This window comes from Octopus bimaculoides, chromosome 1 (genome assembly GCF_046866305.1).
Source record: "Octopus bimaculoides isolate indiv1 chromosome 1, ASM4686630v1, whole genome shotgun sequence".
In the NCBI taxonomy this organism is placed as follows: Eukaryota; Metazoa; Mollusca; class Cephalopoda; order Octopoda; family Octopodidae; genus Octopus; species Octopus bimaculoides.
The window spans coordinates 158,043,268-158,115,356 of NC_142928.1; the positions used below are offsets into that span (position 1 = coordinate 158,043,268).

The 72,089-nt window shown below is 36.8% G+C and overlaps 2 protein-coding genes across 9 annotated transcripts in view; both read left to right on the forward strand.

Moving 5' to 3' along the window:
* The first annotated feature begins 8,133 nt into the window (after positions 1–8,133).
* On the forward strand, positions 8,134–37,609 carry LOC106868441 (retinal-binding protein). 2 transcript variants are annotated; one of them, XM_014913717.3, is made up of 10 exons: positions 8,134–8,199; positions 15,368–15,430; positions 19,206–19,394; positions 21,076–21,151; positions 22,354–22,434; positions 24,592–24,675; positions 25,868–25,974; positions 28,424–28,563; positions 32,110–32,258; positions 36,519–37,609. In XM_014913717.3, exons 2-10 carry the CDS (start codon positions 15,371–15,373, stop codon positions 36,674–36,676), a joined length of 1,044 nt encoding a protein of 347 aa, XP_014769203.1. In that variant the 5' UTR covers positions 8,134–8,199; positions 15,368–15,370; the 3' UTR covers positions 36,677–37,609. The 2 variants fall into 2 exon arrangements, with proteins under 2 accessions (XP_014769203.1, XP_014769204.1); XM_014913718.3 differs by lacking the exons at positions 8,134–8,199; positions 15,368–15,430 and adding an exon at positions 18,162–18,357.
* A 28,804-nt stretch (positions 37,610–66,413) lies between these two features.
* The window catches only part of LOC106868443 (uncharacterized), a 79,843-nt gene continuing 74,167 nt past the window's right edge, over positions 66,414–72,089 (forward strand). For all 7 annotated transcript variants that reach the window (XR_016243893.1, XR_016243888.1, XM_089361236.1 and 4 more), the window contains exon 1: positions 66,414–66,507. Coding sequence is in view for 2 of the 7 variants with exons in the window: in XM_052971894.2 (XP_052827854.1) it covers positions 66,434–66,507 (74 nt within the window). In the remaining 5 variants the exon portion in view is untranslated. The remainder of the gene's footprint in view (positions 66,508–72,089) is intronic.

Consider the following 72,089-nt stretch of genomic DNA (forward strand, 5'->3'; position numbering starts at 1 on the left):
TGTAAAGGAACTTGGAGAGCTGGGCCTCCAACCAGTGCTTTCGTGATACCCTTAAAGCCAGGAACTTTTCAGCATCCCCTCGTGTGTGTGTGTGTGTGTGTGTGTGTATACATACATACATATGCATGTGTGTGTACGTACGTATGTACATACACACATACATACATGCATGCATACATGCATGCATACATACATGCATACATACGTACGTACATACATACGTACATACATACATACATACATACATACATACATACATACATACATACATATGTAAAGGAAAATCTGAAGAGAAGGTTGGTGTGAATTCTAGGCTTCCAGAGTAGTTCTTTCGTTTTATTATGTGTACAAACATAATCGAGATACACTTCGACTGGTGCACAAGGATATGACTAAGCGTAACCAGAGAAGATTCAACATCGATAACTGCAGCTGAACAACAGCAGCTGGGGACATAAACCGATGAAGATATCGGTTCACTACGGATATCAGTAGCAGACGACTTTTCAAATAGACGATCATTTGTGGTGGTGGGAAGGGGAGATGATGACGATAATGCGGATGATGATGATGATGATGATGATGATGATGATGTCACTTGTGCTTGTGCATTAACTACGAGCTTTGGTCTCATTCGCCGTGTATTCATACTAAGCACTTAATCTTACTTCCCCTACTTATTATTTGATGTTAGTGATTTTGTTGTACTGTTTAATGAATTGTATTGTAAATGTCGAGGGGGGAAAAAGAGTATATTTCTGTGTTTATACGTCATTGGAATTTTACATCAAACTGTCCTTGAAGTGTTAAACATTACGACACCTCTCATTTTTGTCAGCAACATGGTAATGCTGTCAAGCCCACCGTCAAGCGTAGTGATGGGACAGTGTGGTGATCTCACCTCTACAAAGCTGAAGTACTTCGGCAGTTCCTCAACCCTTTGTTCTACTGTAAATGACTTTTGACCATTCTCCTAGCAACAAACATCTTATGTCCGACATATCCGTTAACTCTTCTCCTCTCCTCATTTTTCCCTCCTGCAGTCATTAACTGCAGAGGTATATGGTTGGGAGACCATATACCTCTTTCATCTACTTTCTACCCAGTGTTTATATAACCAGCAACCCCGGTTGTGCCACCGTTTTCGCCAACAGCTGTTTCATCGAACTCTTCTTCAAATACTTAGACCACCTCCTCTCACCCTTGGTCGCAGTTCTCTTACATCCACAACACAAACTACACTCTCTATCTCTTAGTATCCTTCTTTTTTTCTCTCTGGTTCCTCTTAACTCTTTTCTACTATGGACGTTAAGTACCTTTATATTGTCATCCCCACAACAACAGTCGCCTGGCTCTAAAATACTTCCGTTATACTACATTCGAGCCCAGCGTCACCACTTCCCTCCATCTCGATGAACTCGTCTTCACGATCAACAATTTCTCCTTTTCCGTAAAGGTCTTTGCCTCTTGTATATTACCTTCTCATATATTTTGGTATTAACCTGTGGGTAGGGGCGTAGCGTGCCAATTCCGCCTGTTTTCAGATCTAGTTCGCGATTTTAATGATCAGCTTCATACCTCCATACATTATCGATTTGCTCACCGGTCAGAGCTTCTTCTAATTCTCCATTTGTGATATATAAGAATACTCTCCAGGTTTTGACGAGACAGGGATTCTTTATTCGTTATTGTCTATTCTTGAATATATTCCTTGACTAAGAAGGCGCTGCCTCTTGTAAGATGAGTCTCCCGTGTCTGTTACTTTCCCTGGAGCCCAACTATGTCCAACATTTGTTTTGACAGTCCCCACTCATAAAGCTGTTAATAGTTTGACCATCGTCGCTTCCGCGAATGCCTGATTTTATAAATGTTATTGTGTGTAACTGTTATTGTTTTTTTCTGTGTCATCTTTTTTTAAAGTATCGGTTTCTTTTTTTTTTGTGGACTGCAAATTTTGCCACCATCTTTGTGGGAACTTTCTACTACCACCATTTTATAGAATGTAATGTTTACAATTTTTTCTCTTGCCTGAAAGTAAAACAGAGTTGTTTCAAAATGTAAAGTGTTTTCCTCCCTCAATTGGGGGAGGGAATAAACACTAAAAGACACCCCTTCCCTCTATGCAAGAAAGGTATAAGGTCTTTGATTTATTTACAAAGTAAAGAAATACGGTTATATAACTGTAGATATTTCTCACTGATGTAATGCGTGATAATATTTTATAAATATGAAAACGATCTAAAACAAACACTTTCTAATGTAAAAGCAATACAACGACAAATTACGAACTGCAGTATGTTTGTCCAGATATTAAAGCACAAAGTATTTACACATATTTGCCAGACAAAACAGAAAACACCAAGAGTTTGTTGATAAATAATGTCGTATGATTGGATATAACGCAAATTTATCAATAGCGTTGATTGATTATCGAATATCATTTAATTTACCTTTTTATAGATTACTAAATGCACCCCTGCATTTCCATAGTGCATAAAGAATACTGAGATCCACTGGGATTCTAAAAAGCTTTTATATTTGCTTAAAAACTTTAAAAAATATTATTTAGATTTCATGGAAGGAAGTGATTAAACTTTGATTTCGAAGTTATTGAAACACCAAATTAATTCACATCACTTAACTACATTAAAATCGTTGAAACCAGTAGTTGTTTTACCATAACATCTTTGCAAAACATTAGTTTCAAATTTTGGCACAAAGCCAGCAACTTCGGGGAAGGGTGCTAGTCGATTACATTGACCCCAGTGCTAAACTGGTACTGAATTTATCGACCTCGAAAGGATGAAAAGCAAAGTCGACCCCGGCATTTGAATTCAAGACGTAAATTAGTAAATTAGTCAAGAGGACGTTGACGGGGACAGTAATCAGCAATAAATAGTGGTTCGCTCTGAAAAGGATGAATAGAATAGAATCGATAAGGTTTAGCAAAGGACTAGCAGTAGAAAGAAACAGAGTAGAGACAGAGCTAGTCAAGAAGTTAGACGAGGCTTTTAGAAAAGGCATCGCGACCGACGTATTCGCTACGAGATTGGCATTCGACCAATTCTTCAACGCGAAACACGAAAGTTGCGTTGTCAGAGCTATGGCACGAACACTTAGACAAGAAGGGACGAAAGCCGTTCAGTGGGCCCGACTGGCAGAGGCACGGCGTGGAAATAAATGCACGATCCGATCCTTGCCGGACCACGAAGGGCAAATGATAACTGATCCGAGATAGATGTGTGCGGCCTTTCAGTGGCGCATTGCTCAACTATTCGTGAGTTACGGTGAGCCGGGTCGCAGGATGGATTTCACTTCCTACCTCGACGGGCTGCCGCAGCTTTTGGCGACAGAGGCGGAGCACTACGAAAGGCCAATAACATCCTTTGAAATACAAGAAGCAATGGCTAGTTGCACCAAGGGTAAATTGCTTAGTTTGGATGATCTATCCTACGAGCTTTACGTTTACATGTTAGACTTGTTCGGTGACCTCTTAGCAAACGTTTACTGCAACTGGCAACAGAATGGAAGAATTCCCAGTTTTGTGAGCCGAGGAGCGGTGGCGTTGCTGAGAAAAGACCCGAACAAAGGGAATTGTATTGACAACTTTTAGCCCATAACTCTGCTGAATGCAGAGTTCAAAATTTTGGCGATGGATTTTGGCGCTTATCGTCGGAATTCTGGTAGGGCAGTCACAGACATGTACCATCCTAAAAAGATCCATCTACCACCTCATGCGATACATCATTGAGAAAGTGACTAAAGAACTTGGCACGAGTGGGACCCTGATCAATTTAGATCAGTCTAAAGCTTTCGAAAATGTCGATCATCTATACCTGTCGGCGGTCCTCAAGTCAGCTGGTTTCGGGCTTGTACTCAGGGGATGTATCGCCGCAATGCACAGCGACATCTGTTCAGTGGTCAGAGTAACCGGTCACCTCTCAGATCCATTCAATATCATGCGCTCGGTCCGGCAAGATTGCTCCCCCTCTTCTCTCTTATACGTACTGACTCTCGAGCCACTACTACACAAACTGGAGGCGTTGAGGGCATCCCGCGTGACCTATGATGTGGGAGATGCGTGTCGACATATGCCGACGACGTCACCGTAGTGGTGTCGGATCACAAACGCATAGAAATGATCGGCACCGCTTTCAGGGACTATGAGGTGGTTTCAGGAGTGACAATTAACCAGGAAAAATCAGTGGGCTTGCGGCTCGGTACTTAGAGAAACAAGTCCATGCTGTCTAACTGCGTCGTTGGGCGCTGGACGGAGAGACCGATTAAATTGCTCGGGGTCTGGTTCGGTCCGGACCTCCAGATGGACAAGCACTGAGACGTGGTATCGAGTAGGGTGACTACTCTCACCCAGAAATAGGCTGAGAGGAAGCTAACTCTGAAAGGTCGGGCAGATGTAGCTAACACGTATATTGCGTCCGTAATCTACTATCGTTTGACCGTCGTGCTGTGTCCTGGCCACAGTCTGATTATGCTGGAGCGTATACTCTTCCGCTTCTTGTGGAAGGGACGCGTCCCGATGGTTAGGCGTTCTATCTGCTGTCAACACTGCTGCGTGGTGACCTGGGCATGCCGTGGTTGATGATGCGCAGACATGCACTGAAGCTACTATATCTCCAGTACTTCCTTGACGATGACCAGGTGTGGTCGCCGTTCGCCAGACACGTATTTCCGCAACAAGTTTCTTTAACGGAGCTGCAGTCCTGGGTAAAACAGTAACTGAGGGGGAGCATTTGGAAAGTGGAATGTCTTCAAGCACTCATAGCCCTCAGCCAATCGGACAGTGCGGTAGGCGGAACTTCCACTTTAACCTTTTGTAGAGGATTAGTGAATGAAAAGTGCGACGACGTTCTTGGGGAGACATTCGGTGTCGAAGAAGATCAGCTAGTCGCTCTTTTCCGGAGAAATTTCGGGAAGGGTCTGATGGATAATTTTTAAAAACCACTGACCTGGCTTTGCCTATTCGAGATAAACTTTACAGACACGGAAATGCCGTTAGCCGAGCATGTCTGAGATGCACGCAGGACGACAAGATGGGCCTGCATGCACTCATCCAGTGCCCGAGCATTGCTGACCTGCGGGTTTATGTTGAACACCTGCTGTCCCATGTGGGACGGATCCGGCCATCAACTGAATCCATCGTGAAGATCGCCCCCCGCCTTCCTTTAATCGGGAAGGAAAGGCTGTTTTTATTTGCCTGGTAGCTATGATGAGAGAGGTTGTAGGTGGACGAGATTGAAGGAGCTAAAGACAAACACCCTTCTCTTTGGCCAATCCCTGATGAACTTCTTCAGGTTTCACTTGAAAAGAAAAATAAGGGTAGAGAAGGAAGTGTTTGTCTTCTGGCCAGTTTGCTTAAAAGTAGATAAAAGTGGAAGAATAGTGCGAGTGAACCGGCCAGCCCTGCGCATACGCCTGTAGTTGGAAAAAAAGGAAAGGACAAAAGGCACCTGTCCCAAAAGTTTGGGCAAAAGGCACCTGCCCCAAAAATCTGGCTACCTATGGTTTTTCTATAGGGTTTTTCCATGAGCAACCCTCGAACGTCTCCTCCCTGAATTGATGAATTCTTTCTTCCTTTTTTTAATTTTGTTAGTCTTGTTTACACGTAAAACCCTCACAACACACTCACACACGTACACACACACACACACATTCTTTGTTTTGTCTTTTACTATCCACAATGTTTTTCTCAATGTAAACCCTTGTGGTTAATAAAGAAATCATTATCATCATCATTATTATTATTATTATTATTATTGTTCAGTAGTTTTATTTTTATAACGTGCTTTCACTTCACTACCGAGCGCAGCTCTGTGTGCCTTGGGTATGTGCTGTGGTTTGCTGTGATGCTCTTATGGTTACTGTATTGAAAGTGTTTTGCGTAGGATGTGTGCAGTGCCCAGTAGTGCAATTTTCTGTATGTTATATATATTTGTAAGTCCTGGTGTTTTTGTTATGTATTTGTCTGAATATTTTTTTATTATACCTACTATGATAGGAATTGTTTCTGTTTTTAGATTCCACATTCGAGTTACCTCTATTTCCAGGTCTTTGTATTTTGAAAGTTATTATTATTATTATTATTATTATTATTATTATTATTATTATTATTATTATTATTATTATTATTATCATTCTTATTATTCGTTAGCACCCTGGGCGAAATGCTTAGCAGTATATCGTATGCGCTACGTTCTGAGTTCAAATTCCGCCGAGGTCGACTTTGCCTTTCATCCTTTTGGGGTTGATAAATTAAGTACCAGTGAAACACTAAGGTCGCGTGTAATCGACTATCCTCCTCTCTTACAATTTTAGACCTTGTGCTTATAGTAGAAAGAATTATTATTATTATTATTATTATTATTATTATTATTATTATTATTATTATTATTATTATTATTATTATTATTATTATTATTGCCTTTGCACAGCTTCTAACGCTGGAGATGTACTACGGTGTCAGCTGTTCACTACCAGTGAACTAAGGTAACATCCTCTTATTTTTCGAGCACTTTCCGGGGTATTCGAGCGGTTCCAAGCAGTGCTGTTTTCTACAAGTGCTCCACCCTTATTGCAGCCCCTATTTGTTCCACGTACTTCTCGAGATTTTTGCTCACTGTTCCCAGGGCTCCGACAATTATTGGTACTACTGCTACCTTTTTCATCGGCCACAACTGCTTAACTTCCCAAGCTAACCTGTCATATCTCTCGACTTTTCTTTCTTCCTTATCGCATACCTTGTTGTCAGCTGGGCATGGTATATCTATGATAGAGCGTAGTTTGTAATTATTATTATTATTATTATTATTATTATTATTATTATTATTATTATTATTATTATTATTATTTTATTGTCTTTGCTCAGTTTCTAACGCTGGAGATGTACTACGGTGTCAGCTGTTCACTACCAGAGGACTAAGGTAACACCCCTTATTTTCGAGCACCATCCGGAGTATTCGAGCGGTTCCAAGCAGTGCTGTTTTCTGTAAGTGCTCCACCCTTATTGCAGCCCCTATTTGTTCCATGTACTTCTCAAAATTTTTAGTTCCCAGGGCTCCGACAATTATTATTATTATTATTATTATTATTATTATTATTATTATTATTTTATTGTCTTTGCACAGCTTCTAACGCTGGAGATGTACTACGGTGTCAGCTGTTCACTACCAGTGAACTAAGGTAACACCCCTTATTTTCGAGGACCATCCGGAGTATTCGAACGGTTCCAAGCAGTGCTGTTTTCTGCAAGTGCTCCACCCTTATTGCAGCCCCTATTTGTTCCACGTACTTCTCGAGATTTTTGCTCACTGTTCCCAGGGCTCCGACAATTATTGGTACTACTGCTACCTTTTTCATCGACCACAGCTGCTTAACTTCCCAAGCTAACCCGTCATATCTCTCGACTTTTCTTTCTTCTTTATCGCATACCTTGTTGTCAGCTGTTCAATACCAGTGGACTAAGGTAACATCCCTTATTTTCGAGCACCATCCGGAGTATTCGAGCGTTTCCAAGCGGTGCTGTTTTCTGTAAGTGCTCCACCCTTATTGCAGCCCCTATTTGCTCCATGTACTTCTCAAAATTTTTAGTTCTCAGGGCTCCGACAATTATTAATATTATTGTTGTTGTTGTTGTTATTGTCATTATTATTATTATTATTATTATTATTATTATTATTATTATTATTATTATTATTATTATTATTATTATTATCATCATCATTAGCAAAATATAAAATAACCTGCAGCTACAACACTTCAACGTTTGCTACTAAATGAGCTGCTTTTACATTCACCTTTACAGCCACGCTTTTCAGAAGTGCGTTCTCCTGATAAGGACATGCTTTCTTAGACCCACTGGATTAAGATTAATTCGTGAATTCATTTCACCAGCTTATCTCCCAGTGGCTATTTCTGTATGCGATTAGCGATTAGTTTGATTAAAAAGAAAAAAGACTTACAACTAACATTGCCAATCACTGGGAATATATATTCGTTAGCGGGAAACACGTTATATTTAGCCAATTAGAAACTAATAGGCTGTGGCATTTTACTCTTATCGTATTAATGCGGATCAAGCTATAGACTATATAAATCGTGCCGAATCGAATTTGCTTCAAATATCCATTACATTTTGGAGTATTTGTTGGCAAGTGAAAAAGAACAAAAAACATCAATAAGCCAGTAAGTATATTTAACTATTGTAATTCTGGCAGCAAACATTGCATAGCATATACCGATACGACAAAACAACGCTCAGTATTTTTACCTTTTACGTTGCTTAAAAATTTGCTCACCTTTTTACAAACATAGCATTTATATATAAACAACATTCGCAATTGATACTATATGATAATGACTATTTATTAAATTGTAAACTATTTATCTCACGTAAAATACTGCAAAATCCATGAAGATTTCCGGTCTTTCTCAAAATGGAAAAAAAATGCATAAAAATCTTTAAATTATTTTAACGGTGAAAAGTAACTTTTGTAAAGATAAAATCTGTTGATGTATCTATTAATGTTAGATGTTGGATGTTATATGAATAGTGAATCCCTTATTTCATTAGGCCATAGGAACATCAAAGATCCTCTACGCGATCGTAAGAAATAGTAGCCAGATCACCCCCACAGCACACCTTTCGAACTAAGATTCTTGATGTACGAAACAGGAAGGTCATGGATGGAATGCTTTGCTTATAGGTCTGCTCAGTGAGTGGTGACCCGGAGCTAAACAGCAACAAGTACAAGAACAACACCCACAGTCTTTCTGGGCTACATTAGCTGCCTGTTAAGGCCCATCCCTCTTCAAGATACCTTAACAGAGGAGCCGAACTCTGTACTGCAAGCAAACAAGCCACTTGTCAATTTTATAGTGCTAACATTATTTGAAGCAGTCAGTAGCCCCTAATCTGTGCGACCTATCAACAGCTAGTTTTGACTGGACCATTTTAAAGTTTTAAAGTGCTTTGACCATGGGCACAACAATGTGCCTTTAATAGGATGCAAACCAGAGGTTTGTCGGTTAGTCATTCTATATGTTTATCTATCTGTTCGGCCTTCTCGTCTCACTTTTCGAATGATGACGCTAAAAGAAAAGATGGAAATAAGTAACAAACGTCGTTGTTGTTGTTTAGCCCTACGATCAATGCTCCATTCCACCTTTTATTCACTGTGTTATCTAGAATTATATGAGGGTGCGTGGCCTAGAGGTCACGATGTTGTACTCACGATCGCGTGATCGTGGGTTCGATTCCCGAATAGTGCGTTGTGTTTTTGAGCAAAGAACTTCATTATATATTGCTCCGCAATCATTTCGGCATCTGACGTGTGACACACCTATACAGGCAATGTCGATTTGAAGAACAGAGTGAACTTACGTGCAACACTAAAGTTTGATCACTATAAACAAATCATTTGTGTGCAGGTTGTTCAGCAAGAAATTGCAGAACCATCTTTCTCGTATTCGGTTGCCTACCATATCTAGACTTACAATATTCGTTGTAACTATTTTTTCTAAATGTTGAGGATGTGTATGGTGGTAGATTTGGCTATTATTTCTGGTAGGTTGAAGAACGTATTTGCAGTTTGTTTGACCCAAGTGAACCTGAAAATCCTTTTAATGGTTCAGCTCTTAACTTCTATATATACTTCAAATTAATCTTGTATTCCACGCTGTTTTTTAAAATAATGAACACAGTTGCCTCGAAGAGATTAAAGAAAACTTTTATCTATTGAACACTATAAATGTTTAATCTAAAGTTATCCTGCATTACTGGGAAAATTTAGTATCAAATATTAAGCTTATTAGTTTCTTGCTGATATTCTGATTAACGAATTATCATCGGGGATTAAAAGAAATTTTGCTTGTTAATCTACCAACATTTACTTATATATTTACATATTATGAATGTGTCTGTGTGTATGTGTGTGTGCGCGCTGTATTTGTATACGTGTAAAGATTTTGGATTATATGCAGATTTTCGACTCTAATCCTAGCATTAATGCTGTATTAGTGAAATTCATATAGAGTGACTGGCCTGATCGAATTCAAACAACGTGAGCATTGATATTGCATAAAAAGAAAACCTTCGGTACACATTTATGTGGAAGGCTTTATGATGTTTATGTTTTAGTAATATTAATAAAGTGAAATTGTTATAAACAGATTGCAGAAAAGTTTAGTCATTGATTGCTGGTTTAACACTAGGTTTAACATTAGGTTATTTTGATAGTCTTTCCTCTATTGAAGACAATTGCGTTGTCTCTGGCCCGAGGATATCTTCCTCCAGCCACTAAGACCCTGAAAAAGGCAATGGGCGCTGCTTTTCCTCCTTTGAATAAACCATAAAATAACGTTTTAAAAAATATCAGATTGGCATAATTTATGTTTATCTTGCAACTGAAGTGATAAATACGAGGTGTATATGAAGCGTAACTGTTCTGACTGGGAATAAAACCAAGCTGTCACTCATAATTATAGCCTTGCACGAAATCCAGTGAGTCATTAATCTTAAATGCCAATTAGTCTAATACACTTTAGGATAGCAGTCCCTATCCTGTGAACCATAAAAGTAGCATCGACTGAGGTGTGCGAGTTGTGCGGTCACTTATATACGAATGGTTCGTATATAAGTGACTGTTATAAGGTACGTTATGTTTAAGGAAGAGGACGGCCAGCCCCCATGCTGCGACATTGCATCAGAACCCATATTGGGTCGCAGTAATATTCCGAAAAGATCAACACAATTTTATTTTTGAAATATTTGGTAAGATCTAAATTGTAAACGAATATATTACACATTAAGTCATAGATGCAAAGGCTGCAACACAATGACAGTTACTGTAATAAACAAAAACTAAGGATTATTTCACTAAGAAAAGTATCAAATGCTAATGTACTAAACTTCTGCTAATGTATTAAACTTCTGAAATCACAGAATTGATCGGAGACATATGTTGAAAGCGAGACAATCACAACGTGGAAAAGCCATTTCCGCGATTTATGATACAAAAGTTATTAAATTTTCTGTCAATTTATTTCTTAGAATATTAATGGTGTTATAAAAGAGACCTACTCGCAATTCTGCACCGAAGTCTGACACCTTAAGAAATAATTTTACGATGAATTTAATAGTTGTTTTAATGCTACTAATTGTAATTAATGTAATATAATTAACAAACTTGTCCTCTTCTTCACTATATTATTTTCCTGGAAGTTGCGGCGCATTGAAGTTAAAAGAGCTTGTCTTTGTTTGAGGGTTGAATGACTACTATTGCTATTGGGTACCATAACAATCTTTATAGATTTTGCAGTGGAATTATTTGAATTCATTAATGTCAAACAACGAAGTAATTTTACTTCGAATAATAAACGACACCTAGTTTACAACCAGGTGGACTGAGCCTACGCAAGTTAAGTAGTAGTAGTAGTAGTAGTAGTAGTAGTAGTAGTAGTAGTAGTAGTAGTAGTAGTAGTAGTAGTAGTAGTAGTAGTAGCAGTTGCTGCTGCTGCCGCTGCCGCCGCCGCTGTTTAGCCTCAGGTCAGCTCTGATTAAGTTGATCTATTGAAGGCATTCTATAGCACGTTATGTAAGGGGCGTTTGGTTGCTACTTCTAGCAGATAGAGTGATCATTCTATTGTGACTCTCAAAGCTGCATCTTCTATTCATTGCAGTTTTAAACTATTAAGGCGCAGCTACCTAATGTTAACATATTTACTGAAGTGAGCATAAGATATATTAAGAATAAGATACGAGTTCAATCAATTTATATTCTTTTAATGATTTCGGAAAATACGGGAGACAGAACTGAACATATTTCGTTCTTAGCATCTTCAGGGAAGCATATACTTTACCATATCTGTCGAAGTAGTGATGAGGGAATCACTAAGTAGATAAAGCCTAATTGGTGTCAAAGAAATTAACATATCTACACAGATTTATCACCGAGAGAAGTTATTCGAAGACGTTATTTGCCTCTTTTATTTGTTGTTTATTTCAGTCATTGGACGGCGGCCAAGTTAGGGCACCACTTTGAAGGGTTTTAATCGACCATATTGACCCCAGTACCTATTCCTGTAACTCTGGTCCTTATTCTAGCGTGTATAACAAAACTAATCAAATGTAATTACGCAGTGAAGTAAAGAAAACATTGTGTAATGTCTGTTAGTCACACACACACACACACACACACACACACACACACACACATGCATACATGTATGTATATATTGCAATAATGTACTATAGAACATATCTAGAGATTTTTGTCTGACACTATATGATACAACGAATGTAACCTTTACGTCCATATATATGCAATATGTTCGCTGTGAGAAAAAATAGTTGTATACGTCGCTCATTTCAACCCTACTTGAGTAGCCATGCAACTTACTGGACTGTCCACGAGCACGCTCCCTATCAACCCACTGATATTAGTGGCTCATGTAAACTGAATTTGCATATTTAACACGCAATTACACACACACACACACACACACACACTTAGATAGATAGATAGATAGATAGATAGATAGATAGATAGATAGATAGATAGATAGATAGATTTTTCACACCTACTCTTGTGTACCTCCTTAGATATTATCTTATCACTGCTTCGGCAAGTAAAGTTTATTATGTGACATGAGGATGTTTAATAAGACTGAATCAAAATTTGAATTATCTCCCGTTTTTGCCGAAATAATGAAAACAATATTTGTCACCGTACTAATATTGTCTTTTCCTCTTTTCATAATTATTTTCAATTAGCTTTTTTGATATTAACTGCATTAAATACGATAACATTAACTGGACTGTTGCTTTTTAAGTTGATGGGATTTCTAAATACTTTCTGTCTGTGATTTATTCGTTACTGGGACCTACACTGGTCACATTGCTCGAACGTATATCTGCGTCTTTGGGCAGGTAACTTGACATAATTTTGTAAACAGAAAAACAGAAAAAAATAATGTCCACCACAGAGGTGTCTTATAATATATTCATCCTGTCATACAAGCTTTGGTGAAGCTCGACCTATTAGAAATAGATCCCAAATATACATCAAATTACTCCCTGTGGTCTTACAAAAAGACTCTGAAAATAATATAGACCGGTATACGTTATATTTAAAAATAGAAAGAGGTAGTATGATTATGACTGAACTGTTTTTTTAACACAGATCTGCTTGATCAGGCCGACAGGGCACTAACAACAACTAGAATCAAATTATAAGACTAAAATGAGGTTAAATAAGTAGAAAACAGAAAAGTATTACCCAGCTATGGGAAAATGCAGCTCGCAGGAATTTCTAAACGGCAGATCTAACGAAAAATTTCCTTGAAATCTTTTTAGCAACACTGCTCACCTGACGATGAGTCGAGTCTCATACGACCTGTTTTTCAAAAAGGTTGATATAACCTATAATCGTCGACATAAGTGTCTTTCTGAAAAAAAAAATCCCAATTTTTTTCTTTTCCTTCTTTCATTTTTTTTTTCTTTTTTTTTTCCCATTTGCTTTTACAAATTTGCTGCTAATGAGATTCATTTAAGTTTAACAGTAACATGAGGCTACCAAATTCCTCTTACATAAATGAACTTCAATAGCTACTCCAGTGCTCTTCAATGTTGATGTCCAACTGGCAGATGATGAGAGAAGATCCCTACTTATGTTAAATATGTTTCCATTTTTCACGTTCAGGTCTCTGATCGCTGTTACTGTCCTGTAGAATTTGTTTTATTTAAAGAGAATAGTACAGGGTCTTAGGTTATGTGGTTTCTTGATAGAATTTGTCATAAGGGTTAGATGTAAATTTTGTAGAAATATACTGTTTTGTAATAATTATTGCTTAATGAGTTCGTAAATCCTTTATAAGATGGATATGCACACACACACAGACACACCTACAATCATACCCACACACAGCACAATAATTAACTTTCTTCACCATTTCTTTAATTGTTTTTCGTGTTTCGGTAGTGTCTTAGCTCTAATTTCAACATTTCAATCGTCTTCCAAGGCTGTGTCTAATCAAAGTAACTCGAGATTCCAACAACAATTAACTATCTTAAAAGCTCAGGGGAGACCTACAATCGGAAACTACTCCCAAATCTGGGGCGATATAGCTGCTTCATATACAAGCATACGAGCCCACATCCCACAAAAATCGGCCACCTAACTAAGTAGTATGTAGTCGCCAGCCAACACGCTTCCAACCTTTTCTCCTGCAGTCGCCAACATTTACAGCATCGATTGGAGGGCTTATGAAGGCCTTGAACACCATGAAGGCCATGTTTGGAGGGCTTGTGAAGGCTATTCACACAAACCTTCCTCCAGATATAAATCCGATTGCGGTTTCTAGTTCAGGCCACTCCAGTCATGTTAACAGTGACTTAGTAAAAGCATAAACGCCACACAATTCCAGTTCTTCTACCTTATAAATCTGAGGCATATATACCAATGTAAGAATTCGACAATTGTATTGTATGCAATATGTATTAACCGCGTGGGTAGAAGCATGGTCAAGGAGTTTAAAAATTTGACTAGTGACTATTATAACGTATGTCATAAATATTTTATACTCAACCACTTATACTATCATTGAATGGGTAGAAATTTAGTTGATAGGGCAAATGGTGTATTCATTGTAGAACCCGTCGATGGACCATTTATTTTATTTTTATTGTATATTATTCTGTAAACATTTGACAGACCCGTAGTACTATGAATGTGTCACTGTACACTGAGATCTTATCTGAATGAAATCTGGCATATTCTTTTTATATCACAAAACTCGGACGGGATTGTGAAAAATACTGCCTGATTCCCATGCATTAGTACCCCAACTTCATTTCCAGAATGCTGAAGATAAGATAATACTATTTAATGGATCCCGATCACAAATTTCAATCAATTGCCTTACTGGTGTTACTTGTGGGGAAAATATCGCTTCCTTCGCTTGCACTGAATCTATTTTGATTGAGTGCAATATTTAATCATAACCATACTATTATACAAGTGACGATCGGTGGCTTAGTGGTTATCGTAAGATTGTATTTTTGATTCCTGGAATGCACAATGGGTTGTGTTCTTGGGCAAAACACTTCATTTCCCGTTGCTCTAGTTCACCCAGCTGACAAAAATACGTAATCCTGCGACAAACCGGCGTCCCGACCAGAGGAGAACACACGCTTCACAGAAACTGGAAAACCGGCTCTATGAGTATATATATCTCATGAAGGAACTTTATCCTTTTTTACGCTATTATTTAAGAGTTATATAAAGTATTGAGATCTGAAGGAAATAGGGATTTTTAAAAAACTAAATGTGATTCTTTACCTTGTTATTTTCAGAATATGAGTCTCAGAGAACAGCATGGCGCTGAAAAACTCATTGACGAGTACACCCCACCAGAGGTAAGAGTGTTTAAATATTTAAATATCAAAGGCTAGTTGTTGTGGATAAGATCACATTGATATGATTCTGTGTAAGATGGCGAACTGCCAGAAACGTTAGCCCGTCGGACAAAATGTCTTTGGGTATTTCTTCTGACTTGTTACGTTCCGAGTTCATTTTCATCGAGGTCGACTTACTTTCATCCCTCCAGGGTCGATAAAATAAGGACAGGGATCGATGTAATCGATTAACCCCACTACCGTCAAAATCGCTGGCCTTGTGCCAAAGTTAGAAAAGATATGATATATATATCCAGTTATAAGACACCTGATGATGGAAGAAGAAAACCGAACAAAACTTAATGTAGAACCAGACAAACATTATTGATTTCTAATATGGGATAAAAAACTACAAATTTGTGATAAATGTGTGATTAATAGTATCGACCCATATTGAATAGTTGTTTATTTCAACAGGATTTGGAATGACGCAAGTCGAGATGGACAACGGTGGGGATTTGAACTTGGAACGAGAATAGAAACAAATAAATATTTCAATGCGTTTTGGTCACCGCTTTATCAAGTCTACCAATACATTTTCTCCCCACCGTCTTCCAAGACATTTTATCTACTGCTCTGCCGATTCTACGAATGCACTGTCCCCCAAAACACTCTAGCCAATGCTCTACCAATTCTGCCTAACCACCATCATTGGTAGATTTCGAAATCTACTGAATGTTTGTTCGTTTCACCTAAACTTTTACGTGTCCCAGACAGTGGACATGCTGGGGCACTGCCTTGAAGAACTTTAGCCGAACGAATCAATCCCAGTACTTTTTTAAAGCCTGGTACTTATTCCATCGATCTCTTTTGAAGAACCGCTAGGTAAAGAGTGCGTAAACACGCCAACACCGGTTGTTAGGTGGTAGTGGGAGACAGACACAGACACAAAGGTGTGTGCGCGTACACACATGCATATAGATCGGTGATTGTCGTACGCTGACGAAGGGTAAACAACCAGAAACCCGAGCCATTTATAAAACATGTGACATATGAATAAAAATCTGTAAATATACAACCATCCAGACATCTGAGTACCTGATTATTTTTTCTAATATATAATTCCTGTACATCACCTCAAAACCTTCCAATATATATATATATGTATATATATATATATATATATGTATATATATATGTATATATATATATATATGGCGGTCCTCTTTCAGTTTCCGTCTACCAAATCCACTCACAAGGTTTTGGTCGGCCCGGGGCTATAGTAGAAGACACTTGCCCAAGGTGCCACACAGTGGGACTGAACCCGGATCCATGTGATTGAGAAGCAAGCTTCTTACCACACAACCATGCTTACGGCTATTATGTTCCCATGTTTTTTTTTCTCTAAATATCTCCATACATCATTCAAATATATCCTTTCATCGTACTTTTCTATATAATTGTTTCATTAAATTGCATTTGTAAGACGTATATACACGTAAGACTCTTAACGACACGGTCATGCCTTTACTCACGTTACATGAATGTTGATTTACGGCCTACTCCCCCGAGATAAATGAATAAGTAAGTAAATAAAAAGGAAAGTTGATTCTAACAGGATTTGAATTTCGTATTAATAGTTAATATGGCTTTGTAGAGAATTGTAAGTTCAACGGAAATAAATTTAAAGATACACATGAGAATGGTTAACTATGCGCGCGCTTACACACATACACACACACACACACACACACACACACATAGTATTTACTCGTGTATAAGTCGCACTATTTTATGCTTGTTTTTAACAGGAAAGACTAGGGTGCGACTTACAGACGAGTAAATATGATGTGTGTGTGTGCGTGTGTGTGCGTGTGCGTGTGTGTGTGTGTGTGTGTGTGTGTGTGTGTGTGTGTGCGCGTATATATAATGTGTTCTTTGTAAATTGTGCACCTATATATTGTGAGGAAGAATCGTATTGGTGGAAAATATTGATTTCAAATTTTGGCACAAGGTCAGAAATTTCGTGGGGGCGGGTTAAGTTGGTTATATCGATCCCGAAAGGATGAAAAACAAAGTCGACCTCGGTGGAATTTGAATTCAGAACATGAAGACAGACGAAATGCCGCTAGACATTTTGCCCGGCGTGCTAACGATTCTGCCAGCTCATCACCTTAATTGGTTGGAAAATATTGACCCCGTGAAGAGGCTGCATATTTGAGTTACTGGTAAAAGATGACCTGGTGTCCTCAGGATCGTTCTGATGTGAGATCATCCGAAACCCTGCGAATTGCAAGCATAATCGTCGTGTTTGTTGTTGTTCTATATGTTTTTATATGGATTACCTATAAAAATTATGTCTGAGCAGATAATTTCATAGCTGTCCTATTGTCCTCCATAGCTTCTATTATCCATCACAGTTATTTCATATACTTGAAATTTCATCTTCTGCCCCACCACTCCTATTTCTGCTGTGACTACTACTGCTATGATGACTGTCAGTAAATCTTGTGGTTGCTGGCACTGTTGCTATTTTGACTGCTACACTGAGATTTAGTACAGCTTTTCTAGGATGGGCTATATGTTCGGCAACCTCTGTAGACAGTACCAGTTGCAAATGTAGCATTTACTCTCAGTAGCTGAATGGTTAGAAATGATAATGACCTAAGTTCCTTTTGGCTCCATTTTCATTGAGCAGATGGATGGAATGGTGTACAAGCTGATTGGGCCAAAAATGATGACGTAGGCTGCTGCTGCTGCTTATTGCAGTTGCTATAGAAACTGCTATTGCTGTTAACGAAGAAAGTGTACCAGTTGTTGCTCCAAAATGTGATTATGTAAGCTTGGTCGTTGACAAAATAGGCGAACTCGTGGATTAGTAGAGAAAACGATGCCACTGCGCAGCGCTGGCGTCACTTGGACTATGGTGGAGAAATCGAACTAAATCGGTACGCTACGATCAAAATAACATGAAATATCCGTTACAATTTTACTAAGAGTTGAGCACTAGTGAGTCGAATCCGACACCTCATTTCGATTTCCAGATGAATCAATTCTCCGTGCGTCTGTCAGTAATGTTCCCTGAAAATGCATAAATGTTACAAAGCTAAAAATCAAAGTTATCTGGTGTAGGGATAAGTTTATGAATTCGTTGCTCACAGCACCCAAACTTACAACACAAAAAAGCGTGACGCCGCAACTCACGTATAAGGGAGTTAATTGTTTCAAACAATTTCTTTTTAATCTCTTAACAAAGCAATGAAAGCTTGCCTGGCCGAATTGATAATGCATTGGAAAATCAGTTGAACGGTCGATGGGCTGCTTCGTAACATCCTTGCTATGTTAATTCCGATACTAAAAACGTATTTCTCAAATGGCATTTTCCACTTCGCTATAAACAGGGGACGCAGTTAAATGACAAGTGGTTGCTTCCTACAATAATAATGCTGTAATATGGATGAAATTTTCGGTTTAATTGATCCTACTGTATATGATTCGATGAAAGATTATTCTGCCAAACTAAAATGTCCTAAACGTCCTACACGAAGCTTAGATTTTCATCGGTAGACATACGACTTAATTGTACTGCAAAGTTATTGACACCTTTGGACAATTAGGAGTTTTCTATGAACTGAATTCTTAGTTGAAGACAGTTCTTTTCTCTTATTGCACAAATACTTCTGAAAATGTATAAATGTCATATACAATCTTAATTCCTCAATTTGAGGGTCGCTGTTTAAATTAAAGAAAAAAAATTTCGATCTCAACAATTTCAAGCTTTTTTATTGTTTTATAGGTCATCCAGAAATACATGACTGGGGGAGATATTGGACACGATAAAGAAGGTGCAGTCGTCCGAATTGAGCCATGGGGCTACTTAGATATGAAAGGAATCATGTATTCATGCAAAAAATCAGATTTGGAAAAGAGCAAGCTGCTTCAGTGTGAAAAACATCTAAAAGACCTGGAAGGTGAAACTGAAAAGGTAGAACTGCTGATATTTTTTGTATTTAAAATATAAATCTATTAAGATATTAATTTAGTACTTAATTAAACACAATAAGGTTTTACCAATACTTATACTGGAACTTGAAAATTATTGTAACAAAAGTTTCTACTAGATGGGAGATTACATCGCCAGACAACTGGTTTATAAAAGAGAACAGAGTCCAAAGTAACTGGTAGTGGTTTGTATCGGCAAAAATTGTTCAGAGAATTCCTTGAATTTCAATAAGTCTGTATGCTGTGTGGAGAGGCGGACTTTGACATCTGAGAGAGAAATATTTTCTTGGATGTATCGAGTGTAGGACTTGTACCTACACTTAGTATAGTAGGACTGGTGAATATGTTCAGTACTAGCATTTAAATATAGCAGGCCTGCTAACATGTCCAGTAATTAAAATTAAATGTAATAGGACAACTGATAAGTCCAGCATCTACATCTGAATACAGTAGGACTACTCAGAAGAGCTCTTAAGACAAATTACATTTCCAAAACCTACATCTAGCCCTAACCTTACATTTAAAGGGAATGCAGATAACTCCTAAGATGTCCAACACTTACACTTAACTACAACAAGACTCATAGTATCTAATATCTGAACTTAAATAATATCTTAACTTAAATACGGTAGGATTACTTACATTCTTAATTCCTACATTTAACTGTAACCCTGCATTTAAAGAGAATGCAGTAGGACTCCTGATATACCTAATACTTACACTAAACAACAGTATTCAGAGTATGATGCATGCTCACTGTCTACAATGGAATGCAGTACGACTACTTGAAAATTTGTTTTCTACTCTGAGTCCCTAAAGGTCAGCTTTCATTTCCCTCACGGCACTGATTCATAGATAACGGGATCAAATCCAATGTTGTCTCCTGCCGCAACCCGTATTGTTTTAATTTAAAATAAACAGTATTACCATTTAGATATAAAATGGTTGGCAGAAAAGGGAATAAAATAATACCTTCTATAAGATATATGGGCGATGAGAAATTAATCTTTCTTGCCTATAAATTAAAGATGTGTCGTATCTAATGGGAAAATAAAATTAAAACAGTAATCTATAATTTGGTTTGGGCCTGGGTTTTGATATTTTCCTCAACAGTAGGAAATATATTGTGCTCTACTAAGTTATGGTTATTGTTGTTCAACCCTAGATCAACTATATTGACTGAGCAGACTTATTCCATCCGTGACTATACCGTAATTTTACAAATGTCTCCAGTCTTATATAGGACCTATGGATACGAATTAAAGCCTATTTGGCAGCTATTTCTAGCAGGCCGAGTTAATACACAGGCTCTTTTATTGTTGCTGTTGTTATTTAACCCTAGTTCAACCCTAATCGAATAGAAATGCTAAAGACGCTCCAGTCATGACCACCTCCATTTTTTTATGCACAAGGAACCTAGGACTACGGTGGATAACGTGTTTATTTCTACCAACTCGGGAGAATATTCCTAGGAACTCGGTTGTTTCATTTCATGGTGTACGTTAGTATTTCATTTCGAATGTTTTTTACAAGTCAGTGAAAGAAATGTTTGAATATTTTTAACTTAAAAGTAATTTGTTCTGTTCTGACTCAAATGTCACAAACCGATTATCTTGCTTCTAAGAAATGTAAACAGCATTTAATATAAACGTTTGTTTTTGCAGCTTGGGAAACCCTGCGCTGGACTGACTGTTGTGTTCGATATGCAGAATGTAGGATCTAAACACATGTGGAAACCAGGTAAGTCAGTCGCAAATTATTCTCATATGTACTAATATAAACTTGTAAATTATTCTGATATGAGCTAATATTTTACCTAATGTAGGCGCCGTGTGGCCAACTAGTTAAGATTCTGATCTATGTATGCTGTGGTTTGCTGAAATGCTAAACGGTATTTCTTCCATTTTGAGTTCAAATGCCACCGAGATAAACTTTGTTTTTCATCTATTCAAACTCGATAAAATAATACCAGTTGAGCATTGGAGTAAATGTATTCGATTCCCCATCCCTCAAAATTGCTGGCCTTGAGACAAAATTAGAAAAGATTATAAGAGGGAGAGTTGAAACAGGTAATTTGTGTGTCTCTCTTTAAACTTCCATACATGTATTTATGGAAATTTTAATCAATCCACCATAACGATTGAATCAACAGCAATTATGACCAAGAGAATGTTATTAAATATATAGTCAAATAGTATCAGGACCACTCTCTACTTCTGGACATCTGTCATTGGATAATTGCTCCCTGACAATTATGCACTAGATGATTAACGTCATAAAACAACGTTCTTCCAGTAACCTCCTTCTGACAGTTATTAATTATGGAAGTATTAGTTATTGTAATTATCAATTATTTATTGTTTTATGAGTTTTGTAAAACTGATTTATCTCCATTCGAAGTATATCGTTTATAGAAGATTTGTTTATACATTTCTCAATACTTCTATTGTTACGTTCTAAATATAAAATAGATTACCTTAATTACTAATTAGCAATTCTTAATTATTGTGATTATTAATTATTGTATTTGTGTTTAATTCACAATTTACAGTTTTAGTTGTATGATTACAGTGATATAAGAATGTAAGTCTTACCGATATAGTATAATTACAGTGATATAAGAATATAAGTCTTACCGATATAGTATAATTACAGTGATATAAGAATATAAATCTTACTAATTAGTTCTATTAGTATTTATTTGTACCCCCTATCGTTGAGCTTTTTCTTAATTTTCTCTTAATTAGAGAAATTATTCAGGGAACAGTTGTTCTTTGAGGGCTTTATCTAGGGTGTAATTGCCAGGGGTCAAATTATCCAAGGAACAGTCGTCCTAGAATCAAATATATGATACAAATTATAAATACTTGCAATTCAATAAAATTGATACATATGAAATAGGAACAAGCTTTGATTTTAAAATATTCAATTATTACTTACAGGTTTGGACATGTACTTATATTTAGTCAAAGTGTTGGAAGACAATTATCCTGATATGATGAAAAGACTCTTTGTCATCAATGGTAAGGAATTCCGTATCGGATAACTTTGTTTTATGCCCGTCTAAACCACTTTCGTACTCTGAATTTTCCTTTCTTGTCATTTCTACTGATTGAAGCATTATCTGAAAATATGTCGGTGGGGACGTTCTGTTTTTGGATGGTAGATTTGATTTATCGTCCGGTTAATATCACCACTTAGCTTTGAGTATCTTTAGCAGAGTCAACTGTTGGAAGTCTTCGGGCCAGTTCTTTGGTCTGATGATAACTTCCTCCCTCCCCTCCAATCATGGAGGTCCTGAAAATGGTTCATGGACACAGCCCTTCCTCAAACTATGTGTTTCCTCCATCTCCTCAATCAAAATATTTCAAATTCGACCAAGCATTGTGATATTCTAGTTTGGAGTGGTTTGATAAAGCCATAAAGTCAGCCACTTTCTCCTGGACTTACGAATTATCTTACGTAAGTATTGATTTCATAACTGATTTAATAATTCCACCAATGAATTCACTCAGTTCGATAATAATTTATTGGTAGCCTATTTTGCTTCCTAATTGTGCCTTTATTTACACCAAATTAATTTTGGAAGAAGAGTAACTGATATAAAACACCGGACAAAATGACTTGCAGTGTTTAACTCTTACCCTCTTCGTTCAGATATCACAACCGCTATCCAAAACGAGTTTTCTTTTCATCCATTTAGAGTCTATGTAATAAGTACCAGTTTTATGTAATAATGTCGAATCAATCGTTTATACCAACTGCTATACAATTCTGTCCTAGTTTATGTATGTATGTATGTATGTATGTATATATGTATGTATGTATATATGTATGTATGTATGTATGGATGGATGAGTGTGTGCATGTGTGTATGTACAAATGCATGTATAAAGTGAGAACATAAAATATTGGAGGTGTGAAACATATGGCCGTATATTTGGTGTCAAGGTGTGCAGTAAATCCACTGGGAGTTAGGGACCTCTAGCTGTTTTCGCAGAATCCTTCTAGGAGAGAGTCACACTGACGTAAACTCTACTGTTTCATGTGATTACTGGACATTTCACTTCTGGTTGTCACTAAGTATTAATCAGGGAGACTCAGAGAGCGGCACTCATTTTTGTACAGGCGTTTATCTCTATAAACCAATAATGTACAGATGTGTCTTTATGGTGACCTCATTTGTCATCCCATCTACTAAAAGTCATATGGTGATAGAAGAGGGACATGTATCGAGCTAACCAGTTGGAAGCACACAGTAAGTTAGTTACAACTGTCACGTATGCTTCAAACCATGTAGATCTGTAACGAGAATAGGTATCTGAGAGGTCATGGGTGGAAAGTCAGACATGCTATTGACAACAAGGAAGCACAAGGAGACGGCAATCATCTGTGAAGATGGAGCAATCACCATGTATGTGCGTACGTACGGACGTATGTATGTATGTATGTATGTATGTGTACATGTGTGTATCTATGCATGTCGTGCATGATTACTTGTATGCATTTATGTATGTATTTATATATGTACGTATCTCATTAGTAGTTGAGAGAATAAATGTCTCAGTTATACGAAATGAGATGCATCTTGTGAGGTTCATAGGTGTCTAGTTACCACATAAAATTACTTCTTGGTATTTTAAGTTTTGTAACGTAATATCTTCCTTAGCAGAGTACTCTGCAAGTGTTTTTACTACTTCAGTAAGTCAAGATATTTTTGGTCGTAAAATTAGGCATTCGATTCATCCCCCTGGTACTTTGCAGTCGTTTTATATTCAACTCCTCGTACCTGACTGCTATTCATAAGAAAACCTAACTAGAACCTACCTCTTTCTATACCGGACGAAGAAGTAAATAGTCACAGAAACCTCTAGACGTCCCGAAGTATACTACTCTTTGGTAAATAAAGACGTATTTTCTTGATATGGATATATTTCAGATTCATTCTTTGTCTATTTCATATAGACATTGGACATAGCTCCAACCAATTTATAATTAGACGTAAAGCACTGATAATAAACTCTTCGAATAGACGTGTTGAGATGTACTTTGTGAGATTCATATGTATCTAGTTACTAAACGCACACATACATATGTGTATGTGCATATATGTATGTGTGTGTATGTTTGTGAATATATATATATATATTTATATATATATATAACTGTACTCTTTTCAGCCCCAACACTATTTCCCGTCTTATATAAACTCGTGAAACCGCTTCTCAGTGAAGACATGAAGAACAAGATTTTTGTATTGGGAAGTAAGTAATCTTATTATCATTTCTTGATTGGCTCAATCAACCAACCTACCAATCGATTAATCACTCAGTCAGCTAATCCAAGTATTTAAAGAACGTTTCAGTTGCTTGTAAACGGTAATTATAGCTTGAAGGTACCTAACTAAATGGATAAAGTATTGGACTATGTACTCACATATTCATAGCTCTGTATTCGTAGCTCTGCATTCATAGCTACTGAAGAGATTTGATCCTGCCATTTGGCATGATACTTAATTCTACATAAATTTTAATTAACGTAGCTACGTGGAACGTGTACAAGGTTTTGTTTTGATTTTACCGGCAATATCCAGATAACCCTTCATGAGCGAAATCCATCTTTTGTCTGTTTAAAGCCAAAAAAGTGGGGGTGGACGGAACAAATGAACAGCACTCTGGTCTTTAGTTCTGAATTTTCTTGTTAGACAAATTTGTACAATTACAGATGAAAAAACGAGTTTCATTAACGATTTGAATCTTTGCAAATTTGTAAATGAGTAGCTTGAAAAATAATTATGTGAAAATAGATGCCATCAATAATCAAAATAAATAAATTCACACTTTAAAATAAAGGTGACTATTTAAGAAATGCATATCTAGTCACATTTACACTGCTTATATTCTGTCACTATCCGTTATTATGTAGATTATGTATTGAAACAGATTATTTGAAAAAAAAAATGTAATTGAAAAGATGGTTTGTCTACTCAGGCATGTTATTACAATGCGACTGTATCCATGCTTGCGTTTATTCAATTTCTATTGAGATTAACTTTGTATATGAAGATACAACAAAAAGGATTTGAAAAACTATGAATGGAAAATTTAACGGTTATCTACACAGTTATTCTAAGAACGTTTTATATTATCATCAGAACACAGATATAACTATTTGGTTTAAGCTTTATTCCCTGATAGAATGGGTGGAACGTTGACCAAAATACCTTGCAGCATTTAAATGTGTTCTCATTGTGTTTTGAGATCAAATCCCGCAGAGGTCGACTTTGTCTTCCATCCTTATGGGAGTAATAAAGTACCAGTCAATATACTCGGTCAGTTTCATCGATTGTAAAATATGCCTCCTCTTCATATACATAAAAACATAAAATCAATCAATAATCTAGAGTCATTTAGTTTCTGTCGTACTAATGAACATCGGTGACATCTCGGTTTTCAGATGACTTTAAAGACACACTGCTGGAATATATTGAAGCGGAGAACCTTCCTGCTTATTTGGGTGGTACAAAGACCGGTCCTGATGGAGATCCCAAATGTTTAGATGTGGTAAGTAGAAACTGCTGTTTCCATATATATAAAGCTAATTCAGGCTCCTCCTCAGAAATCTGTTTGTGACATTCCTAAAAGTTATGATTGTATTTCTATCTACAAACATTTGGCAAGTAGATTTTCATTTTCTTCATCTGCAAAAGTATTCCATATCGAACTGATGACAGCATTGATTGCTATCACATTATAGTTTTAACAATATTTTCACCGTTTTCACAAGGTAAGTCACCTCGCTCATATGAAGTTTAAGACGTTTGGAGTGGTCTTAAGAGGGCCCAGAAATGAAATGAAATGAGAGACGTGAGATTTGCAGAATCGGTACTACTTGTGCCGCTCACAAAGTTTTTCTAAAAGAACATAAATTTTAGCGTTTCCTTCATAATTTTCATATACCAAAACTAGCATACCCGTGTCGTCAAAAATGCCGACAGCTTTTATTAATGATAGAAAATGGCGCATCAATACAATGGTAAAACCATTGCTAAATGTAAGCAAACTAATAAATATATGAAGTACTTGAATTAGATACGGTTGAACTGTCACAGCTGAAAATATCGTGTATATGATGTATGTGTGTATGTGTGTGTGTATACACACACGCAGACATACATATATATGTATATATATATATATATATATATATATATATATATACACTCACATACGCACGCACACGCACGTACACGCGCGCGCGCGCACATATGCATTTAGGTCTCCACGAAGTATGTATATATATAAATATATATATATATATATATATATATATCAGAGGCGACTCCAGGTCATCAGTGTCACTCGGGCTCATCACAGATTTCGCAAAAGACACATGCCTGCTCGAAGAATTTCACGTTTTTCCGCTTTATTCCTAGCCCCAAATGGCTTATTTTTTATATCTAGCATTATGTCTTTTTCGATTTCTAAGTTGAGGGTAAAAATAAAGCAACACTGCAAAACACAACTGGTCTTTACACAGAGACACACAGAATAACAGCACTCAAATAACGACAGCGGAGTGCACAACAAACATCACCGATCTGACTGTTGCATGTACTCTTGACAAAAGATGCCAGTTAGTCTTTTACACCTACCAGGCTCGTTCGTATAAGCCCATGATACTGGATAATGTTTCGCTCCTTTAAGAATATTGTAGAATGGAAACTTTTCATAGATTGGAATTTAAATCCTAATCTTTATAGAAATTTATTATTTTAAGAAAACATTGAATATGAATTACTTTTAATTTTTACGATTATACGTAGATAACAACTCGGGCTGTAACTTCTGAGCCCGAGTCAGGTGCGTGTGAACGATATCGCGAGAACGTCTGCTACGAATATTTTTTGACACAGGGCACCTCTAAGACGACCGCCAGATGCTGAACGACAATAAATGCGACCAGGCTCAGTAAGAAGTGCCCGGGTTATTGGCTGAAATTACATACTTGAAGTCAGTGTTGTCAGAAATTAAATCAGCTTGAAAATATACGTTCAGTTTACTAAATTCATATTCTGGTTAAACCCGAACAGCCCGATATATATATATACGTTTACATACATACATGCATATATATATATATATATATATATATATATATATATATATACATTTACATGTATACATATATATATATATATATATATATATATATATACATTTACATACATACATGCATATATATATATATATATATATATATATATACATTTACATGTATACATATATATATATATATATATATATATATCCCCCTCTCTACACATAGACGCACACATACACACCTACTTACCTACAAATAGGTAGGTAGGTGTGTGTGAGCGTGTGCATAAAACCATTTATCCTCTTTTCGAGGCAGTAATGGGTAAGGACCCCCTTCGGTCATGACTGACCATGGGATTGCACCTAGAAAGTTACCCTCCGCGGCACAAGTCCAGGCAAGGTTGTTTATGGAAGACCAGCAAGGGAACGGGAAAGACCGATACAGCTTTGCACCAGTGATGTCGCAACACATTTCTACAGCTGAATGAACTGGAACAACGTGAAATAAAGTGTCTTGTTGAGGACAACACACAGCCCGGTCCACGAATCGGACTCACTACCTCATGCGCCCAACGCTCTAACCACTGAGCCCTCAAAGCATTCTGGAATGAACGTATCAAAACAAACCAGAGGTATAACTTGTTCCGTATGTATATAGTGTGATTAAATGGTATGATCTACTGTTGACAGAGAATACAGAACCACCGATATACAACAAAAAGCTCGGTTATTGGTATAATGATGCTACCGATGCATCTTTTCAATAACCAGTACACTTCGTTCTCGATTGTTCAGTCCAGTATTAGCAAGTTACTGATGCATCATTAGCTGTCTTCATATTTTCAATCTATTTTTGGATCAATGGTCTAATATGGTTTACTATATGTTTTGCTTGTTTTTGTATTTTCAGATTTGCCATGGTGGTGAAGTACCTAAAGAATTCTATTTGGAAAATACCGAAGACTTCGAAACTATGGAAACCATTACTGTTGGAAGTGGTGATAAGATTTACATTGAATATGAAATCGAAAAGGAAGACAGTTTCCTTAAGTAAGTAGAAGACATACTAAAACATACAAAACACTCACACACACACTCATTTCATAAATACATACATACATACAGGCATATCCAATCATGCACATATACACATACACATATGTGAATGTATATGTGCATTTACTAAGAAATACCTTACATATATATACACACACACGCACTAGTATTGGGATTCCTCTTAGCCCATTTTTGTCTCATTTATGCAAACTACTTTAGCGATAGATGTGTTCTGCTTTTGTATTGCTTTTTTTATATATATCTAAGAGTCTCGTTCTGCCGAAGATAAGGAAGAGCAACTGCTGTACTGATGATGTTTATTGAGGCAGAAAGACATGCCTCCTCCCAGCTGTCCTCTTGCCTGCATACAATCTTCTATATCATATATATATATATATATATGAATATATTAATGTACAAAATATATTAATGAATGTACAATGTTATATATCCATCACGGCTGATCTTACAAATCGATTTCGCGCTAGGAATACAATGGAGTGTTAGGTAACAATCCCATTATATAACCTTACGCTCCTCAGAGTTAGCCGATATGGAATGGAATATGGCGACTGCTCCATATTCCCTTATATGTGTATATATGAATATATATTTATAGGTATATATGTATGCGTGTATACAGAGATGCTCCTCGACAGGTCAATTATATGACATTTTTGTTACCTAATTTAAGTTTGCCTATTTAGGCGGTCAAAAGTTGTGCTATCAGTTTGGTGTAATGGTAAAGAAAGCTATATATTTACAGATGAAACGTTTTAATCTCACAATGTTACAGTTTCTACTACTATTATTATCATCATCATCATCATTATTATTATTAAGGCGGTGAGCTGGAAGAATCGTTAGCACGCCGGACAAAATGCATAGCGGTATTACGTCCGTCTTAACGTTCTGAGTTCAAATTCCGCCGAGGTCGACTTTGTTTTTCATCTTTTTTGGGGTCGATAAATTAAGTACCAGTGAAACACTGGGATCGATGTAATTGACTCATCCCCTCCCCCAAAATGGCAGCCCTTATGGCAAATTTTGAAACCATTATTATTATCATCATCATCATCCTCATTATTATACGTATATGCATACATGCATATAGGTTCAAAATTAATCTCACGAATAACATGAAAAAGACAAAGTCAACAAAGATATGTTTAGTCTTACGATCGTCGAAGCATAACCCCCATTGCAATTACCAAAGTAGTGCTGAGAAAATTACGAAGTAAATGTATAGGATTTTACAGTGATTGGTGAAGAAGGTTAAAATTGTTTAAATAATAAACAATTCGATGATGCCTTCAGCATAAAAAACAATAAAGTTAGTGCTAATATATTTTATGTAGACGTCTTAAGACAATTTTATGTTGAGGAAAAAATAATATTCAATGGTTAATTTTTTTTCTTTTTTCTTTTTTCAAATATAGTAAACATTCATTGGTTATTCTGTAAACACTGTTAAATTCTTACTCCAACCGATATCCAATATACTTGATATTTTTTCATTATTACTTTGGTAGGTACAGTGAAGTTTATGCTTTACCGTACGATTTTAATAAAACCGAAATATGCCCAAATTTGTCTCTGGTACATACCGAAAATTTAAAATTATGTTAGTTAATGGCTAATATTGCTTATTTCCATTAGCTTTTTAATTTTCGCTGTACTAAATATCTAACACTAATCTGCCTGTTGCTTTTCATAAGGATGGCACCTCTGAGCAAATGTATCTATAATCGACTAGATAAAACATCTGACTTTTATTCTATGGATCATGAGATAACAACCCGCTGAAACTGTTACATTAAGTGCTTTGAATAAATCACTTGACTTGAATAGCCTTACTTCAATACTTGTTTTGTATTTTACCCTGATTTTCAATCAGTTATTGCTTCACTGCTTGTGCAATAGAATTAAACAATGCAGTCATTGCATAGAGTGCTTATAACAATACCTCTATCTTCTCCTAACTCAGTAACTATATCATGTTGTTTCCATATTTCCAATGTTGGCTTCAGTCACTATTATTTTGTTCTTATGTTCATGATAGCTAAAGCCGAACCTTTTGTTGCTACAATAAAACACGAATTTTCGTGAACGAATAGGAGATCCACTCAGTGGTTATTCGAATTAGTAGAAACAACTGCAAAATCTCTTTCAAATCACACTTTTATGTCTTCAGAAAAGATTTTCACGATGAATAATGTAATCCGAAGTAGATTATACATTAAACAACTGAAAGAGTAGTTATGGCTGGAAAGCCTTTGGTCATCACGACCAACTTGAAATTAATCAGTTTCAGCGATGCTGCACCATTTGCCATTCCTAGGATATGAAAAAGTGGCCATGTTGGTATCATTGCAATATTTATGCAAAGCGAAGTCTACGTGAGTCGTAAATTGGAGTTTCTCACTCCCATTCTACAATCATCATTGTAATCATCATCGTAATCATCATCATCATCATCATCGTCATCATCATCATCGTCATCATCATCATCGTCATCATCATCATCGTCATCATCATCATCGTCATCATCATCATCATGTGTGTGCGTGTATCTAAGTAAACACACAGAGACTCCATTAAGTAGATCGTAGGAACTTGTGTTGTTCCTCACACATACAACATTAAGAGTCTTTACTATATAATGAACATTGTTACAGCATAAGTCATGATTTGCTCGAAACTGCTGGTCAAGATATATACTGCTGCGTATCTCCTTTTATTTTTTTGTATGCTTTATTCTGTACTCAGTATTTTGTATTGCATACAGATATACTCATTAAGCCTACTTGTATTTATCTGTCTTTACACACACACACACACACACACACACACACACACACAGATATATATATATATATATATATATATATATATATATATATATATATATATATATATATATATATATACACAAGGGTTTCTTTCAGTTTCCGTCTATCAAATCCATTCACAAGGCTTTGGTCGGCCCGAGGCTAAAGTAGAAGACACTTGCCCAAGGTGCCACACAGTGGGACTGAACCCGGAACCATGTACCTGGTAGGCAAGCAACTTACCGCACAGCCAATATATATATATATATATATATATCATGCAAATAAGTAACAAAGATGTCCAGGTTTCATTGCATTACGGCTGTTTCAAGCGGTTCCATTTAATCGATCAATCAAACGGTCATAATGCACTGACACGTGGACATCTTTGTAACTTACAAAACGCTTCTTGATGAACTTACTCTACTAATAGAATATGTACACACCTGGTATCAAAACTTAATTTTAAGTTGCTTTTCCATGTTGACCTTAACAGGTAAACTCTGTCACTCTCTCTCTCCCTCTTCCTATATATATGTATGTGTACGTATGTACTTTTGCTTGGTTTGTGTGCGTGCTGTATCGAGGGGAAGAGGCGGTGAGATACTTATTAGAATAGCATCTCTCTAACAACGTCATATCAGTGCATGTGATTTAAACTATTGTTTATTTTGTTCATTTATTTCATTTACTTTTTTATCTTCTTTAGATGGGAATACAAAACTGAAGAACACGATATCGGATTTGGAGTTTTTAGAAAGAATGGTGACGACTGGGAAGAGGTTGTGCCTATTCAGAGAACTGACTGTTCCATCATGACTCTTGATGGCAGCTACAAATGCAAAGATCCCGGAACATGTAAGTAGTATTGTTGGCGGTAATGTTGGCTGAGGTGGTGATGGTGGTTGTAGTGGTGGTAGTTGTCTTGTTGTTGGTTGCGGTGACGGTGGTGATGGCAGTTGTTGGTGGCGGTGGTGGTTGTGATGGCGGTTATGATTGTTGTTGTTGTTAATAGTGGTGGCGGTGGCGGCGGTAGTGTTTAGCCTCAGTTCAGTGTTTATCCGACCAGCAGAAATATGATATAAAAACATAAGTCTTCTAGCCTCGATCGCAGTTAGATTTAAATGAAACTTGAGAATTTGTATCTAGCATTGCCTTATCTAGTGAGTTCTCGTCCTTTTTTTAAACCGAAGTGAAAGGTTTCAGAGGAATTTGATTGCAACTTCTTGCGCATCAATCAACTGCATTGTGGCTCCTTTAAGGGATCATTTGTAAGTACTTTGCATTTACACCTAGAGAACACCATCATTTACAAGGCTCCTTTAATTAAATGTTATGTGATGGAAGCGGTAGAGAGCTGAAGTAAACGTTTTAATGTATTTAGCTTCGACCGCCTACATTATACGTTCAAATCTCTTTCGGGCCCAACTTTGCTTCTCACTGTTTTATGCCGATAAAAGTATTATCAGAAAATTGTTGAGGCCGATTCAGTGGATTATACAGATTTTTGATCTTGCACCAGTGTGAGAATTCAACGCCTTACAGGAGTCGAATGTAACTTCCTTCCTTTGATAATTTATGAGAAACTAAATTACTTATACACTGTGAATGGCACAAGAGTGCAGGCATGATTGTATGGTTAATAAGTTTGCTACGCAACTACGAGATTTCGACTTGAATCAGCTCAAGATTTGTAAGTGAGCGCTGCATCGACCAAAACTTTGTGAACATTGGTAGACAGAAAATGTTTTGATATCCAGTAGGCTTTAATCCATCGTCCGATTTAACATTATTACTATTACTTGGCACATGGATAACTTTAGCAAAGTTTAGCAAAGACTTTAGCAAAGTTTACTCTGTTGCAAGTATTTGAGCCAGGTCACCGGTCAAAGTATAACTTTCTCCCTGCCTTCCATTAGTTTTAGAGGTCTTGAAATAATTGGTAGTTTCAATCCCAAAAGAAATCATTATTACCTATAGTTTATTGATAGGTACCTCTGATCAGTGAAAGGTCAAGCAAATTATCCGCACGAGTGTCAAGAAATATAAATAATATCAATATTAAATCTAAAAATTTCAATAGTATTTATATTAAATCTGAAATCATCCGTCTTTACGTTCTGAGTTCAAATTCCGTCAAGTGCGACTTTGTCCTTCATCCTATGAAGTCGATAAAATAAATACCAGTTGAAAGCTGTGGTTGATATAATCCGCTTAACTTCTCTCCAGAAATCGCTGGCCTTGTACCAAAATTTGAAGCTAATATTAAATCTGGAACTTCAGTCTATTTAGATGTCTTATTGATTTAACATTAAATCGAATTATCTCAATCTTAATAACATAAAAATTAAATAGATTAATGAATTATCTGATTATTACGCTTATTTTGGTCACTGGATAATGCTGATTATATTATTGTTCAGTAAGTTAAAACATCAATATTTCACCTGCAAGCAAAATAAATAAATTCTAATTTATTTTAATCAGATGATAATATCTTTTAGGAATACGTGAAATTCCTAAATTCCCATGTACGTTTCCCAACATAGAGGATATTTATGCCTAGAGGACATTGATTACCCCACACCATTCTTTTAACTAAACCATTAAAAGAGAAAATATATAATGCATATAATTATGCATATATACAATTATTACTCAAATTTGAGGGATGATTTTAATAAATTATATCGAATGTTGTAACTGGTTGGTATGTTGTCTTATCAACTCCAGAAAGATAAAAGGCAAAATCGACCCAGGCGAAATTTGAACTCAGAAAGTAGTATTTATATTGACACAATTTCGTGAAATGCAATGTACAGTGTGTAGTGAAAACTGAGCTTCTGTTTCACAGAGCCTCAGCTTGAAGTTATTTTCATTTTACTGACAACGTTTAGAGATATACCGGGCTGGATAAAAATCAACAGATGTCCTACGTACCGCCTGACACCAACAGTGAATCCTCCTCTACACTTCCATTGACAATACAGTGAGGCATAAGTGCTGTTTGTAAAATAATAGATTAAAAATTTGGTTTTCTCACAAGCTAAACTCAACAACCTTTTAGAGTTGACACTAAAATAGCAGGCAACAAAAACAATCCAAAATTTTCGATACAATTTATTATTAGAAGGGAGAAATACAATTACTGAAATTTATCGGAAACTATTTTTTCAATAGAAATCAATTTTGGTAGTAATTTATTGGAAAAATATATTTTTGTGTGTAAAAAAAAATTATTTGTACAAAGCAAAATATCTTTTATTCAGTTGGCTTCAAACCTTGAGGATATATAGAATTTCAACACAAAATATTATTGCTTAATGCTGCTTACTTTTATACTTTAAAATGTTTAAAATATTTTCTTGTTATATATGTATATATATATATATATATATATATATATATATATATATATATATATATACACAGGGTGTTCCAGAAGTCTCGGGCACATTTTGACATTGAATATCTCGAAAACTATTAAGGACATAAAAGCGCACCTGATATATTCTGAAAGCCTGCAATTTCAAGCTTTTTAATGGAATGTTCAAAGATGCTCAATGTGAGCACCGTTGGTCACACAGTACACATCAAGCCGGTAGTCCAATTCTTGCCAAACACGTTCCATTCATTGCGTTGTCGATGGTTGCAACAGCTTTCGTTATTCAGGCCTTCAGTTCATCCACGTCTTTTGGAAGGAGAGGCACATAGACCAGTTCTTTCACAAACCCCCACAAAAAGAAATCGCAGGGTATGAGATCTGGAGAGCTGGGGGGCCAGGGCATGAGAACGCGATCATCTCGCCCATACCGTCCAAGGAAGGATTTTGAAAACATTAGTAAGACAATCCAGCTTGGACATTATAGTTAATTTGAAACTTAAGTAACTGAATTTGGAAATTCATTAAATCTTAGCCATCTGGACCTGCTTTAAGAATAATACAGCATTGGCTAAGTAGCCTTCATAATCTATTTAATCTGATTTATTGTAACAGCTTGGCATAGATTAATTCACATGTGTACGACGTTTAATTTAACAAATATTGTCATTGCCTTTAGCACAATATATTTTTATAGTTAAAATATCTACATCTTCACTTTGTTAATAGATGAAAAAAAAAAATTAATGAGAAATTCAGCAACGTATTACTTACTGCAAATAGTGAAGCATTAAAATAGACCAATTTCTTAATTCAAAATGCAAACAACACAATAAACGAATAAAGTGGCATACATAGATAACCATAAAACCATAGCCGTCACTCATATGCATATGTTTTTGTTTTGTTTGTTTTATTTATTACGGCCACATTTTGAGGGGGCCTACTTCTTTTGCACAGTTTGCACCATTATAGATCCGGTACCGAAAAGATAAAAACGAACATTGATGCCTCATTCCTTCGATGCCCTAAGAAAGTAGTTATTTTGCTCAATGATTAATCCGTTACTAAGTATATGCTAAGGGAAAATACGTTCGTTATCCATCCAGTTGTTCCTTAAAACATTGGTTTCAAATTTTGGCACAGGGCCAGCAATTTTGGAGGAGGGAGAAAGTCGATTGTATCGACCTAATGCTTTCATGATTCTGCCGGCTCACCGCTTTATTCTTCTTTAAAATATTGATTTCAAATTTTGGTACAAAGCCAGCAATTTACGGGATAGGAGTAAGTCGATTATGTCGACCCCGGTGCTCAACCAGTACTTATTTTATCGATCCCGAAGGGATGAAAGGCAAAGTCAACCTCAGCAGCATTTGAACTCAGAAGATGAGGACGGACGAAATAGCGTGCTAATGATTCTGACAGCTCACCGCTTTATTCTTCTTAGAAATATACGTTGTTTGTAAGACAGCGAGCTGGCAGAAATGTTAGCACGTCGGCATTTCGTCCATCTTTACGTTCTGAGTTCAAATTCCGCCGCGGCCGACTTTGTGTGTGTGTGTGTGTGTGTGGACCCATTTCCGAGTCGATAAAATAAGTACAAGTTGAAAACAGGGGTCGATGTAATCAACTAAATCCCTCCCCCAAAATTGCTGACCTTGTGTCAAAATTTGGAACCAACATTGGAACTTTGTAAGAAATAACACAATAACTTATACATTTTTTTTTATTTGCAGATGCCCTGTGCTTCGACAATTCTTTTAGTATGATGACTTCAAAGAATGTCCGTTATACTGCAGAAGTTATGAATCCTGAAATTGATGTTTTGAAAGAAGATCTTGATAAAATGATCAAAGACAGCACTTGGGATGAACTTTCTGCTCAAATCAATTAGATTAATATATAAATCTAAACGCACACACTAACATACATACATGCATACCCATATAAACAAAAACCTCGTTGTTAGATTCAGAGATATGTTGATAGAGAAATTCAATTCCAGCAATGCTCAAATGAATAGTATCAGTAACAACTAGGAGTTGGACATTAAAAGCAACATTAACAACGAACTAATGAGAAGCTATTTAACGAAAGTCATAAGAATTGTCCTGTTCACACGAATAAATATTTGAGTGCAAATCTTCCTCTATAGAATGTTTTATTGAAATATCTAAAGTAATTTCTATAACCTTCCGAAATATCCTTCTGAAAAATAGTACAAAACTATCTAATGATATATTGATCTGTATTTGAAGATAAAATTGATATTATGCTTCAGATATTTCAGATTTGTTTCGGCCCGTGGTGGCACATATCAACTCTAACTTTAATCCATGCCTATTTTACATGACATTTAGAACATTTTGGAGAACTTAAAGCAAAATATCATGAATTTATTTAAAATACAAAAATTTCAATAACGGAAAGAAATTCCAATCATTTGTTGTTGTTTTTTGTTTTTTCTAATATTCAATGGATCATTAAAATTAATATAATAAACTAACACTATTTTAATAATAACGATAATAATAATAATTTTTTTCTTTTATTAGCCACAAGGGTTCACATACAAAAACATTAAATGACATACAACAACATAAAAGACAAAAACTGAACGATACAATAATAGTAAGGATTATAACGCTAGTGATCAGTTATTAGCGACTTCTGAAAAAGTCGACAAATCTCCTGTTGTTACTAATACCGATGTTACTGATATCAACTTATGACAATTGTTTTAAATGCTTCCTTTTCGCTATTATTCATTTTTTTAATGTATCTTCTAAATCTTCATCCTTTCAAATAAAGATAGAGCATAAATAAATTGTTTCTTGCTTTTTTTTCTTCTTCTATTGATATGTATGTATTTCTGTTCAAATACGTCTATATGTGTAAACGCATATAAAAACGACAGGAATATAAGTTTAATATCCTGTATGGCAATTCTCTTGACCAAAATATAAACAGCTTTGCAGTTGATATGAGAAATCAACAATATAGTTGTTTGAAAGTTCAAATATTTTACTCCCATAACGTAGATTTTTTTAGTTTTTTTTATTTTCATTATACTGCCACATCATATTTACATTATCAGAATCATACTTTTTTTCTTATACAAACACTTTAAAACATTTTAAAATATTTTTGAATGGGTGTATGGGGAAACATACTGAATCTATTTTTTCCACAAAAATTATATTTATAAAATAAAGGCATGTCATATGTTACAGGGCGTCTTCTATCCTAGCAAATACGGTAATAAGAATTAATAAAAATTTCTATAGAACATCTGTTGGAAAGATCAACCTCTATTAAAAGAACTTGAAAAAGACGAAAAATGGATGCTTGAAAAATTTATGATGACATAGTTTCAATTCTCAGTTTATATCAAGTACTGACGACAACTTTAGTTACATGGACTTTTGGTCATATCAGGTCAAAGCTTCGACTTTATGTTTCCACTTTCAGCTAATGTGGTTTTGTGATGTATATACACTAACGCATACTCACGCATACATGTGTGTGAGTGTATACATATACATTTAAGTACATGCATACATACTAATCTGAATATATATACATTTACATACACACATACAAAAATACCATGTTGATGTTGAAATTCCCATGAAGGAGAATTGGATCTAGGTTAGAAACCGGCTCTTCCTTTATTGGCAAAAAATCTTGAAATAAAACTGAATAATGACATACATACATACACACACACACACATACGTACGTACGTACATACATACATACATACATATATAAAAGAGACAAGTCTAAAATAATGGTCATTGCATATAATTCCTTTATTAGAGCAAATTTGGCTTACAGTTGTTTCCAGTAATTATTATAGATAGGTTTACTCAATCGGTCGATTAATCAATTGAGGTGAATTGAACGACCTAAGATAATTAATGCTACTTGCGCCAAAGCCATTACTGGAAATTTTCGTGAGCCATAACTTGGGACCCTGCCAAAAGATTATTTCGAGTTCATCACTAATCTAAGTAATGTTGTTAGCCTGGTGTGCCAACAGAGAGCTTATGAATTATTTTGCCTGGATTGATAATCCCTCACTATTCGTTCTATATACAATATATACAAACATACATATATATATATATATGTGCAAAAAGAAAAAGAATGACTTCACTGTTAGTTCTAATTAGTTTAATTTGCTATTTTTTTAAATATTTTAATAATATAAATTTTAGTTCATAGATCTAGGAAGTTCTTTGTTAACTTGGGTGTGGAGATTATTTTTTTAAATTCCTTGTTAACTTTTTGGGAGAACTTTCTTACATTCGTTGTCAAACAGATCTGAGGATTTGGGGCTTTGTGATTCTATATATAGGATTTGGGTGTGTTTGCGGTGGGTTTGGGTTTTGTTAATCAGTGTGGGAGTGAAAGTAATGAATGGTCAACACAAGATACTTGATTGGGAGTGGAGTTGGGAGGTGGTGGGGTATTAAAGGAATGTTTTGTGAAGCCATTTAAGTAGTTAATAGTGCAGCATGAGGACAAAAAAGCAGAGAGAAATTTAACTGGTTTAAACAAAATTAAAGATCATCGTAGGGTGCGGAATAGTGAAGTAGAGTAACCCCAATGAGCCTTTTTATGTTTTAGAGTGTCCGGGACTAGTGAAAAGAAGGAAAAGAACTGAAAGCATGGCATGACTGACATCCGCTAAACGCACTCAAGAATCAGGTGGTGGTATTAAACCTGACAGCGGATTAAGTCAACCGAATCAGAATGCAAAGAGCCAGAATAAATACCGCAAGGCATCTCGTCCAAGACTCTAGCAATTCTACCAGTCCACCATTCTAGACTACCACACGGGATTTGAATACAAAGCTGAGAGAGTCGGAACAAGCTCTGCAAGATATTTAATCCTACCTTCTAACTACTCTGCCAGATTTAGACCTAAGCTAAGTAAGCTACAGCTTATGTTTCACAATTTACAAGGACCTCAAAATAACTGAAAACCATGTACGGTTGCAATTTTTATGAGGCGTTCCTGTGTAATTTCTAACCGGGTCCTACAAACTTTATACTGCTTAGTATCTCACTATGATTTAAATCCAGCATTTGATAGGGGCAGTCAAATCGTTCGTGTTCAGTGGTTAGAAAACTACTCAGAAACACATGTGCATGCATTCAATAACACAAATGAAAGGATAAAAAAATGAAACACCATGAGTTCCAATAAAGTAAATGAACGGGGATGTTATGTAAGAGGAAGGAAAATGACCAGAAGCAGAAAAAGCATTTGTTGATGTTAAGGTGCCTTGCGGTATACATAAATTCGTAGTGTAAATGTTGATAACAATGGAAACTAACATGCAGACCGAGGTTTCAATTCCTGGTTGCGAATTCAGTGTCTCTCCTATACAGATAGCTAGAAAAAGAAGAAAACATGAAGTGCGGCATGAGGACAAAAGCAGAAAAAGAGAAAATTAACTGGTTTAGACATAATTAAAGACCATTGTATGGTGTGGGATAGTGGAGTAGGTTTTAACTAATTATTCCGGAAGTGGAGAGTAGCACTTATGAGCCTTTTTATGCTTTTAGAGTGTCTGAGACTAATGGAAAAAAAAAAGGGAAAGAATTGGGGGTATGGTATGAATACGTGCAACAGAATGACAACCGGTAAACGCACTCAAGAATCGAATGATGGTATTAAACCTGGCAACGAATTAAGTCAACCGAATCAGAATGCAAAGAGCCAGAATAAATACTACGAGGCATCTCGTCCAAGGTTCTAACAATTCCGCCAACCCATCACTTTTGATGACAGGTGGATCTGTAGTGTCAGATCATGAGTTTGGCGAGTAAATCTTCTAATGTCCTTGTTATGGATATTACTGAGACTTACCTTCAAACATTCATCCAAATACCAGCTCTTTCTTTCTTCCTTTCTTTCTTTCTCTCTCTCTCTCTCTCTCTCTCTCTCTCTCATTCTTTCATTGTTCCTCTGTGTGGAATGGTCTTGTACCTCCACCTCTTGAGCACTCCCAACTCTCTTTTATCTCTTTCTGCTGTCACCCATATTGCGTCCACGTACCCCAGGCTCTGCAATAACTACTACTCCTTCGTTCTTATAACGATTCCCGCCCCCCCCCCCCCGTCCTGCAATTGTCGATTTGTAACTGCTAACGTAGAACGAAAAAGGTATCAATTTGAAGAAGAATCTGCAAAGACCATAGACACAGCTCCTTCTTCCGTCTGAAATCTTTAAAATAAGTAAGTAAATAAATAAATAAATAAATAAATAAATAAATAAAATCTAATTGAAAGAGTCGAAGAAATTACAAAAATGAGATGGCAGTTTTAGTATGAGAAAAGATATATATTTTTTGCAAGTATCGTTAGAGCATCGATATTTTTTCCAGATCTTTACGTCCTGAGTTCAAATCCTGCCGGAGTCAATTTTGCCTTTCAACATTGTGGAATCGATAGGACAAAGTGTGATGCCAGTCAATAAAGTGCTGGGATTGAAATTTTAGAGGTGATTTGAAACCGAACTGCCAGATAACCGGTCACGCATCACGATCAACCCACAGTAGTTTCACATGATCGGTCTATCAAGCAACCAATCAACGTCAAACCATCGCGTGATTCAATCTTTTAGAATTTTCACTTTGTACTCTATAAAAAAGCCGCTTTTGATGGTAATTGCAGAATGTTGAGGCAGCTGCACGTTGTGTCTCCATTCTCACCACAGCCAGACAGTTAAGACGAGATGGCCGATAATCAACAGAAATTTTCGTCGCTATGAATATAACATAATTGCTTTCAGTTATGATGGACCAGCCACAGACTGTTGTATCATTAAGCTTGTAAACTCCAAGCAGTATGTCTCTCCTAGTATGTAATTATTGTTATTATTTGTAAATGACCAACACAGTCAAACTCTATGTACAATAATAAAATCTTCTGTTAACTATTCGCAGTTGTTGTCAGTTATTCCTTCAAGCACTCCGAGAAATGCTTTTTTATTCAGTAACTCAACCAGTCATCACTGCAGACCAGCCAACGACATAGTCACTCGTTGTAACACAATAATATCATCGACTACCCATTCTCGCCTTCAAAACTGTTAGCGTTGTGCCTATATTTGAAACAAATTATTACAATAATTGTTAGTGTTTTGTCGATGTAGGCATTGAGGTTATGCAGTCTATAAGTAGTCTGCAAGACTACTTATAGACTGGTAAGAAGTTTACTTCTCAACATCAAGGTTTCAGGTTCAGTCCCACTGCATGGCACCCTGGGCAAGTGCCTTCTACTATAGTTCCGGACCGACCAAGCCTTGTAAGTGGATTCGGCAGAAGAAAGGTGAAAGAAGCTTGTGGTATGCATGTATGCGCGCGCGCATGTGTGTGTTATCTCTTCCCGCCACCGCTTAACAACCGGTGCTAATTTATTTATGATTCCGTAACTTAGCGTTTCAGCAAAAGAGATTCATAGAATAAATACCAGACTTAAATATAAGTACTGGGGTGATTTGTTCGATTAAAAGCCTTCAAGGCGATGCCCCAGTATGGTCGCAGTCCGACGACTGAAACAAGTAACAGACAAAGGCTAAAAGATACGTCATGCAGTGAAGAAAATTATCTAATTAAGTGATAATACTGATGCGGTGTGGGAAAGAACATATCAGCCTAGTGACAAATATGACCTTATCTGATCTTAATAAAATCGGGTGACAGCTTCGGACGGATTTCATTAAATCTCCTATTTAAATCTCCTCGGCAAAATATAGCTTTTTTTCGTACAGAGAGTACTGTACATGTGTTATCATCGAAAATGATGATAATAACTTAATTCTAATCATCAGATCATGATTGTTCTTTTCACTGCATAATTAACTAATTAGGTTGTTCCACAGACATGCTCGCACGCAACATGCTGAATATCAACAATATAAAATTAATAAAATTAAAGGTAATTATGATCAATTAAATGATTTTCCAATTTGAATTAAAATAGATAGTGGTGCATCTTGTTCGGCTATTCCGTATTCCTTTATTGATAAAATCAGTTCACCATTAGTTCACCCATCAAAGATTTTAACAATTTAAGACGATTCAGCACTGAAAATAAGGAAACCGGTATTGCTAAATTTTCATACAATCACACATGTTCGTCTGTAGAACAGACAAGGACCATTAAGTCATCCTTAGGATGAGTGATGACTTATGCGGTGACATTATCCGTGACCATTTTCAGTTCAGTGATAAGACCAAGTCAAGACGACTGGGGGTGGAGAGGGATGCAATGGATGACCAACATATCTTTACTTACCTCATCTTGGTCTCTGCAACCGCTTTCCCCTCTGTCGAACCATGGAGGTTACTTACGCAGAATTCGCTGGATTCAGCCTTCACATGCGTAAGTACGCAAGGTCTAATATTTTAATAAACCCATAGCTGAGACCATGACGGATACTAGTACTCTGGATAAGAGTTGACCTGGGAACAATAATGACTAAGTAATGGTTCCACACTTCTCAAAGCCTTGCTACTCCCGAACCAGGCCCCCACTTCCGGATGCAATTTAAAGTCTTACCTAGAACAATATAATGCTACAAACAATAATGATGCTATGAAGCAAAACTGTGGATTTCGATTCACCAAATGGCTTTGAAGTAATTGGAAGAGATGTCTTATATCAAGATACATGGGTAGCCATTGTGAAAGGTTATGCGGCTATCTTTCTTGTGAAGATGCTGAGTATGGGATAACTATTGCTTGTAAAGTGCCTTTCTGTTTACAAGAGGAAGTTTTAAAAAATAAGAAAGTGTTAAAGTAGCCTTGAGAGACTTGGTGTAATATCAACTTGTGACTGAAATACCGTCAGGTATAATTCGTTTGCAGCTTGGATAAGAAAAGAGGATAGGTTGTTTAATGTGTGCAGGTTACAAAGTTTGTTTATATACAAACATTGACACACATACTCCCAGTCAACTGTTGATTTAGATATTTTCTGGAATAACAGTTGTAACGTTATTCTCAACAATTGACCTAAATAATACATACTGGCAAATTCCATTGTTCGAAAACAAAATAAAACAAATATGAGTTATCAGTACATCTAACTATGTAAATGTCTGTTTGGGTCCATATACATTAGACACACACACACACACACACACATACATACGTGAGCGCGTGCATGCATGCATGCATGCGTGCATGCATACATACATACATACATACATACATACATACATACATACATGCATACATACATACATACATGCATACATACATACATACATACATGCATACATACATACATACATACATACATACATACATACATACATGCAGCGTGGATTTTCAGAAATTGCAGAAATCTCTTGTCGTTAGATGACGCGTGAGAGTTCTGCAATTTCTTGCTGAAATGATTCGTTTATAGTCATCAAATATTTGTGGTCACATAGGCACACTCCCTCCATCAAATCGACATTACCTGTACAGATGCACGATGTGTCACACGTCAGATGACGAAATGATCGCAGAGCAACGTGAAATTAAATGTTTTGCTCAAGAATATAACACAACGCCTGGTCTGGGAATCGAAATTACAATCTCGCAATCGTGAGTGCAACACCCTGACCACTAAGTCATGCGCCTTCACATACATATATGCATACATACATACATACATACATACATAGTGAAGGCGCGTGGCTTAGTGGTTAGGGCATTCGGCTCACGATCGGAAGGTCGTGAGTTCAATTCCCGGCGACGCGTTGTGTCCTTGAGCAAGACACTTTATTTCATGTTGCTCCAGTCCACTCAGCTTGCAAAAATGAGTAGTACCTGTATTTCAAAGGGCCGGCCTTGTCACACTCTGTGTCACGCTGAATCTCCCTGAGAACTACGTTAGGGGTACACGTGTCTGTGGATTGCTCAGCCACTTGCAAGTTAATTTCACGATCAAGCTGTTCCGTTGATCGTATCAGCTGAGACCCTCATCGTCGTAACCGACGGAGTGCTCCTTTTTTTTTTTTACATACATACATACATACATACATACATACATATTGATTCATCCTCTACAATTGATCACGATATCAGAGACTATAAAATATGTAAGACCTTCTTATAATTCAAAGGTGATGGTTAAAACAAGAGACTTTCCTTCACAACCTTGCCGGTCAAAGTTTACTCTAAATTAAAAAGAAAAAAAAATGAACATGCATACATGTGTATTGACACATACATACATACATACATACATATATGTTGTTGTTGTTGTTGTTGTTGGCACTCCGTCGCTTACGACGTCGAGGGTTCCAGTTGATCCGATCAACGGAACATCTTGCTCGTGAAATTAACGTGCAAGTGGCTGAGCACACCACAGACACGTGTACCCTTAACGTAGTTCTCGGGGATATTCAGCGTGACACAGTGTGACAAGGCTGACCCTTTGAATTACAGGCACAACAGAAACAGGAAGTAAGAGTGAGAGAAAGTTGTGGTGGAAGAGTACAGCAGGGTTCGCCACCATCCCTTGCCGGAGCCTCGTGGAGCTTTTAAAATACATACATGCATACATACATACATACATACATACATACGTACTGCCTGAAATCAACTGCTTCTCTCTTTCTCTCTCTCTCTCTCTCTCTCTCTCTCTCTCTCCTTCTCTCTCTCTCTCGCACTCTCTTTCTCTCTTCCTCGCTCTCCCTTTCTCTCTCTCTCTGGTTCACTCTTTCAGGGCGGTGGTTGATGTAAAAGGTGATGTGAGGCATAGATAATAACTTTGGGACAATGAGAGGAAACCCAGCAGTTTTTGATCAGATATATAGATATATGCTTCATTATAACAGTGATATTCACAAAGCTTTTACCTTCATAAAGGAACTTTTTTCAGCACGGTGCATATGTCATAGCATTACAATTGTATAGTAGTGAAACATTGGTAGTGAAACTAAAATACATTATGTTTATATATATTTTCAGTTACCTCAGTTTCAGTTACCATCGTGCAGACATGGGCAATCTGCAGTCCGGGGGGATGCGAAATTTTTTTTCCCACGAAAGTTCCGGACCCCAGATATGAACTCGTTTGCATACAGCCAATCAGAGCTCAACTTTCAAACTAATTTATGAGCGCATAATAAGAGATGGGCGATAAGATAATGTCACTTGGGTAAGGAATGACCATGCTTCTTTTCTCTTTTAATAATGCTTGTTGTTCGTGTTCTTGTTTCAACCATGACTGCTTCTGTGTAGTTATTTATGTTGTTGATTACTTTGCAAAACAGTAAGAGGAGAGGGTTGCTAGCATATCACCCTCTACACATATTCTTCCCATCTACATCTTTATCATATGGGGGGGGGCCCTAACAAAATCCGATAAAAGGTATAGATGCAAATCTAATTATTTGTCTCCTAAAATCAGGCATAACTTGGCGATCGGTCGACTTACAACACCGTTCTTCGTCTTAAGTTTACTTGGTAGAGGGTGTTTGTTAACTTGACAAGAAGGTCAATGTGAGCTCTGATTGGCTGTATGTAAATGAGTTCGTTACTGGGGTCCAGAATTCTCGGGGAAAAAAAAATTTCACGTCCGTGGAGGTGGGTCCAAATGACATGTCTAACAAAAAATTACCTAGAAATTTTTAGTAGTACGGTCTGCTTCAAGAAAAAATGGTTGCTAATGCCTGCTTTTGAACTACGAAGAAACTGCGCTATCAGAAAACATTAGACGAACGTTGTGTCTGGGGAAGAGTCATATTTTTTTTGTGCTTTATAGTTTAACACACACACCGGTAAAATTTCCATTTATTTCTTATTTTTATTTTCCTAAAATTTTCGTTGCGTCTTACAAGTGGAAATTTTACCGGTGAACGTGTTAAATTATAAGGCACAAAAAGAAAATGACTCTCCCCAGACACAACAGAAAATGCTTCAACACACGAACTCACATAAAGAATCTTGCAAACCAAATCCCAAAACGAAATTAGATGAATGTCTATATGAAAATTAACAATCTTGCTGTAACTAAGTAAAGTATATAGATGGCGTGTGTATGAGATGAACAAGTACTACAAACTGATTGTAGTAGTAGTAGTAGTAGTAGTAGTAGTAGTAGTAGTAGTAGTAGTAGTAGTAGTAGTAGTAGTAGATATAAACACAAAGGTGCTTATATCTTTCAAAAGTGAAACTTAATTGGTTAGATAATATGAGCGATATGATGGGAGATAAGCTGTTATAGATTAGATCAGAGATGTATTGGCGAGTCCAAATCATGCCGTATGGAGCGGGGGGAAGCAATTTTTTGGGCCCCTGTTCCAAAATGTGAATTTGGTATTAACATCATCTTGTTATATTCTTATATTCTCTTTTCGTTGTCGAGTTTCTTACTTGAAGTCGAGCCTCTTACCTTTGGGAGTGAATTACAACTAGTAATCTTCATCCGTAATTAACTGTTGCTATTTTCGTTATTCTTATTGTTCTTGTCGCCATTGTTATTTTGTTGTTGTTGTTAAATCTGATAGAATGGCAGTACATTTCTCTCCATCACCTTCCTTTCCGAATGCAACTTACAAAAGATCAAGACTAGGTCAAAAAGGCAAGTATTTAGCTTTAATTCTTTCAATTACATCTACCACAGAGATAACTTAGGCGTTAAATAAAACACTATGAACACCACCACCACCAACAACAACAACAGTTTGGTTCCTTCAATGAACTCTCTCATAATTCAGATATACTTAAGGAGATAGACTTTAAATGCAAGATCCATTCCCATCTGCACTGTCTTTATTTTCCAAAAATATCGGTTGGCCACAGCTACTAAGCAATTAAATTGTCAGCATTCCAGCTCTAAGGGTGACAGAGGGCCAACTCTCTTAATAGATTCGACCAAAAGGGGGATTCGTCCTGCACATAACAACAATTGTTCGATATTGCTCCACAAGCCAACAATGCTCGGATCATGAATGAATGCGTGCACAATGGTTCCCTAGCTTTGCACATATTTCGGAGAGACCTGACTAACGGCCCTCTGTACTCGCAGAAGTTACCTTAAGCCAGCAATGGCTCCGTGGAACAGCCAATTCAGGGATTTCTGAAAGTAATCCATAGACCCTCAAATCAAAAGTCCACTGAAGCTAACCAGCTAGATGAGTCTCGTCTATGCCTTGAGGTTCCTGAGAACGTTGTCACACTTTCTCATCGTGTCGATGATAACGGGAAAGCTCCACCGGTTGTGTTTCCTGATAAAGAGCCGAGAGTGACTAATAACATTTCAGATGTTTTCATTTGATCCAGAGCAGCAATTCAGTTTAAGGGATGATGATTGACCCTATCGAAAGATTTCGATTGACCCAAATTGGTTAGATCTTCGCCGTAGTCAGGATTATTATGTAGTGAACACTTCTCTCACTATATATATTAACAGGCGAGCGTAGTAGAAAGCAACTCATTCCCTGTCATCACCTGACTGACTATTCTTTGCGCGGGTAAATTATCTCCAGTCCGTTCACCCCAGGACACAAACCGACCAACCGCAGCCCCTAATGAGGTCACGTGAGAGTGTTTCTTCTAATGCTTTCCTGGAGCCCCTATTTTCCTATAAATAGCCTGCGAGATACCCGCCAATTCGTCGCGGCTCAGATCTCTGAGATCTGGTCATCTGACCACAGACGCGTAACACGGCACCAACCAACCAGCCAGTTTCCAGCGACGACATCGACACCATCGTCCAACTACGACTACCAGCATCGCCGCCAGCGTCAACATGACTCTACACGTACACAAGCTACCAACAGCTAACCAAACAACTACCGTAGCACTTCTCGACCCTGTTGTGTGATTTGCTCTCCACGAAACCAACAGCCAGAATTCAACCTGCGAAGAACATCTGTATTCAAGAAACCGGCGCGGCATCGAAGCCCCAACATCACGAGTGACCGCTCTGCCTTAACGCCTTAACTTCTTATATACAGACACTTACCACTGTGTACTCTAACTAAGAACTGGTATAGTTCCTTATACGTGTTACTGACTCTATTCAATACTATGTATCTCTCGCATTCACATACATGTATTACTCGCACACACTCCTTTGTTTACATGACGGCCAGTCTTATATTGTGTTTTATTATGTCGCATTCACACACACACACAGACATACAGTTTAATGCTACAATAAATCTTACTGTTATACATCTTCATCGGTTGCGTTCCTATCTTGTATCTTACTGGCAAATTTCTTAGTTCTCTATGTTATAGAATTATAACATACTAGCAGAAATGCCCGGGTTAAAGAGAATAATGAAATCTAAAAACGCCGTCTTGACTACACAACCCTCAACTGTTAGTAGCTACGATACCATATTCTACATTAATAACTCTCCAATCCATGCCAGCATGGAACATAGACATTAAGTGGAATGCCAGTCTCTCATCTAGGAGGGCCTTGAAATCAATGTTACCAACTGGGGACTATGTGTGTCGCAGTGATAATAAAAAGACCCAAAGGAGGTCTGCAACGAAATAATTTTACTCAACACTTTGCAAGTGAATCAGTGGAGGCAAAGATGAGTCTCATTTACTTGACAATTTATGCACCACATTGCAGAAATCCCAATGTAAGTATATCTGAAAGGGTAGTCTTACACCGTTGTACCGTTGAATTACAAATAATGCTCATCTGTTATGTTCGGGTTAAAATTTCATCAACATCAAAAATATATGAATTTTCATGGGAGTTATGGCCGTTATACATCTATATATATAAAAATGAGAATGTGTGTGTGTCTGTCTGTCTGTCTGTCTGTGTGTTTCCCTAAAACTCGAGAACTACACAACCAATTTCATTCAAATTTTACACATGTCTTACTTAGGGTTCCGGTTGTGTTTTAATCAAAAAAATTTTTTTAACTTCTTGCATAGTTCGAGCCCACAGCAACATAATATCTCCTCCACTATTTAAGTATTACGTGTCAAAAGTGAAACAAAAACACTCATGTCAAATACTTTCACTTTAAAAATGAAACTATTCCACTAACTGAAACAATCACATTTCGATACTGTAATGACAGATACTTTCACTTTAATGGTGTGTGTGTGTGTATATATATATATATATACAGAGAGAGAGAGAGAGAGAGAAAGAGAGAGAGATGTATATGTATACATATACATGTATATGTACACGTATATGTATAGATATATATATAGATATAGATCTATATGCATACATGTATATGTATACATATGTGTAGATGTATATATATATATATAGGTGTACATCTAATATGTACACATATATAAATGCATACAGATATCTATACATATATACACCCATACACACACATATATATATGCACACAAACACACACATTAGTCATTTGTTTTCTTATCCAAAACTACGTCAAAAGTATTGAATGGATCTTTAAGAAATTTGGAAATTATATTCTATGCATAATGGCCATAACCCCCATGAAAATTCATATATTTTTGATGTTGATGAAATTTTAACCACACAGATTACACACAAATAAAGTAATATTTCTAAAACATTTTCTTCTTAGAAGTTACAAAGACCCCTTCATGGGGACTTCACACCCACAATTTAGTCATTTTTCCTAAGCAAAGACGAATACAGTTGTACTATTGGTAGCTATAGGGTCACCCGAACATAATAGATGAACATTATTTGTAATTCAACGGTACAACAGTGTAAGACTATCCTTTCAGATATACTTACATTGTGATTTCTGCAATGTGGTGCATAAATTGTCAAGTAAATGAAACTCATCTTTGCCTCCACTGATTCACTTGCAAAGTGATGAGTAAAATTATTTCGTTGCAGACCTCCTTTGAGTCTTTTTATTACCACTGCGACACATATAGTCCCCAGTTGGTAACATTGATTTCAAGGCCTTCCCAGATGAGTGACTGGTTGTTCTAAGACATTTATTGATTGTAAATATTTTCTGCCCAGTTACCTATCGGTAGAGTGGTCATTTGCAAACTCCAGAGGCGACACTTTCATTTCCCTTTACTCCAAACGTCACACATTGTTGTTTCTATTGAGTCATGCCCTTCCAATTGCTATAGATCCATAATGCATCTTAAAGCTGTACCTGTCACCTGTATGGTGAGGAATCCTACATTGGGGAGTAGTAACGACTAGGCTACGGTAGCTGACTGATTATCGTGATCATTCGTCTTTGGCTTTCCTGTAGCTTTGCTCTCTTTTACAAACCTAGTGAACATACATATATTTCCTATTTTAAAGAAATTCAAACAATACATATTACACACAAGTTAAAAAGATTCCCAACAATTAAACTTCTCTGGTTGACATTAATACACCCATCACCAATAGGGGCCTTAACTCCCACAATTTTCAGCTCCATGAGCTCCATTTTTCAGGAGCAAAATTCTTTTAAGGTCCATGTAGTGTCTTAGGCCAAAAAAGTTTTTAACTTCTTGCATAGTTCGAGCCCACAGCAATATCTTATCTCCTACACTATTTCAGTATTATGTGTCAAAAATTAAACAATAACATCACTCTACTGTAATGTCAGATACTTTCACTCTAACACTGAAACTATTCCACTATTTCAGTATTACCTGTCAAAAGTGAAACAATAACATGTCGCTACTGTAATTTCAAATATTTTCACTTTAATATTTTCAATTTCATACTGAAACTATTAAAGTGAGATTATATTCTCACATATATACAGGCATACTATAAGACCCAAGTAAAAACATTCCCAACAATTCAACTTCTCTGGTTGACATTAACACCCCCACCCCCAATACGGGCCTTCATTCCCACATTTTAGAGCTCCATGAGCTCCATTTTGCAGGAGCAAAATCTTTTTTACAGGTTCCAGAAGACTGAAATTTTGGAATATGCGCATAAAGATCAATAGTATGGGATACATGTCTCATGATTAGAATTTTTTAGGGTGTGTAAAGAGGGAAAGAACACTCATGTGCAATTTTGATGAAATTCGAATCATATGTATTCCAGTTCCTTACAGAAAATATAACAGAAAAGTCTCATTTTTCAATTCCATGTAACACGGGCAACGCCGGGTAGCTCTGCTAGTAGAATATAATTTCCAAATTTCATAAAGATCCGTTCAGTACTTTTGACGTAGTTTTGGATAAGAAAACAAATGACTAATGTGTGTGTTTGTGTGCATGTGTTTGTGTGTGATGGGTGTATATATGTATAGATATCTGTATACATGTATATATATGTATATATGTGTACATATTACATGTACATCTATATATATATATACATCTACACATATGTATACATATACATGTATGCATATAGATCTATATCTATATATATATATCTATGCATATACGTGTACATATACATGTATATGAATACATATACATCTCTTTCTCTCTCTTTCTCTCTTTCTCTCTCTCTGAAAGTATCTGTAATTACAGTATCGAAATGTGATTGTTTCAGTTAGTGGAATAACGTGTACATATACATCTATGTGTATACATATACATCTCTCTCTCTCTCTCTCTCTCTTTCTCTCTTTCTCTCTTTCTCTCTTTCTCTGAAAGTATCTGTCATTACAGTATCAAAATGTGATTGTTTCAGTTAGTAGAATAGTTTCATTTTTAAAGTGTAAGTATTTGACATGAGTGTTTTTGTTTCACTTTTGACACGTAATACTTAAATAGTGGAGGAGATATTATGTTGCCGTGGGCTCGAACTCTGCAAGAAGTTAAAAAAATGTTTGACTAAAACACAACTGGAACCCTAAGTAAGGCATCTGTAAAATTTGAATGAAATTGGTTGCGTAGTTCTCGAGTTTTAGGGATTCACACAGACAGACAGACAGACAGACAGACAGACAGACAGACAGACAGACACACACACACACACATTCTCATTTTTATATATATAGATTTATCATTTTATATTTTTGTGTCGACCGTGTGACGCGTTTTAAAAAAGGAGCCCGTTTTCCATTCGTCACCATTTCTCCTTTTGGTTCGCACGGTCGTTCTTACAATTACTTTTGATAGAGTCGTAAGGGCATTGTCGTGACAAAAACTCATACCTCTCCAGGTCTGGTTTCTTCCAGAGAGAAAGAGAGAGGGAAGAACTGACCTCTAGTATTTGACTGGTAATCGATTTATCAACTCGAAAGTGTGAAAGACAAAGTTGAACTTGTGATTTTAACTCAGTGTACAGAGACAAAAATATGCTGTCTACATAATCCGACTCTGTCCAAATAGTCGAAAAATCGTTCATAAAAGTAGGTTTTATTCCATTTCTCTGAAACAAACGAACGTGCCAAAAGTAACAATTTAGATTGACTGCAATAGCCACTAAAACAAAGAAATGTATTTATATGATTTTTTTCTTGCGTGTTTTCTAATCTGCATCATAAAGCCGAGTGACTAATAAAATTCAATATTTCTGTCCAAGCCTGATGAAATGCTTTCAATTTTATGGGAAGTTAGTCAAATAGAAATCAAATAATGTCCTTTATTGATTGCATGGAAAAGGTATATAATAAAAGTGTGTTTGCAGCAGCTACATTATAAAAGATGTTTTAACCTTGACCATCTCATCTTTTTATATGTTCAGGAATATCCAATACGTCTCACATTTTTCAAGGTGTAAGGGACAGTGTCATTTGGTGGTTGCTGTCACAATGTATACAACCATATTTCTACCGATTACTGTGGGATAAGATCATCAAAGAATAAATTTAGGCGAAAGCATGGCTGTGTTGTAAGAAGTTTGCTTCTTAACCGCATGGTTTCAAGTTCAAACAAAGGCCTTGTGAGATGGAAACTGAAAAAAAGCCCGTCGCGCGTGTGCGTGTGTGGTATCTTTGTCGACTTTTTCGACTAAACCCTTTAAGGCGGTGTCAACCAGCATGACCGCAGTTCAATGACTGAAATAAGTACGATATAAAAGAAGAGATATTTTAACTGATAAACAATATAACTCATAGAAAAGGAATAAGTGCTTGCTTCTTTATTCAATAAATAAACTTGGTTTTAGAATTTCACTTCTACTTTATGCATTTTTTAAAACGCAATTTTATCATTCCCACTACTCACCTAACAATATTTCGTGTAAGAATTTAGAGGCACTATTTGTGAGATACTGATAACAGTTCCTTAATGTTAATGGGAACGTGATTTCAGTGGTGATATTGGTAGGTGAGAAGTTGGTAGTGGTAGGAGAAAGAGGGAAGTCATAGATTGACCCGTAAGCACGGCACTTATAATCTCAAATCTGGCGTATGATGACATATATACATTTACGCGCGCACGCGCGTGTGTGTTGTGTGTGTGTGTGTGTGTGTGTGTGTGTGTACATACATACATACATACACAGAGGAGAGAGGATGAGAGAAAAGGAAGGAGAGTTAGTGAAAGACACACACTCATATACATTGATTTGCATGTATGTGTTTCTTTTGTATTCTTCTCTCTCTCTCTCTCTCTCTCTCTCTCTCCCTCTCTCTCTCTCCCTCTCTCTCTCCCCAACAACGTTAGTAACACTTTGCCGCAGCCTGTATTCCGAAATATCATCGGACTATGGATAACTATATTACAACAGGTATGTAGTCCATTTTTTGTATTATAGTGCATTATTGTACCGTTCAAAACCTTTTATTCTATATATATATATATATGTAGTGAAACTACCTATCATCTCTTCTACCTATCGCCATTAGATACAAAACTGCTATCGCCATTCTTCTCATTTAAATATAAACACACGCGAGCGTAGCGGAGAACCCATTCCTTGTCATCACGTGACTGATTAATATTCGAAGCGGCAACTTCTTCGAACCGTTCCCGCTAGAACGCAAACTGACCAATCACGGCCCCTAATAAGGTCACGTGATAGAGTATTAAACTGAAGCCTTCGGGAGCCGATAGTTTGTTATAAATAGCTTTAACTCGGCGGCCAAATTCGTCTCGGTCCAGTTTCTCTATAGAGACTGTGCCGTGTACCACACGACAGCAGCAGCAACAATCAGCCAGCGACACATCAATAGCTTCGTCCAGCCAACGATGACCACCAACTACGCCGCCACATCAGCAACACGAGTCTACGACTACTAACCAGCATCATCGTCATGACCAACACGATTCTACGATTACTACTAACCAGTATCAATCTCCACCAGCGTCTACACGACTTTCTATGTACACCAATCCAAACCACCGCGGCACATCTCTCTCTTCGATTCTGTTAGGTGACTTAGCTTCACCACGATAAATAAACAGACAAGAGATCTTAACCAGCGACGAACATCTGTATAACAAGAATCACGGCCCGGCATGGAAGCCACAACATCACAACTAGTGATCAGCTCTGCCACACACAGCCTCAACTCCCTTCACATACAGACTCACACTAATGTGTACTATAAGAACTGGTATAAATGCTCACGTGTTATTGACTCTCTTTCTATCTGCTGTAAATAACTCACATACACATACATGTATCACTCACATACACACTTTTCTTTGTACGACGGCCTGTCTTTGATTATGTTCTTATATGTCGCATTCACACTCTCACATACACATATATCTTTAACGCCATAATAAATATCTCTGTTATTCATCTCATACGGTTGTGATCTTTCATTACTGGTCATCTATGTTATCGTAGTATAACATATTCATGTATATCATCTTTGATATATATATAATTGTGTGTTCGACCGTGTGACACGTTTAAATAAAAGGAGTCCTCTGTTTTTCCATTCGTCACCATTTCTCCCTTTTTGAGTTCGCACGGTCGCCCTTACATATATATATATGTGTGTGTATGTATGTATGTATATTTGTGTCTGGGGAGAGTCATTCTCTTTTAGTGCCTTATTATTTAACACATTCACCGGTAAAGTTTCCACTCATTTATTTATTTATTTTTCCTAAAATTTTCGTTGCCTCTTGCACTTCCAATCCAATCCCAAATACAGGCCGATCAACCCCTCTAAAAGTGACCTATGTATTATTAGCAAACGTATTCTCCGATATCAGAAAAGCTACAGAGCTGACTCAATGGAACCCCAGTACAACCGTGGTCGGCTGGTTCCGCGATATCGAGAATAAATCAGCCTGTAGACTCACCCAGTTCGACACTGTTGACTTCTATCTTTCCATATCTAAGCCCCTCCTTTTGAAGGCCCTAACTTTTGCTGAGCAATACACCACCATTAGTGACCTTGACATCAGAATTATCATGAATGCTAGAAAGTCAATTCTGGCCCACGACGATTCCTTCTGGGTGAAAAAAGGCGACCCATCGTTTGACGTCTCTATGGCAATCTTTGATGGGGGCCGAAATCGCTGACCTCATCGGGTTATACATCTTGGATACCCTTAAGAGACATACCCATCCACATAGGTCGGCCTTTATAGGGACGACGGCCTGGCTATCTTAAGCCATATGAACGGCTACACCCTGGACGAAGAACTTGATGGAAAATATTTAAAGAGTTCGGCCTGTCCATAACGGTTACCACCAACCTGACTACGGTCGATTTCTTGGACGTAACCTTAGACCTCAGTACGAGAAAGTATTATCCGTACAGGAAGCCTGACGAGGATACAGTATGCATCCACAAGAACTCAAACCATCCCTCCGCTGTAATTAGAAACCTGGTTCCAGGCATTAGTAAATGACTATCTAATATCTCGGTCAAAAGAGAGACCTTTAATAGGGCCGCTCCCTTCTACAACGATGCTTTGGCTAGGAGTGGTTTTACTTAGAAGCTCACGTATGTGGACAACCTCCAAACACTCTCTCCTCACCCCAGAAGGATTAGGAGAAGGAGAATTATATGGTATAACTCTTCTTTCAATCTAGAAGTTTCCACTAACGTAGCTAGAGGTTTCCTGTCGTTAATTAAGAAACACTTCCCCGGGGTATTACAAATTCTTCAACCCCCATAATGTCAAGGTAAGCTACTCCTGCTTAGATAACATCGCATCTAACATCGCACGCATCTACAGGCGCAAAAATGCACCCACAGCACCCCTAACCCCAACCTGCAACTTCCGAAACACCACCATGTACCCTCTAGAAGGATCTTGTCTCTCAAGGGTCGCAGTATAAAGAGCCACCCTTACACCATCCAATGGCATTACTAGGCACTATATGAGTATGACAGCTAATGACTTCAAGGGAAGATACTCTCAGCATATGCACTCGTTCAGATCCAGGGATAGAGAAAACTCTACTTCCCTGTCTCGTTTTCTCTGGAGTCTCCGTGATCTCCAAGATGAAATACCCAGCATCAAGTGGACTATTGTCGACACAGCGCCACCGTATTCACCCGGTGCCCTCAACTGCCAGCTCTGCCTCCGTGAAAAACTGCATATCCTCCAACAACCCACAAATTTCAGGCCTCTGACTGCTGACAACCTAGATATACCACCTTAGCACCAGCTGCTACTTTTCACCACCTGCACCAAGGTCACCACTATCAACCAATCCCATGAGCAGGACCACCATTTATCAATCCCCAACGTTTACCAACGCATACCAACCCACAACACTTACCAATTCTCAATGCTTACCAATTTGTTTTACACGTGTATACTTGCGCACGCGTGCGTGCGAATGCACATACGTGTATGCGCGTACACTCGTATGCATGCGTACATGCATGCAAATATACGTACATATGAATGAATACTCGTGTATGTGTGTATGAGTGTGCATGTGTGCGTATGCGTGTGCATGTGCATGCGTGTTCGTTCGAACGTCTGTGTGTGTGTGTGTGTGTGTGTGTGTGCAGACGTGTGCATGTGCGCTCATGTACAGATGCACACACTTGCATCAATATACACATGCACTCAAAACTATATGAGCGCGTCTACACACCCACATATAGAACTATATACTTGCTCATGTCGCCCCTTCCTACATCCCCACCAACAACCGGACCGACTTCTAGTCTATTTCCTCTCCTCAACATGGTCAATTTCCTATTCACCATGCAGTATTTTCCAACTAACTGTTACCCATGTACCAACATCAAACCACGACACCGCGTGACCTTCCCCGACCAATCGCAGCCCACCTTACGGTAATAACACTCAACTTCTGTCATTCAAATTCAAAATAGGAGACGACTAGCATCACGCTTGAAACTCAAGAGTACCAACAAATTTGAATCAAACTGTTTTGATCAATACGTGTAACTCCCAATAAATTGGTTGTGTGCCTTCCTAGAAACCCAGCAGGACTAAAATCAAGACCAGCCAAGAGGACGGATGAACCTTGTGTAGTCTCAACGACTGTCTAACAATAGCACAACCCGTTAGAAATTCCAGGCTGGTATCTGACGAGCTGGAAGACCACAGTGGGTGAGGCAACCTCTAGTTTCTGTTAATGCATGCTTCTAGAACCCACTTCAAACCCAGGCTACGTCTGCTCTGATAATTAGTCAGCGTATCTTCTGCGACAGTCGACAGTCGACGGCAAGATGAGCTGATGTGGATCACACTATTTCACACTATCTCATAACAGTTAAGCCGAAACAATAAGCTTAAGTGCCCAAAAAATCAATATATACCTGTAAAAATATGTTGAAATGCTTTATTTTCAACAAGATATCAATATAGGGACGATTTCTACCAGATCTGCACTATTTGGAAGAGAGAGAATATTTTTCTTGAAAATTTCACATGCATTTTTGTTATGCGCGTCATACAATATAAATGAGAATTGCGACCACAGACATTGTTGTCCAGCAAACTCATTGGCATTTTTTCTTTAATTTTAAGTTCGATGTAAATAAACACCGTAATGTGTTTACTTTTATGCTACGCTGGAGAAATTCTGTATTTTCGGGTGAGAAAAGTTATTTCGTGTGATGTTACATGTACCACACACATTTTGGATCCTCGTAAAAAAATCGAACATGTTTTCCGTGGGGGGGGGGGCATGTGTGCGTGTATGTGTGTGCCTCTGTGTGTGTAAGCGTTTGTCCCAAGCACTGTTTGATAACCGGTGTTGGTTTCTTTATGCCCCAGTAACTTAACGGTTCGGCAAAAGAGGCCACTAGAATAAGTACCAGGGTTTTAAAAAACCCAATGAGTACTGGGGTGGGACGATTCGTTCGACTAAGGTTCTTCAAAGCGGTAACCAAGTATGGCTGTAGTCTAATGGCTAAAAAAAAAATTATATATATATATATATATATCTTATTTATATATATATATATATATATAAACAAAATTAAACACACATACACAAGTGTGTGTGTGTGTGTGTGTGTTGTTAGTTCGTGAGTCGGCTGCGTTTTAGGCGTAAGAGAATATATTCTCAATGCGCCTAGAGTTAAAAACTCCTGAAAGTAAGTCATATCCAAGCGAGACAACTCGCTTGACTACGATGTATACATTCTGTGGTAATGTTTCGACAAGTAGAAAAGCACTCGACCAGTTAAGAGGTTAAAAATAATCTTACATTAAAAACTACAAATTTTGCAATTAGCTATCCACAAGAGTAGAATAAAACAAAAATTCAAGTGTCAATATTACGTCATGAATTACATAAGCTTACAGCTATTTCACTCGCCAATACTGGTGTGTTATACGATAAATGTTAGGTACACTATTGCATAAGGACCATTATCAGGTGACGTATATGACAGAGTCCATCACACTGCCACGATAGCTCCTATGTATGTATGTATGTATGTATGTATGTATGTATGTATGTATGTATGTATGTTGTCATTATCTTATTACTCAATCATGATTAAAGTGGATAGGGGAAAAGGACAGGGAGAAAAACGAAAGAGAAAGTGTGTGAGAGAGAGAGGGGGGCGAGGAGAGCAAAATTATATAGAGAAAATACGAAATGTTCATACGCCGACTATGAAGGAGTGATGCTAGAGCTCTGAAATCTTGTATGCATTCATTTCAGCTCTTCTGATTAATAACTACATCTTTTTTTCTAGGTAAACTGACATCTGACTGTTCATAGAAAACTTCAAACGTAACTAGTAGCGACTTCTCTTGAAAATGGACAAAATTTAGCATCATGATGTTATCAATTATCTACAGAAAAAAGGGTTTAGCTTCCAAAGACATTCATGCTGATATGGTTACTACATTAGATGACACTCCAGCATTATCAACGACGGTTTCTGCTAGGCAGATCACATCACGGCAAAATCATACATTGTTTGAGGTAGATCCAGCTGGTTTCTTGAACGGCTCCTAACCCGGGATGAGTGTTAGGTTCATCACTTTGAGCCAAAAACAAAGAAGCAATCCATGCAATGAAAACACCTCTCCTCACCAGCTCCAAAAAGGCCAAAGTCGTTTTATTTGCAAGGAAGATGATGGCCTCAGTTTTTTTTTTTTTTTTTTTTTTTTTTTGGTGGGAGATGCAAAAGCATTGTATCTATTTTCAAAATGGCCACACCATCAATGGAGAGTACTATGCCAACTTGCTGAGGCAGTTAAGAAAGGCTATCAAGACCAAACGCGCAGGAAAACTTAAGAAAAGGACAATGCTCCGACACACATGTCGTTGGTTTCAGTGGCTGTTGTGTGTGACTGGCTTTGAACTGGTTGATCACCCTCCCTGTTCTCCTTATTCGGGCCAATGTGATTATAATCTATTCCCCAACATGAAAAAATACTTGGCTGGGAACCAGCATCGCAGTGATGATGACGCCATATCAACTGTTGATGACATTTTTGAGCAACAGGATGGAAGCTTCTTCACTAATGGGATTGAAGCACTGCAACACCGATGAAAGAAGTATATGGACCGCAAGGGGGAGTTCGATGAAAAATAAACCTCATTTGGTCAGATTCCAAAAGAGTATCTTGGTCAGCTTATAAACTTTTCAACCGACCATCATATATAGAGAAAATCGGTCCTCGCGATGAGTGGAAGACTGATTATTATAAACAAACAAATGAATTAATACATGTGCGCCTTAAAATAATGAAATTTGGATATGTAATACTCTATGTTAATTTAAAGGTATAAAGGGTATCATTTAATTTATTTATAAAGATTTTATCAGTTGAAAGGTCAAATGTGCAGAGTGTATGCAAGCAAGTTCCTCTGCTGAACTTACAACTTGCTGGACATTAAAGGGTCCTATAAGCAGAAGGCCGTCATGTTGTCTATGGAGTTGGCTGTGGATCAAGAGGTGGGAGCTTTAGAAAAGGTAATGCTAACTGGGGTAGTGCTAACTGAGTACAAACTGGGACTTGACTACTCCAGGCTGAAGCAGAGACTCAAAGCACCTGATGGTTCTAGAAAACATCACTGATGATGTGTGAAAGTGCATCACAGGATAATGTATGAGAATATGGGAAAACTTTAACCTGGAATGACCAGTGGCCACTAGGAACAGACTGGGTGTCTACATAAAATAAAGTGGTGATAGCTGAGGGACAACCAGAATGATGGCAAACGGAACAGTGAAGGTTGGCAGTTCCAGTTGCATCTTTTATATGTACAAACACAACACACGGAACAAACTACAGATAAATCTAAGGAGAGGTATCCACAGGGATTCTCGTGAGAGTGGAGAATGAAAATGCAAATTGGACCGATCAACTGATAACGACAATGGCAATAGAAAATCATCAATGGATTCGGATAAGGTGAACAAGAAATGCTCATAAGTGTTCCTGCTAGTGATTTAACAGAGGGGCAAGGTTGCTCAGAGGTATAGTGGAAGGGGATGTGGATTTCAAAGGCGAAAGAGCCAAAGACCGTCGATCAGTTTAGAATAATCTCGCTAATGAATGCTAAGGGGAAAGTATTTTTCAGCATTGTTGCTTGGCACCTGACAGCCGACCTCACGAGAAATGCCTACGTTGCCATCTCAGTTCAGAAAAGAGATATCCCTCAAGATATGTAGAGCGATAGGTATATCCACTCAGTTGATCAGTGAAGTCTGAAAGAACAAAGGAGACTTGGTAGTGTTGTGGCTAGGTCTTGCAAATGCCTATGGGTCTATAGCTCATATGCAGGTTCAGAGACTTTATTTTGGACTGTTACATCAGCTTCAGTTTGAAAGTCTCTGTTGCTTCTACATCAGAGTGACACAAGTTCGAGAAAGCAATATTATTGGTTATATTATTTCAGTGACCCTTTCTATACTTGCAATGAATATGTTGGTAGAATCAGCTGAAATACAGGGCAGAGGTCTGCTCCCCATGACTAGTGTCCTGTAGCTTCCCACTAGAACCTTTTATAGATGACCTAACTATGACAACAACATCAGTCACGTGAAGTACGAATATTCTAAAGGGCTTTAAGGAATTGATAATGTGGGCTCACATCAGTTTCAAAGCAATCGAGCTCAGATATCTCAAGTTGAAAAAAGAAGCAGAACGCGCAGCGGCTTTGGTTTCTCGTTTGATATACCAAACATCACCGAGAAATCAGTGAAGAACTTAAAATGTTCAATCACATCCTGAAACACAAAGCATCCCACCGAGCACCAACCCACAATCAGATGTCTGGCTATCCACAATAAATAAGTCAGGGTTACCTGACAAGTTTCAGGCCTGAGTTTAACATCATGGTATCCTCCCACAGATTTATTGGCCATTTTTAGTATATGAGGTCCTAATATTCACAGCAGAGGTCTTTGAGAAGAGGTTCATGATGTTCCTACAGATATTACTGGGATTTCCTCATGTGCCTGAGGAGTATCTCTCTACATGGACAGAATAACATACATGGGAGGTGCTGCAATGCTAAGACTCCAGGAGGTGTGACTATCGTCTGAGGAGGATCAAGTCAACAAGTATTGGGATACAACACCAGGGAGCCTGGTCAGCCTGAACTTTTGGACCTCCTACCGTGCCTATGTAACTTGTACTACTAGAGGAAAGTAGAGTCACCAGCTTCTCCTCAGTATTGGAGAAAAGGAGCTCATCCTCAGCTACTGTTCAAAAGCCTTGGGAAATGAACAAGACTGCTGGAGACATGACCGAGTCCTGAAGGCAATAACAGATACTATCGACAATGGATTTAATCATTGCAAGGAACTCCGACCAACAAGAATGAAGGGTTTTTAAACGCTGGTGTGAACATGACGCTAGCTGTCAGATCGTTCTCTACAGGTTTAAAATCTTCAACTTCAAGGCCATCCCATCCGTCCGTCTTGGTTTGAATTTTGTAGCAGCTGGTAGATTCCTGTTGCTTACTGCCAGTGAACTAACGGAGACAACACTTGAGTATCACCCGAGGAAACACAACTGATCTCATTATGCAAACAAACAGTTGCATAATCAAAAATAACTATCCAACCGTACTTCTTGTTGACCAATTTCTCCAATATATATATATATATATATATATATATATATATATATATATATATATATATATATATATATATATATATATATATATATATTTATATATATATATATATATATATATATATATATATATATATATATATAAAATACAAAATGGGACAAGGACGCATAACATCCGGACAGTTAGGTGATACAAAAATGGGACAACAAAACATCCAGATAAACGATACAAAGAAAACAAGGACGGATCATTCGAAGTTTTCTTTCCTTAGTCGAGTACCAGATTATCTTCGCAATTTCGGCTGATCATATTCGAGATTGCTCCAATCTGACCAGTCCCAAGGAAAAACTAAGTTAAGACCATTAGATTCCTTGGAAGAAAGCAGCGAATATATACAAAAACAGGGACAGAAAAAACGGACAATGTTACACAAATACAACAAAAATGATAGCAGGACATAGCAACAGGTGTCTTTCGACTAAGGACAAATTAAACGAAGCTGGCGTGTGTGGAAATAAAGCCTTACGGCAGGGATACAAGATTTCACAGGCACAGGGAGGAATATCGATGTTGCACGGACAACGGCCGGCCAAAAAGAAAGACCAGGCTTGGCCGAACGCCGGTCACGTGGGAAGAGAAGTGAGAGTAGTAGAGGCAGAGGGACAAAAGAATTAAGGAGGGGGCGAGAAAAATGACAGGGACACCGTGAAGTGAAAAGTGGAGGGAAACTGAGCAAGAAGAGAAGGCAAGGAAATGTGAAAGAGGGGGAACGAAAGAACCAAGAGTGGAATGAACGAATAAGCGTGAAAGGGCTGATAGACAGAAATAGAGTCGTACAAGATTTAGAAAAATGTATACTTAAATTGATGTAATGATTGCATTGTTCAATTAAATGGAGTCGCTTGAAACGGTCGTACTGCATCACTACTTGATATCCTGTTGCTTATTTTGATTATATATATATATATATATATATATATACATCGGGCTTCTTTCAGTTTTCGTCGACCAAATTCACTCACAGGCCTTTGGTCGGCCTGACTCACAAGCCTTTGGTCGGCCTGAGGTTATGAGAGAAAACACTTGCTCGGAACCACGTGGTTGAAAAGCAAGCTTTTTACCATAGTCACGCCTGCACCTATGCTCATGTGTGTGTGCGTGTGTGTGTGCACGCACGCACACACACACACACACACACACACACACACACACACACACACACACACACACACACACATACCGCCGTTGCTTAGGTGCACTGATTCTAAACGTCTTGTCAGTTGTAAGTCCATTGCTTTTGAGAGTTATTACTTAAAATAGTTAAGTAATTGTTTAAAGGTTTCTCAAGTTTATCACTGTATTTGCTTAGAAACAGGACTCGAGATTTCAACTCGGGTACAGCGAGCCAGAACAAATGCTGCAGCGCATTGCAAAGGATGCTCTTACGGTTTGGCTAATTCGACAGCTATATGTATATACACACACACACATACACACAAATACAAACGTATGCACGCGCACACACATTCACACGCGCTGCGCATACACCCACATGCTCTCTCTCTCTCTCTCTCTCTCTCTCTCTCTCTCTATATATATATATATATATATATATATATATATATATATATAATACAAAGAATATATATACATGTATACACACATATATGTACATACTTACATCTACATGTGTATATATATGCATATCAGGGTACAGGACGTTAGAACAATGAACTACAGACAACGGAACGAACACATAGGAAAACGGAAAGCCACTTGGAATATTCCTTCATCAGCTGCCTCTATTCTAACCTGACGTTTCGAATACATACATATATATATATATGTATATGTATATATATATATATATATATATATATATATATATATATATATATATATATATATATATATATATATATATATATATATATATATATATATATGTATATATATATATATATATATATATATATATATATATATATATACATATATGTATATACATATATATATATGTATGTATATGTATAGAGTTATGTATACAAATATATGCGTACATATATAAAGCCGCACACACACACATACTTTATGTCTGAGTGTCTGTACGTGTTTATGTTCGTATATTATGTATGTACATATGTGTGTGTATATATATATATACATATATATTTATATATATATATATATATATATATACATATATATATACATATATATATATATACATATATATATATACATATATATTTATATATATATATATATATATATATATATATGTGTGTGTGTGTGTATGTGTGTATATATATTTAGTAGTTGATACTCTATACATACATACATATATTCATACATGTATTGAGTGATAGAGTACATATATGCATGCATATATATACATGCAATTATATATACAAATATTTACGTATAAATATGCACACATATTCTACGTGTATATAATTATCTGTGTGTGTGTACGTACGTTTGTGTTTGTATATACTGTGTGCATACATATATGCAAGCATACATGCATACATACATATATACATACATGCATGCATGCATGCATACATGCATGCATACACACAAGCCTACATTCACACATGAAGGCATCATCATGTTTATAGATATATAGATCTATTAGATTTAGAAACACTCTCTGGCACACATATGCATACCCGGAAGCATAAAACCATATGTGTAGAGTTATTTAAATTGGGATAAACAAAAAGGAGACAAAACTTTTATCAGACTGTATGCATATTACATGTAGCCCTTAATGTTTACATCGATTTCATTATTACACAACAATATTTCCTCCCTTCTCTTACTTTTTACTATAAAGGCCATTTAAAGTAAACACGAGAAATTCGATTCATGACTTATAAGTGACGTCACTATCTATCACCAAGACAATTTGTGGTTTTCAGTTTTAGCTATTGATATAGGTCAATCGACTACACCTCCCCCATAATTTGCAGTCTTGTATTTATGACGGAAATCAATATAAACCAATGTTTCTCCACAAAGGTACAGCAGTGTATGCTTGTATAATTTCCTCGGTATATTTTTTCGGTTTGGCTTAACCTCAGTTAAACAAGCCGTCGCAATTCCTTCACATGGTCTATTCAATTTTAGTTCCTCGTTGCCTTGTTCACTCCCTCACTCTATACTTCACGCGTTCTTTCCCGCGCTATACACCCCTCACTCTCTCTTTTTCTCTCTATCTTTCACCACTGAACGCGCTCACCTTCGTACACACAGATCTACCTTGGAGTGAGGAGTATGAAGTAAGCAGCAGTCCCGCATTGATGTTTATATGATGGCGGACCGAAATACGGATCATCTGCACAGTACAAATGTTGCAGATAGGGACAATGCATTTAGACAGCAGTGAGTAAAAATCCTTTCACCTTATCCTCTATATTCTGCAATTCCGAATGCATCAACTGGTTGCTTGTTTTAAGGATGCATACATGTCTGCCTTAACCAAGTGCTCGCTCCTTGTCTATTACGTACATACCTATATACGAATACCATTTCATACACACGTAACCCCGGGGACGTTACTTCTTCTTTTTTCTTGCTCTCACTGCTACTAATATTCTCCACCTCGTTATATTTTAGCTGTAACTACCCAGGAATTGTTTTCGTTATTAGTATTCCTGCTCTTTTATGTATATTTATTTATGAATTTATTTTTTCTCTAAAGTTTGGTTATCTTTCTTATTTTTATTTTTAAATCGCTAATTAATTTCACATTACGATATTCGTTGGATATATTAGTTCATTTCAAAAATACATTTTATTTCTGAGACAGTCTGGGGAAATACATATTAATGGTTGCATGCAGTTGTCCTGTGAGCCTTTTTAAAAAGAAACTTGACTTAAACAGGCATTTACTTTCCACGCCCCGCCAGTCTGTGCTGGACTTCACTAAATCACTTACGATGGAAACGGATTCTTTTTTCCCCTTGCTTAGTCTACAAATATGTTTGTTGAACATTTCACTTCTTTTGTTTTGTTGCTAACATACAAATAATTTCAGTCTAGATTAGTACCCTATATTCAGTTTTTCATCCCCCTTAACCAATCAACTAACTAACAAACAACAAAACTTGCTAGACACGTATGCTAATAAAAGTCGAGACAACTTTTAAAATCTTTATAGCTTTAACTTTTACTCCCATGATTGATTTGTTTTGTTTGTTTTTTAGAGTTGTCTTGCTTACGATCATTTTTCCTTATTATGATCTTATATTTTCTGAAACAAAACCATTCTGTATATATATCTATATATATATATATATATATATATATATATATATATATATATATATATATATATAATTGTATATGTGTTTTGTAATAATGTGCGTGTGTTTTATAAATGATATAGATCTATTTGTTGCCGATTTTTCATTATAACGTCATAAATATTATTTATTTGTTTTCTCTTGGCTCGCAAATGTTGATTTTCGAATCATGTCGCAGTCAAGCTGACTTTGTGCTACCCCTGTTTATGCACCATTCCACTTTATTGTCTATCTCGCTTGAACCGTTCAACTGCAACAGCTTAATTAGCTTTTAATATATTTCTGTTGCAACTATCACGAAAATTTTCCTAACATCTGTCATGAAGTTTTAGTCACCCAGTTTGCAAACAGATTCAGACCCTAAATCGCTCGGTATTTCCGATCGATTTATTATTATTTATTTACATTCTTCGTATATATTTCCGTTTTATTATTTTTTTTACCCCCACCCCATTTTTTGTACACCTGACTGACGTGTCACTATATTCCAAGATACCCTTCAAAAATACACATACACATATGTGTAAAAGGTAGTCTTAGATTTTATATATGTTTATCAGCGATAAAAATTATGTAAGGAATAGCAATAAACTGTAGGATTAAACGCCATAATATTTTATACACTTTTTCTTCCGATAGTGCTTTCATTAACACACCACGTGATTATTGCATTGCCAGATTTATTCTTTTCGTATATAGGTTTTTGTTTATTTAGTAAATAAATTAAAGCAACATTGTCTCCTGTACTGCTTATATGCAGTGTATTTTCATTCACGTCACTGACATTGCATTGTTCTTTAACTGCTTAAATATTTCAATAAATTTATTCAAATGTTTATAATTAGAATGAATTATGTAGATAGTTATCGTCGCCGTTTATTGCATATATCCGCTTGTCCATTTTCGAGATATTTCTGTATTCAAAATTATTTTAATACGAAAATGTCAGTGTAATTATTAGCTAGAACTTATATTTATTGACGTAGCTTTCCTAACTTCTCCCCCTTTAAAACCAATGTTATTTGGTATAGTTTTTAAAAAGCAACAACGAAAAACTTCCATGTTTACTTGTAAAACTTTAATAATTTCATGAAAAGAATGCTGTATGTTATTGACTTCATTTTCTTTGCTTTTCTATATTGATTAGTTTGAGGTGATCTTGTGTATAAAAGTGTATAAAATATTATGGCGTTTAATTCTCACATCTCTGACAATCATTTCTGTGCATTCTAAAACACCCTCTTTCATAATCAGTCCTCTTAATTTTTGTTTTGTTTTATTGTTATTTTTAATATTTGAGTCAGATATGCAGAAACCATAATAATATTTAGTGCAATCAACAAGGCATCTATGTTATCTGCATGCCTTTTCCTCAATATATCTAAACTCTTGTGTTTACAAAAGAAACCACGAGGGAGCTTGCGTCTATGTGGTCACTCGACCTGCTAGAAATTGCAACTTAATCTTTCTCAAACCACTCTGCTTAATAATAATAATAGTAATCTTAAACGGGAAGGACATAATGGATAATGAAATGTAAGAAATATTGTGTTTAAAAATAAGACTGCATAGTAACGACCGAAACGCTTTTGAACCACAGGTCATTTTGAGCAGCTGACCTGGGGCTAAACCACAACAAATCAAGCTGAATGTTTTAACTGCTTTCCCAGTTTGCCAGTATTATTGTTCTTCTATTTTCTGCGATGAAAAGAGGCAGAAAGATGTGAAGTTTGCACATTTTCTCCATTCAGTAATTCTTCGGCCACTCTGCTATGTAAACATCATGCTTCATATGTGACAGGAAGGGATGTGAATGTGACATGTTTGCCTTTCTCATGTTAGTCAACCGAAGTGATTACAAATCTTAAACTGGAACCAGGTATTGACTTTCATCATTAGTTTACAATTAATTCTTCAGTATTATCAATGATCCATGCACTCTCCCGATTGAACTATTTCTATAATAGTTTCATTGGCTTTTGGCCTAGACTACGTGTTTTATGCCAGTGCATTTGAGAGCATTGACACCATGTCATACTCATTGGTTTACATTAAGGTCTCTGACAAGAATTTATCAGGAGGTACTTTCTTTGCAATCTTCTTCCCTTTTCTGAATGCTCGTCTTTAATATATGGAAACATTCTCTTAGATCTCGGTAAATTTCTGTGTCTGAGTACGATCCACTCCTCTTAGTGCACATACACTCACACATTTATAAATTATATATATGATAATAATGTGTGTGTGTGCTAACAGACAGAAATTTATTTTTCGATATCAGTGTTTTGTTTACAATTAAAAGGGAAGGACGTAGATTTTAAGAAAGTGTCTCTAAGTTTTTTCTTTACCGTTAAAATCTTTGATCTTGGGTAGCATAACTGCAAAACCTTGATCATTTATTAAATTACTTCTTGAAGAGTTCTGGTATCATTCCGCAGATATAGTTGCTAGGAATAAAATAAAGAAAGCGGGTTGCGAGAGACTGTTTGTTTTTGTTTTTTCCAAATGCGTTTAATTTCTCTTTACTATTAAATAGGAACAGCTGGGTGTGGTTAACACAATTAATATTCAGTTTGAAATTGTAATGGTCAGTTATGTTATAGGAAAACACGTAGTGGTGGTGGTAAGTAGCAGAGGGGTGATGAATTTTAAACAAGTGACTTCAGTGAGTGGTGGCATTCAGTTAGCAAGTTTAGTTATACCGAGTTCATTATGCTAGTAACTGTTGTTTAGGTGTGGGTCTAATCAAACAAATCATTATTAATCAACATCATTTCAGCCATAACCGTCTCAATTTTTTGAGGATATCTAAGACTGCATTATCTAATGTGTATCTCCCTTTTTAATATAATGAGTGTGATTTGAAGAAAATTTGGCTGCTATTTCTAGCAAGCAGAAAGATTACATAGAGGCTCCTTTGTTGTAAGTACTGCTTAAAAAAAAAAAAGCAAATGGAGAAAACTTTAGCGAGCATTGTTTTTTATTATTTATTTATTTATTTAATGTAGTCTAGAATATAAGAGTGTATGTACTAGAATATGAGTTTACAAGGATTGCACCATCCCAGATTTGTGAACGAAATAGTTAGGACTGTTGAAGATGAGTAACATTCAAGCTTCATAACATGATTTGATTCAACTAAGTCAGATTCTTTCTGTTGGGATGGTGCAGCACACACAAACATCTGCATTATTGAAAAAGAACATCAAAAAACACCCAATTGATTGACATGAAGTTGCATTAGTCTCTCCTTCAGATGTACTCTCTCTTCATGCTTTTCTACTGCTACTACAGTGGCCCACCTAATTCACTTATTTCCCCTCTTTTCATCACCCATATTGTGTCTAACCTTTATAGGCTTCCCATTAATTACTATACACAATCTTTCTTCCACAGAGCATCATCCTACTGGAAATCCCCTCCCAGTTCATGTTTTTATCTCTAGTTATCAACTTGCAGTCATTCTAGAGCATCTACTACATCAGTGTTGCCAATCTCAAAGGGACTGCAAAGGTCACAGGTACAGTTCCTTTCTCCAGACCAAAAGAAAAGAAAATCAGCATCAAGGCTGTACAAGGGAACATGGTTTTCCAAATATGAGAACTTGAGAATCACGTAATGCGTGAGGGTAGATATGCACAGAACTTCTAATATAGATAAGTTGACAATGTTTTAACTACCTGGCATGCCTTGTACAGAAATGAGTATTTATACTTAAAAGAATAAACTTCAGGGATTAACATAAGGTCCCAGGGTAGCAGCACCAAGCAGTGATGTGTATAAATACAAGGTTATTACCAGCTCAAATATACTTGGGGCATATTCGAGCCCGTAAAAAAGCCATTCATTGTGTTTTGTTATGGAGAAAATTTCTGACTGTAGACAAATGATGTAAATACACCTTTCAAAGTTTCCCAGTCTGGGTGGCACTGTGAGCTGATTTTAGGTGTATTTACACCATTTTGCTACAGTGAGAAATTTTCTCCATGACAAAACACAGTGAATAGCTTTCTTACAGGTTCAAATATACCCTGAGCATATTTGAACTTGAAATAACCTTGTATATAAACATAAAGTCATCTCTATTGTTCATTTCCTTTCCTATCCACTGCACCATCACACTATTCTCTTCTAATATTCTTACTTCAACATTTTTCCATTACTCCCGCCTCTACCATCCTCTCATGACAATCACTGTTTTTATCATCGTAGTTTCACTTTGTAAAGTGGTTAGAAAATGAACAGAGACAATGTAGCATCAAGAGGGCCCTCAAGTTTGTCTGTAAACATAGCAATGTTTCTTGTATTGGTGTTGCATTCAAATGCACTCAGTATGCTCTGTAAAGTGGTTTATATTAGGAAGATCATCCAGCCTCTGAAACCATGACAAAAATAGAATGGTTGAGTGAAATATGGTCCTCTGACTTGTCTTGGAGACTCAGAATAAAAACTGACATTGAATATGACAACTTGTTGAACCCATGAAAAGTAAATGTAAAGATGATTATGATGTATGTGTGTGTGTGCATGCATGTGTATATATATATTGTATGCATAAAACTCTGCTGTCTCTCATGAATTTCCAACTGTCTTAAATGATGGATTTTTCACTCCACACAGCAAGTTCACTGTACTCTTTTTGTCAGTTTTACTAAATAA

Bases quoted from the DNA above. Each gene is read 5' to 3' on its own strand.
- LOC106868441 (XM_014913717.3), top strand. From the start codon at position 15,371: ATGAGTCTCAGAGAACAGCATGGCGCTGAAAAACTCATTGACGAGTAC. The intron at 21,152-22,353 runs GTAAGTCAGTCG...TATTACTTACAG, and splicing joins TAAACACATGTGGAAACCAG to GTTTGGACATGTACTTATAT. The intron at 25,975-28,423 runs GTAAGTAGAAAC...TTGTATTTTCAG, and splicing joins ATCCCAAATGTTTAGATGTG to ATTTGCCATGGTGGTGAAGT.